Source organism: Abrus precatorius, unplaced genomic scaffold (genome assembly GCF_003935025.1).
Source record: "Abrus precatorius isolate BTA unplaced genomic scaffold, Abrus_2018 Scaffold10, whole genome shotgun sequence".
NCBI classification, from domain to species: Eukaryota; Viridiplantae; Streptophyta; class Magnoliopsida; order Fabales; family Fabaceae; genus Abrus; species Abrus precatorius.
The window spans coordinates 6114089-6186177 of NW_020874292.1; the positions used below are offsets into that span (position 1 = coordinate 6114089).

The window sequence follows — 72089 nt, forward strand, 5'->3', positions numbered from 1 at the left end:
AATTTCTTGGGTATTAATGGATTAAATTTATTTTCAGAATTAAATATCTTAAAAAAAATTATAAAATTAAAAAATGATAAATCAATTGACATTTTCAATTATATAAAAAGAATAAATTTTTTTCTAAATACATATATAGCTTACAAAATAATATTAATAATTTCGATATTAGTTACTTCAGTTGAAAGAAATTTTTTAAAATTAAAATTGATAAAAACTTACTTAAGATTAGTAATGTCTCAATAAAAATTAAACAGATTAGCTTTATTATTTATTAAAAAATATATATTAAATAAAATTAATTACGAGAATTTTATAAATAATTTTGCATCATAAAAATTTAAAAAATAAAATTTAAATAAAATTATAATAATTTAAAAAAATTATTTTATTAATAAAAAAAAGCCTCCTTTTTTAATTTGCCTTTAGCCCTACTCTTGAGCCGCGCCTGCCCGCAACGACGTCAAGCCAGCGCAAGCACTCACAAATGTGGAAGCGCCTCAACCATTTGTGACGAGCTTCTTATAAATGCGTCGTGACAAAGTTCAATCACTGCCAAGGCATCAACGAGATGCGCCACCTTCTAACTGCGGCAAGTCATCTTTCATAGCGGAAACAACCACTTGAAACCGCCGAAAAATGAAACGGTTGGTGGAGCCCAGCGGGAGATCACAACTTGCATCAAATGTTTCAGCATCTGAAGCTCTTCACCAGAGGCGGTCACGCTGATGTCAAGCACCATCATGAGTTCACCGGTGGCTAATTAACCGCCGCATTACGCGGCAGAGCCTTCATTTTTAACACTGCGTTTGATATTTCTGGTTTTGAGCGATGACAAGACATTGAATCTTGTTTGTTCATCGTTTGGTTCGTCTTCTTCTTCGTGTTTTCAATGGATTCGGGTATGGAATTGAAACGCGAGGTGGAAGTCGGTTACATGAGTGGCTTGTCATTATAGATATGGAGATTCAACGACTTCGTTGTTTTAAGGTGTTGTGCTCTGTTTTTATCAACGTTTTGCAGTTTTTTTCAGGTGGTGAAAATGAAAGGGGAAGTGTGATTGGGTTTACTTTGGGTATACTTAAAAATTTCACCAACCCACTAGTTTTTATTTTGCAAATGAAACCATTTAAGGTGTAATCTATATAGTAAATGTCAAGTAAGGTTTATGGGTTTAAGGATATTTAATTTCATTCACTCTACTATTTGCGCGCAGCCTCTTCTTTTTTCTTTTTTCTTTTATTTGTGTGAAGGATTTAGTCAACATTGCGTTCACACATAACAATACTTAGACGTATACTTTATGAAAATAAAAATTTAAAAGTTAGTTCTTCAAATCTATTTATTTAGTTAAACTGTGGGATCAAAATTGTGAGAAACGTGAATTTAATTTCTCATAATATGATTCACCCTTTTTTTATTTTTGCATTTTTTTTTGTTAGGTCTATTATGAGCCTTCGTTTGATAACAAATATTTAAAAAAAAAACAATCGAGAAAAATATATATTATGAAGGTTTACTTTATCTTAATTTAATCAAGGGAATTTAATATTATTTAATCAGTTCCGATTGTCGTTTTTTTTCCTTCTTATCAACACATCATCAAGAACAGTTAGCTGGAATTAAATAACAAGAGATTAAATGACGAAATAAATTGATTTGTTTGGAATCTAGGATGCTTCATTAAATTAATATGATGTGTTTCCCACCAATCTTCATTAACAGCGATATGTTTTTGCTCATATTTTTACCATATTCCCGAATTATTTCCCTCGCAAGATTGAATTGTGAGCATAGAACTACAATCACAGAGTTTCTTTGCCAATCACCTGTTAGCTGATTACCCATACAAATCCATCTCGATATAAATCGTTAATTTTCATCTATATCAATTTTACTCGTACCAACAAGCATACTAAAAGTTTGGCCGGACATGATTTGATGAATGATTGCTTTTTTTCACTTTGTCTCCTGTTTAACATCTCCTAGTGGTTGTTATTGGAGTTTTGATTAACTAAATGATTGATAGTTTTTCATACCAAAGACCGCTTTTTAGGGTGTAGTAGCATGAAAATCATAGGAACCTATAACTTCAAATCTGTCAATGCCCATATGGAGTATAAACTTATTCTTTTTCATATATATATATATATATATATATATATATATTACATTAGTTGACATTTCTTTGTCTTCATGTGTACTACTTGGTTAATGCATAGTTTATGATGGCTGACGATTGATCCAATCATTTAGGTATGCACATATAACTGTGCTTTCATTTACCTTTATGCATTACTACAGCTTCTTCTAAGATCTACTATGCGAGTTGACTTCAAGTATTCCCAGAAGTTTACAGTATACTACAAGAAAACATATATTGATCAAAGCTTCAAGTAGATTAATTCTCCACCATATCTTGCTCTTTCAAATTGTTTTTAGATATATATAGTTGCACTAGCAACTCATCATATGTACTACAAACTCTTTATCTTCTTTACACTGCGTTTCAAGAAAAACTGACTCGAGAACTGAGAATTTGAGATGTACTTCACGGAAAAATGATATTCCTGAGAAGAAATGTTTGAGAAAGGACAAGGTACTGGTGAATTTATAGGCATCTTTTTGTTTGTGACTGGCACTTCTACAAACTCTGAAAACTCTTCTTAGTAGTATGCCTATGCCCCCTTCACATTCTCTTAAAGATTATTTACATATAAGCTCTAACTCCTATATGTGTATATATATATATATATATATATAGTGACAGCAGCTAGATAGATGTTTGCTAAAAACAACTTGGTGATTTAAGTGTAGAACTTCCTAATTAGCTTCAAAGTTCAGAATTCCAGAATGAGCACTGAGAATGGTGCTTTTTCTACCAAAAATTAATGTAAATTAAAAAAATTAGGGATTTAATTATGGATTGGAGGATTCTTTTTGGCAGGAGTGTAGTCCATTGAAACCAAGTCATCAATATCTTGTTCTCCTCCTTGGTTTGGCTTAAACTGATTCCCGTGGCTTTTCTCAGCAGAAACTTGAGCTGATCCATCCTTTGTCTCTCGCAAACTTCTCGCTGCAAGGAAATACCAAAGAACACGTAAATTATATACACTTAATTTAATTATGTATATATCATTATAATTTGAAGGAAAAAGTACGTTTTAATTCTTGTAAAAATGATTTCTGTGTTTTAATTTCTTTATTGATTTTGATCATTATAAATTTTAATAATGATGTGATACACATTAATTTAGTTAAGCTATATCGTATACTACTACAAAGTGGTGTTATTCATCACTACTACAAATGGTGATAAGAATTATTTAAAAAAAATTAAATGCATAGAGGAAACTGAGCTCACCTCTAGCAGTGATAGAAATGAAACAAAGCAAGAAAAAAGTGACCAGAAGAAGGCGTTTGCTTGGTAAAATAACCAACATGCTTGCATCTATGGTATTACTTCTAAAACTTGAACTTGCTCATGAACTCTTCTAGTTGCCCTCTTTTTATAGGCAGGGAGAGAAATAGTTGCCAGAGACATGGGGTGCACTGGACTCTTCCAGGACAAGAAACACAATCGTTACAATTTTGGTTCAAATCAATGTCTCCTGCTCTGTCCTGCATGAAAATGACACCCCATTGCTTTGAAAACAGGATCCAAGCTAAGACCTGAAATTGCTTCATTCCCTCCATGTTATTGGCACCTTGTGTCCCGAACACTTCTCACTCCTTCATTTGTGATTCAACAAAGATCTTCTACCAAAAATATGGTGTCTAAAATAATAAATATTAAATAAAAATATTTTATGTAAACTAAAAGAAAAGGGAACTCCATACCTCTTTTCTAGAATGCCCTATGTACAAGGGACCTGTAAGGCCGTATGTATAATAGTGAAAAGATGATTGAAACATCTCTTTCTTTCATTTGGTATATATCTGGAGATATCTGGAGATATATATATATATATATATATATATATATATATATATATATATATATATCAATTACTGTGTACTAAAGTGTAAAATTAGGTAGGAAGTATCCAAAGAAATGTTTTATACATTGCTTCGACAATGCATTGACCAATTATCTGCATCATTCTAAAATAATTCTTGAATGAGATGGATGGGAATTGTTATTTCCTTCTTCTCCCGCTTGGATACCTGAGACATGCAACGAATGGATTAGAGTCTAACACTTGCAATTTGAGAAGTTCACCTACTTTTATTTCATATTTTTGCCTACAAAATGCTGATGTCACTGAAGTGCCTTTGCATCAATTAAAGCTAAGTTTGAGTGAAATATTACAAAGGTTATTCCTCTCTCTAGATTGTGTGTGTGAGAGTGAGAATTTCTTTTCACCTCCATTTATATTCTCTTCAGCGTAGTCTGGCACTTTTCAAAATTATAAGTTGTGAAACTTAAATTTCACACAATATGTATAAATATGTAATACACAATATTGCAGATGCATTATGACATCCGTTACTATATAAAATTTCTCACTCAAGTACAAAATCTTATATTAGGCACTTTACCCTGACTTGGGGGAACAACAATCTCTCAAGTACATGGCACTTTCCCTACCACATGCATAGAGCGGGTGATAATGATATGCATCCATGCATACACCATAGAAATAAATGATAGAAAATTAGTGAGAACTGCATTCTGTGTAGGTATCATCTTATTTAATTTAATTACTCTCATTTTACACAATCATTCCCATTAATCATACATAAATTTTGACTAAACAAGTAGGGAAACCACACATTAACGAACCAAAATAGATAGCCGACAATGATGGGGCTTCAATCATTTTCAAATAGGGCGATCAACAATGTTAAGAATAGAAAAATCACGTGGGAGGGAGTGCTGATCTATCTAGTTGTGGGACTGCATTGTCCCTTAATTGCCTATAGACTAAACATCAATTTATGTTGATGCCAAGTATCAAAGACAAATATTGATGGAAAAGAATGATTAGGAATAAATAAATTAACAAAGAATTTTCCTATTATTGCCTAAGCAATTACGTCCAAGGAACAAATCATGCGATAGTTCTTGAATAAATTAAACTAGAAGAAGAGAAGAGTATTGAACAGTAATCAAACATCAATCACTGTATTTTTCTCGTATTTATTCTATTAGAATCATTTAATCTAGCTAGTTTGACCGTTATAAGTTAACAATACTTAATCCAATCAGACATTGATTTACAAAAGCATTATTTTATATATATGCCCCTTCAGGAATATGATTGATAATTCTTTACATGCAGCATCACTTATGGTGGAAATTCTGGCATTAGATTATCTTCATATATCCCGTTGAGCAATCTATAATTATTTTAACAAAATGTTAACCGCATCCAATTCCCTTTAATTAAACAAGAAAAATTAACATGCATTTCAACTAATTTTCCATGTTTCTTTTTCACCCTCCTAAAAAGATACTATTAAAAAAAGTGTAAAAGAGTGACGTGCATGCATAATTTCTTCTTATAAAGCAACTGCAAACTGAAGGATCATATATAGAGAGATCTGGACCCTTATATATGATGGTCTATTTAGTTAGAGATGATTTTTTTTTCCTATTCACATTGTTTTGACTTTGTTTAATTTTTCAGTGACTTGTCATGTAATTTTATACAGTTTTTCTAAAAAAAAGGAAACAATTTTTTTATATTATTAAAATATGACAAGTTTTTTCAAACAAAATTACACCTTAGTATCCTTAGATCTGATCGAATCAGTGATAGTGTAGATAACATCCCGGGTTCAAACCTCATCATAGTTGTATAAAAATAGAACTACAAATCTCTTTATTTTTAAGTTCAATTCCCTTGTGAAACCACATGCGTATAGTGTGTACTGTTCATGGAATTGCAAAATTAGACTGGATTAAGGGTTAAATTTAATAAAATAATAGATTTAATGATTTTTAATTAAAAATAAATTAATCAATTCAATTGTTTGTTTGTAAATATGAAATTTGATAATAGTTATTTACTTATATTTCAAATAAAATATTATATAATTTAAATATAGTAAATAGTATAAAATTCCGTAAATTTGATCTATTTTATGAAAAGTTTAAATTTAATTGTTGGATTAATAAAATTTACTTTTAATAAAAATTTATAAAAAGGATTATTTAAACTTTTTTGGCATATGATTGTATAAATAATGTGATTATAGCTTTTAATTTAATGGCTAATTTTATGATTAAATTAACAATATATATATATATATATATATATATATATATATATATATTGTTAATCTTATTTGAGTGATTAAGATTAAAATATAAATATACGTGACATTTATAAATCGATATGTAATTTTTAACTAGCTTTTAATTTTCACCTTTCCTATATAATTAATGAGGTAAACTTACGATTCTCACATTCCGAATGATAATTACTCTCATATCTATCTCTCAGTACATGCATAGAGACGATCACAACCCTCTCTACAATAGAACTGTGGGTGGAAGATCTCGGTCTTTGAATATATTCTTTTGTGATAATCAAATAACCGTATATATATTGCGCTTGATGCATTTCAAACGACACAATCCACTTGTGAGTAGAGTTTTTTAAGTTACGTTAACACCTACGGTCGTAGAAAAGAACTCAAATGAATACCTTTTGTTTTTCCTTTTATATAGAGAGGAATTGACAAAAAAGAATTGCCACTGATCTGAAAATTTGAGACCTAGAGTATTAAGAGTGAGTGATTAATATTTCTCTAAGATGACTTAGGTTATTTTAGAATGGAAACATTTTACTTTTAATTCACCGGTATAAATCTTTATATCTTAACAAATTTTGTTAAAATTAATATCCTACGTATCTTTGGAGTATTTATTTGAATATATATTATGTCTCAATTTAGTGCTCAGCGGCACACAAAGCTAAGGCTAATATTGCATAAAATAGTGACAATCTAGGAATAAGTAGCTTTAAAAATAAAATTCAAAAGAAAATGGACACAGTTTATTTCCTTTAATTGCTTCAAAGTTAAGAACCGAAATGTTTAAAATAGACTTTTCCTTTTCGTCTACCCATGTTGAAATCAAGAAGATATGCTCATCATCTTTCAACTCGTGGTTATTACTATATATGCCTTTATGAATTTTTGGTTAGATATATTTGGTTCAGTTATTTTGACAATAAACCAAATGATGGTTCAATAAACTAAAGGACACCAGCCAAACAGTTGGACATTTCCAATCACAATGGTTGGCATGTCAGGCACAAATGACAATCCAAGGAAGGTGCTGTGACTGTGAAGAAAACCGAAGAAAGGGAAGGGAGTAGCTTAATTGAGCAACAACGAGTTGGGGTCGAGTGTGACCATGTCTCGAACCATTCTACATTAAGATTTTGGGGTAGGGACCAGTGGGTCACATCCCTGGTCCAATCGAAACCCGTAGACTTGAGCCACGTCGTGATCGTCACATGTATACAAAAGGGTGTGGTCCCAACTCTTGGGACCTATGGCTCCTGCACAAGCCTCACTTTTGGTGCCTTTGGTCCATCACGTGATGGCGTGCTACTCTGCGTTGCATGTTGGTTTAGAGGATTAGGAAAATTATTATTCAAAAAGCATTGGTTTCGGATTTTGCTTGTTTCATGAATTATGAATGAGACTAATTGCTTTAACTTGTCTTTGCCTAGTTGGACAAAGGAGTAGGGATCAAGGGCACAAACTCACGTGCCTTTGTTGCTCCTCTACGCTACTACGCGATTTGTACCTGCTCAACACTGTGCTCCTCACAACTCACTACTTATTCTCCTCTCCCTCTCTTCTTCATCCCACCATGCATGCTTCCTTTCCAGAGTGAAGGATCGATGCACAATCTTATTTAGTATAGACAGACCATTCTGTGTTCATTTTTTTATTTTAGGATAAATTTTGTCATGTTTAATTTTTCATAGAAAACTCTTTTCGCACTTTTTTGTCCCAACTCGTTCATAATCTCAACCACTTCTTAAATTATATTAATTACATTATTGAACAATAATTATTAGTCTGCATGCGTGATGTTTATGTATGATGTTTCGATTTCATTTGATTTTTTCTCTACACCCTTTACTTCACTTTGATGTAATATAAATTTTGTTAATTTCTATTAATTATTTAAAAATCTCGAGAAATTCTTAAATTATATTAATATTACAATACTAATTGGTTATATAATTTAACTATTTTATTAATTGAGTTTAAGAGTAACATAATAAATATTTTTTTCATTAAAAATTATTACCATTAAATACTTAAACTCCATCTCAAAGATTAAAATTAACAAAATCAATAATTTAATTACCAATTCATACCTAGTAATAATATAACAATTTTATTGTTAGTGTTATTTATCAAATAAAATTAATATTTTATTTTAATAAAATATTTACATTTAATATTATTGCAGATTATTAAGGTAAAATTTTAATTTTAATTAATAAACAATATCAACAGTATATAAGCAACTGCAAGTCTGCAACCAAGTTTTTTCTTAAATTTTATATACATTAATTAGGTGTACAAATTAGGTACACATGAATGATTTGTTCTCTAAAGATATAAGTTTACACCAGTACTACAACTCATTTAATGTATGTTTTTGTGAAGTTTAAAAGTTTTTTTTTAAGTATAAAATAGATTTGCTAAATATTACCTAAATAATTAAAATTTTAGTTGGCGTCTTCGTAACAATATTGCTGATTTGATTTTTTGAACAGTCTAATTTAGTTATTTCAACGTTGTATTGGAAAATCCACAACTATATGAAACAAGTCTTGTAATAATTGGCATTATTGAATAACTTAATTAATGGGTGTCAATGCTTTGCGATTCTTTCAGCAACATCGTTTCATATTCATAATCTAGTATATTTCTTATCTGATAAAAGCATTGAAAGGATGTATCGGAAAACCTTTTTCACTTCCATCTCATTCTGGAGAGATTGATTTAGCTGTAGCATATAGAAAAGATTTGATTTGAATGAGATCATGAAAATGAATGTAAGAAGTCATTAAAAAATATCTTCTGCACAACAAAAAAATAAAATAAATATATATATATATAAAACAAATAATATTCACTCTTAATTACACACGAAACATTATTGGGTCGCCATGCTGCACTGTGGAGAAATTCAATCTATTACAGTAGTACTTGCAAGAATTTTTTGCCATGCATCATGAAAATTGCATTGGGGAAAAATGCATTCTGGACAATTACTTTAGAGTGCATTTACTTGTCAATACAAATCGGCAACGTTCTGAGCAGTATGCGAACGATGGAAGAAGAAAGATATTATTAGGCCATGTGGTCTAGTTAATAAATTAATATTTTTTTGGGGTTAAAATTAAATTAAATAATATGATTTGGTCTTAGGAAAAAAAATCAATTTTATGTCAATTCCTGTACACGTACAAACAAGCACACGCGTATAACAATAATTTATAATAAAACGATATTTTTTAATTATTTTTATTAAAATAAAATTTATTAATTTAATCAATAATTTATAGTATTATTATAATGATGATGTATATAAAATTTTATATAATCTAAATATCTATAAAAAAATATATATGATTTAAGTATCTATTTTTTATATTTAAAAAATAAAAATAAAATATATATATATATATATATTCATAAATTTAGTATATTTTATGAAAAAATTTATTTTAACAGATAAATTAATAAAATTAACTTTTAATAAAATTTTATTAAAAATATATTTAATCATGTGCGACATGTATATGTATGTACATGTGTATTTATTTTTTTTCAAAAATATTTAACGACTCTGATCAATGTTGAGGCCGTAAGCATGATGGGCTTTCAGATTTTTGGAGAAATAAAAAATCAAACACGGGCTTTGTATCTGTCCCCTAATATACTTTTGCCGACAATACCAAGTGAATAAGACTACAACAAATATTGGGTTTAATATAGAGTTGACCAAAATTTTTACGCGTTAATGAAGGCCCTTGAATAAATGGATTTGGGTTTTGGTTATCAACTTATCATCAAACCGTAGTAGAAAAAGGGTGATGTCTTTGGACGTTGAACTGTAGTGCTTTATTTTGCCATGTTACGTACTCTACTCTCTTGATTTCATCTTGAAATGCCATTTTTATCATCTAGGAACTTCTTTTGTTTTAGTTTATACGGTTTTAATTCTATATTCATTAATTTGTTTTTTTATTTATAAATGAAGAATTCAGTGTGCATGGTTCATATAGAAATGTTTATATATTATTCATGATTCAACGTAAACTATCTCTTTATTATATTTTTCCCTCCTCTATATATCTTTAATTTTGATTTCTCTGTGGGACAAAACATTATGGAAACTCGTCCAGAAAGTGTGCTTGCAATACTGATCACTAGAAGTGGGGGATGACTGTATTGCTTAAGCGCCACTTCGCATTTCCCACTGGGGCTTGTAGACCTCACCACCTTCGTTTGCCTCTTTGTCGTGAATCGTAACTGGTCCTTATTCATTGTCAATTTTATAGTTATATCTCTCTTCTTTTAATCTATTTTTAATTAAAAAATTAACAATATTTGCTCATCATTATATATTTAATCACTTGTAGAACTCACTATCCTTATGATACTGGTATTATTATTATAGAAGTAGTATATGCTTCTACATATTGCTATTGTCTAAGCCATCTAATCACCATTATCAGTTTATCACCTCATCATACCATCATCACCATTACTTCGATCGCTATTGTTGTGTTGCTGTCATCCTACCATGCCACTATTTTCTATTTCATCGTTGTCAATACTGTTATCATGTTCTTATCACCATTTTTGTTGTTGTAATTGTCATAACCATCAATATCACCATTGCCTTCACAACCAAAATTATAGAGATAATTATGGATATAAGACTATTCACATTTTTAATTGTCAATTTTATACTTATCCTTAATCATTTATAGTTTTAATTGTCTCATTATCTTCTCTTAAACAATCCATTATTATTGATAATTTTATTTATTTTTTAACTATATTCGCTACACTCTTATTAAATCTTAATTATTCATATTTAATTATGAGGCAAAACTCTCAATTTCTCGGAAAAAAAGTTCAAATACAATGCAAAAGTTTACTCCCTGTACAAATATGTCATAATATAATTAAAGAATCTTGATTCTAAGAAAAATTATAAAAAATTACGTGCTTTTTTTTTTTTAATCTCAACCAAAATAAAATATAAATATTTAAAAAAATGAGAGTTATCCCAAAAGAAGCAAATAGAACAATATTACTCAAATTGCCACAGCAAAGGCTCGGCAACTCCTCTGGTCCAAGCATAGACCGCCGTTGTTAGAATATTCATATGTCTGCATATATAGAAAAAATAAGAACTAATCCAAATCCCTTCACATATTCCAATTCCAACCAAAACTTAATTTCCTTTTATGTGTTGATAATGTTATTCTTATTTTAGTTTTCTAAATTACATATATGTTTTATAGTAGATCTATTTGAGACATTATGAACAGTAATTTTGTTTTAAATATTTAAAGTAACTACGTGTTCAAAACTCGGATTCAAAATTGTGGGCTACTTGCATGTTTGGTCCGGCATTTTTTTTATCTATAGATACATGTGTATTAATGCTACAAATAGTAGTTTTTAAATTTCACACATGCATTCATCATGATAAATAATTTCATGTCAATTGATGAACATGCAACGTTAATTTTATACAATAAACTTTACCATTTAAGAGAGATAAGATGTATAAGTGACATGACAGAAAAGATAATAATGAAAAAAATATAGTAAAAAAGTGTTATAAAAGTTTATTATGTTTGTTTTATTAATTATTTACTCTTTTTGGAACCTTTTATATAAAATAACCGTTAGTATTTTTTTGTCTTAATTATAAAAAATAAAAACTTATTATTAAATGTATTATTTATTATTATTTTTATATCATTATTTGTTATAAAATTTGTGTAATTAGGTATTTATCTATTATTTATATAAAAATATATGCATTCATTTCATGTATAAATTACTAATTTAACAATTTAATATTATATATTTTTGTGTGATGCGGGAATTTATGACATTTAGTTTTTTTTTAATGATCTTAATGAATTTAATTTATTTCTAATAAAAATTATTTAAGGAATTATTAATGAACATTCAATATTCCATCATATGTGCATTTTCCCTTGCTAAATGAACCAATTTTTCTAATGTATGTTGAATAATAATAATAATAATAATATTTTAAATTATGCAATTTTATATTATTAATACATTAAATTTTATGATATCTTATAACTTTTAATTAAAAAATTTATATATCTTATAATTTTAAAAAAAATTATTATTATGTATTTTAAACACACTTCTAAAAAATTAATCAAAAAAAATTTAACAAACTATAACCAATTTTATTCCAAGCTGTTGTGGACATAGATATTTACTCAAACTATGTTATTCCAACAAAAGTTATAGTTTCGGTAAACTAGGAGAATAAGTAAACCAAGAATCAAACTTTTTCTATATTTACTCTACTGAATAAAAAGTATGTTAAAAACTAAAATAAAAAATCAATCTTTTTGCTTTTTATTCATAATATACTTTTTTATTAAGAAAAATAGAATATTTATTATCTTTTAAATTTTATTAGACAGTATAAGAAGAACTATTTTTTATTAATTTTAAACAAGTTAACATAAATTCACATTTTTTTTAAATACTAGAAGATTTACTATCTTTTGACCACATGACTTGTGATGATATATACAAGATTTTTCTGTGTTAAATTAAAAATAATATTTTAAAATATTCACTTAGTTATATTAAAAATTTATTATAGCTTAATTTTAGAATTTGATTGTTTAGAAACGGTAAACCTTATTTTAAAAAAATCAATCTTGATTTTTTTTAAAGATTATTTTATTTTACAAAATATTTGTTGTCTCATGTAAAGATTTTTTTATGTATTTATATATCATATTATTTACAAAGTTAATTCACTTTCTAGATAATCTTCTAAATATATTTTTTATATTTTTAATTTTATATAGTTTATATATATTTAGTTTATTTTTTATTTTTTATTTTTTATCTTTAAAAAAAATATTTTTTATTCAAAATATTTTCATCGTAAAATTTTATTACTACACTACACGTCGAAGGTCCATTAAAAACACGTTTCTTAAATATTTATTGTTACAAAATCACTATAATAATAATAATAAATTTGACATTTTTAATATTTAAAGAATTTAAATAAAATAAGATCAATCTATTTTATAATAAATTGATAGTTATCCAAAAAAAAATGTTGCATAAAAAAATCATAATAATGTATAGTGTCTAAATCTAAATAATAAATATATTAATTTTATCGTTATCTAATAAAAATATATATTAATATTAATAATTTAAACAAATTTTTACTTATATACATATAAGTTATATGATATTTATTTTAATATTATTCAAGGACATTTTCCCTCTCTCATAATCAGTGTTAATTAATTTTAAATACTTCATTATCAATTTTAGGATCTAAGAAGATGAAATAAAATTTTACAGTCAAATGATTGTTTCATGTATAAATTTTCTGCAAGGCTTAGCGGTAGCTTTCCTGTACTGTAAATGTGAATAACTTATCCGAGTCCCTTTTCAACATAATAAAATAAAATTTAAAATTTAAAAAATAAAAAAATTAAATTAAATTAAATTTTGTAGAAAATTAAAATAATAAATAAAAACTAAATTTTAATTTTAATTTTAATTTCAAATTTTTAAATTTAAAATAATAGCAGATCATTGTATAAGAACTAAAAAAAAAATAAACATGATTAAAATAGTTTGTAGATTCGTAAAAAAGTGAAGGAGATAATAGAGAAAAAAAACTAATTAGGGATAATTGAAAAATAAAAAACTGTAAAAAGTTGAATCCTTTTATAAAAATAAAAATATATATTAAATAGGATGAGTTTTAATGAGTATGAATTATAAATAGGAGATGTATTAAAAAAAAAATATGGACCCAAGAGAAAAACAATTTGAAGGAAAAGAAGTTAGAAAGAAATAAATATTCTTATAACACTAAAATTCTCAAAACATTTCTTGAGGTCAAAATATTTGTTTTTCTTAAATTTTCTTCTTCTTTTTTCTTTTTTTCTCTCAGTTTCTCTATATTCTTTTTTTTTTCTTCTCTTTAAAAATACAAGTCTTATTTATAACTCACATTCTTTAAAACCTACATTCTATTTAATATATTTTTATTTTTTATTTTTTATTTTAATAAAAGGATCCAACTTTTTTTAAATTACCACTAATTAATTTTTGTTCTCTACTATCTCCTTCACTCTCCTAAAAATTTATAAACAATTTTAACTATTTTTAAATATTTTTTTATAATTTTTATCCACTAATCCACTATCAATTTCAAATTTAAAAATTAAAATTTTAATTTTAAATTAGCTTTTATCTATTATCTTAATCTCCTACAAAATCTAATTATTAGTTTTTTTTATTTTTATTTTTAAATTTTTAAATTTTATTTTGTTATTTTGGAAAAAAAAACTTGGATAAAATTGGTTGTTTATAGTGAATTAATCTCTTTTTAATTTTTTTTTTAAAATTAATTTTAAACATTTAAAATTAAAAAAATTTTATTAAAAAATTAGTGTGTTAAATATATGTAAGTGTAATAAATCATTTGTTTCAATAAACTACTACCATTATTATTTCAATAAATTTATTTTTTTTCTAACCTTGAAGGATTATTTGGAAAGGAGAGTTTTGGAGGGGAGGGTATAAGTTTATATTTTAAATAAATATATTTAAAATTAATATTTTTAAAAATAAAAGATATAATTTAATATAATAACAAAAATTTAATATATTAATAATATATTTGTCATTATAAATAATATATAATTTATTTAATTTAAAATTAAAAAATATGTCCTTTCTTTTTTTTCCTCCAAAAATCTCCTCCTAAATCTATCCAAAAATTTTTTTTTTGCAAATCCTAAAAAACTCTAATTTTTTAACCCTAAAAATCATAAATTTTTCTTTTCTTACAAACTTTAAAAATTCTTAATTTTTTCTAACCCTAAAAATATTTCTTTTTTTCAAATCTTAAAAACTTTATTTTTTTTAATTAAAAACCATACTTTTTTTAACCCTAAAAATCTTTCCTTTCTTGTAAACCTTTAAAAATCTAATATTTTATAATTATAAAAATATTTTTTTCTTGTAAACATCGAAAACTCTAATCTTCTTTTCTAACTTATAATCCTAAATTCTAGATCTTATTTTATATATATATATTAACAAAAAGCTTTAACTTTTCATCATTTTTTATTTTCGATGACTATTAATCAATTTTGTCTCTATTATCTTTTTCACTTTACTGAAAATTTATAAACTATTTTAACTTTTTTTATCTAGTAATCTATTATTGATTTTTAATTTAAAAATTTAAATTTAAAATTAATTTTGATCTATTATCTTAAATCTAATCATTACTTTTATATTTTTTAAAATTTTAAAATTTTGTTTTATTATTTTAGAAAAGTACTCAGATAAAATTGCTTAATCACGGTGAATATATATATATATATATATATATATATATAAATTTTAAACTTTTAAAATTAATAATTTTTTATTAAATTACGGTGTTAAATACATGTAAGTTTAATAAATAATTTTTTTTCAATAAATCACTGCCACTATTATTTTTATTATTTAAATTCTGCTTTAAAAACTGAAATTAAGAAAAGTAAATAAAGCTTTCATACCATCAATTTTATAGCTAGCAACAAATGATGCTCAGAGCTGTAAGTAAAATTGTTAAAAAAAAAAATCCATTTACAACAAAATAAATTAAACGCTACCTAAATTACAGTATTTCATGTAAGTCTGCATGCGTTAATGACGTCACAACTCAGAAGCATTTCATCATGGAAAAGCTTTACTCACCCATGTCTCGGACTCCACTATCTCATATTGTGGGAAGAATGTTAATTAAAGTACACACAGACCGCACTAAGTATAACCCTCAGACACAAAATCCATCAAATCCAAATGGTTGCCTCTTTAAATTGGAATCGTTTTGATATGAACAATTAATAATGCCTTTGTCTCTCATTTTGTGGATGAGCCTCAAACATTTTTATTAGGACATGGAGAAAAGCAAATCCTTCTCGGCCTATCATTCCAGCTGCTACCATGACATGAGGGTTGGGTTTGAGGATCGATCCAATTCTTACAGCTTCAATGGTCCAAGCATCAAAGAAGATGTTCTGGCCATAAAGGGTAACCCAGAAGTCAAAAGGAGAAAAAGGGTAGCATCCTATAACATGTACACCATGGAGGCTAAGCTCAAATCCTCCTTTCGCACCAGTTTCAAGTGGATCAAAAACAAACTTGTAGTCGACTATTACGACGATGAGTGAACTAAACCATAGTTCGCTTCTATTTGCTTATTTTTAATTATTAATTGTCCTTTGAAGTCGTTTAGCCTGTGCATTTTGGCGAGCTTATAAAAAGCATGTGATAATAGTAAGTTGATGCTTTTTAGTTCGGGTGTCGCGGGCATTCAATATATAGGCTTGGTATTGAGATCAAAAATATAAATGAATTTAGGCTTAGATTCGATTCACTTCTACTTTTTTTTTCTAATGTTTTCCAATCCCTATAAGCTTGTAGGACTTTTTCTAGAAAAATAGATTTGTGTAGATTTATTTCTTAGTCCCTAGTTTTGTCATGGGCTTTGAAGCCCGTTTATTATTAAAAAAAATGTTTAAAAAATAATTTTATTTTTTTTTGTAAAATGTTTAATTCATTTTATAAGTTTTTAAGAAACTGAGACCAATTCCCTCCCAAAAGCTAGTTAATAAGAGGAAAATTACTCAAGCTCTTGAAAAGGTTTATTCATACTAACTAAATTTTTATAATAGTAATAGAATGTTTATGAATAGTAAAAACATTTCTTAGATAAAGTATTATTGCATAAATATATGTATAAAGTTTTTACTCAGTTTATTTTCGACCAGTTTGAACATTGGTGTCCAAAAATTAATTCGATCTGTTTTTTTTTTTGTTTTTTTTTTTTTTCAATTTAAGCACCATGGTCTTCACCTTTTCAGTCTCATCGATCTATCGAGTATAATTTTTCACTTTTTCACCTGCATTGAAAATCAAGTAACTTGATGACTTGCATGTTTACTCTTGTTTCTTTGTCATGCTTCAATCATAACGGAAAGAATTCCTAATAAATAAAAATTCCAGATTGAATTCAGAGGAAAATGTAGTCAACGCATGTTCTAACGTTAGCATGTCTCATTATAGAAATGCAAATGCTATGTGACTCTTTATTTCTCTATCAAAAAATTAATATCTGTTTAATTGCTAAGCTGCAACATGTCCGCAATATGTAAAAACAAATATAAATGATAAAATAAAACTTCCAAATCACGCGAAGCAATTTGATCTAGATCGAGGTAGTCAAATTCCATGGCCCAACATTTTATTTTTTGAGTTATTCTTTAATCTTTAATAAAAATTAAATTTTCGTCTCGATAATACACATAATAAATATCAATTTTAAATGTTAGTATATCGAGATAAATAAAACTCTAATTTTAATTAAGTAAAAACACTAAAAAATATCCATAATACTGTAAATAAGTTCAATTTTATTTAATAATGTCATCATAGTGAAACTCTTTGTAATGACGTAACAAAAAAGAATTAAATGATAATGTAAAATAAAGATAATGTTTAGAGTGAGTAGATAAAAATTAAATATTTTTAGGTGAGCCATAAAGGTTTGATAGCTTGTGTGGATCAAGTCGAAAATCCAACGTGGAAAAGGACCTACGAAGCTGAGCAAATTCGTTGCCTTCATTGCGGTTGATCATATCTATCATAGAGGCCTGTAAGAGAACACTATAGTTCTTTATGTTCTTAAGAGCATTGGGATGGCCATCTGATTTGGGGGATTTTGTCCCACTAGAGAGAAAAACTGGGGACAGAGATGCATTCATAAACATTCTTGAGCCCAATGATGTGCTGCTACCACTATTGCCCGTATCATGACTTTGCTTCTGCAGTTTTTCCAAATTCTTCTTCTGTCCAATCCAATGTACAAAATTTATTATCTTTGTCATCACTTAATGCTAACCAGAAGAAAGGACTCTTATAAACGATTTATCTAACTCAGGAATATTGCATGTAATAAAATTTATGTAATATGTTTTATTAAGAATTATGAAATTCGATGTAAATAATTTTTAAGAAAAATTTATTATTTATGAGTTTCTTCTATGTACAATATTAAATAAATTAAAAAGACTAAAAAATGCACTATAATATATATCCATTACATAATCCATAGCAGAAGGTTGTTTTAAAAGGATTTACTAGTAAGTGTGGTGACTCACCTCTTTTGACGATTCTGTATCTCTACCAGGTTGTTCGGTAGTTTGATTCTTTCCTGACTGACTAGCATCACTTTTCCTTGTTTGAGATGGTTGCCCTCTTTTAGAAACCCTATGCCTATGTCATGAAAAGCAATATACTTCAATATTTGATTTTTTTATATGAAATTTCAGTATAAAAAATTACAAGAATATGAAAAAATTTCAAAAATAATTAAAAATATTCATCCAATAATAATTTATATAGTACTTGGAACTTTTTTTTTTTATTTTCTCACGTTTGAGTTCCCATTTTTTATAATTTTCCAAAAAATTTCATATTTTAGTCTATATTATTTTTAAATACCATATATAAAAAAATATTCCTCAATATTTTCAGTCCTATGATTATATGAAAGCCAATTAAGCACTCTGTTGCTATAAAAAAACACAGAACTTAGTTCTTCTGGTGTCAATGCTTAGAATGTAGAAATACCACATGTGGAGATCGCCTTGCTTTGTTTTGTCCTCTACTGACTACTATATATAAAAGAAAAAACTCATTCCAGTCTTGAACTAATTAATTAACGGTTATAAAAACTTTAAACATCCAAAATTAATAATTTTTTACCAGCAAAAAAATTATTCTACTTTTATATTTTTCTAATAAAAATTTATTAATTAGAGTTGAGTTAACCAAACTAATTTATTAATAGCATACCTTCTGCGTCTCTTGGTTTGGGAGCGTTCATCCTCTTCTTTGTTGATTACTGGTAAAGCTGAAGGGTCACATGCTAATGGACTACATTTGAAGAACTGGAAGCAGTGAAATTGCAATTTGGGAATGATATACATTGTTAGTATACTTAACGATGATCAAACATGCTCCAAATATTCTCCACTCTTTATTACAAGAAATTTTAATTAAGGCATTGTCAAAGAAAAGAGCATCAATAAAAACAAAATGAACTAAACAGAAATTGAAGAAGATGCATAGTTAGCAATGGCAGAAAAACTGACTTCACTTTGGAGAGCAGAGGCAGCGCTGCCACGATTTGCAGGGTCGAGATCAAGAAGTTTAGTCAAAAGACCATTTGAAGAGGAAGGAAACTTCTGGAAGCTTTCTTGGTAAATAGGTTTGTAAGGTTGTGGGGCCCGGTAGCTTGTTGTTAGCTTCAGTTTTCTAAAGTAATCCTCTGAAGGTGCACCAAATAGTTTGAAGATCATGTGAAGCTGTTCCACCTATGTATAGAACATCAAATGCTTTTTTATATTTCCGAAGATTTTTATAATAATGTTCAATAAAAAGATGACAACAGTTGATTTCTTTTTTTATTGTTCATTGAAGATATCTCTAACTCAGACTAGGAGACTAATCTCTTTCAATTTTAGATATCAACAAAGTGAATTTTATCTATCTATTTGAATTAATTTTTCATCACCAAAATGGATTTTGTTTAGTAAAGTTGACAGTTGATTGCATTTATTTGATTGCTAATAAATTAAACTAGCAAATATTTGCCCGGGCGTATGTTACCATGAATTAAATATATTTTAACTTAGTAGATAATGTTAGATGCATAGGATTATATTCATTTAATTGTCGTATTTTCTTAAAAGCAAAACTAGTTTTGAAATTGAAGTAAATATCTGAACTTGATATTTAGAAGTATTATTGACATTATTCATGTGGTCCAACTTTTACCTCTGTTCTGCCAGGCATAATTGGTCTTCCGACAAACATCTCAGCCAACAGGCATCCTACACTCCAGAGATCAATGCCAATTCCATAATCGGTTGAACCTAAAAGAAGTTCTGGTGCTCTATACCAAAGGGTCACCACTCTATTTGTAAGGGGCCTTTCAGCATCAATTGAATTTGCAAGCCCAAAATCCGCAATTTTCAACACCCCTCTTTTGTCTATTAACAAGTTTGAAGCTTTGATATCTCGGTGCATAACTCCCCTCTCATGACAGTGCTGGAGCCCAGAAAGCAGCTGCTGCATAAAGCACTTGATCTTGTACAAAATAAAATTAAGAAGAAAAAGACCGCATTAAATTTATTTCACAAGTGTTGAACAATAAATAAACAATTTAGAATGTGATTAGCTAAGAGTAATATTTTTTAATTACTCTGTCATGACAATATCATTTCCATATCAGCATATGATATTATTACAACCTTTTTCTAACAATCAACCCATTTATTTAAACACACTCTTTAGTACACTTAACCTAATCGGTAATCTTTTAAAAACAAAGTAAATTTTTAAAATTAATCAATTTACAATGCTAATACTTTAACTTTTTAAAAAATAGACCAACTGTATCTACAATATAAAAAGAAAATTAAGAGAGTGCATTGCTAGCATTTTCACATATCTCAAGTTATAAGTTTCTAAATGTGTGAAATATTTAGAGAAATTACATTCCAACCTGTGGATCGGTGAGTTTCTCCCCGGGTCGGGTGATAATCTTGGTCAGATCCGATTGCATGAAATCAAAAACTAGATAAAGACTATACTGCATCCTTGATGTTGCTAGTCCTTCAAGTTTGATGACATTGGGATGATCCAGCTTCTGCAATATCATGATCTCTCTTGCCATAAATTTTACACTTTCAGAATCTGTCGTGTCAAACCTTACCTTCTTTAAAGCAACAATCTTTCCCGTGCCCTTTTCTCTTGCCTTGTACACATTGCTATAAGTTCCACGTCCAACCTGTAAGACCCAAAATGACCCGGATAAAATGTTTTCCAAACTCAACTCCAAGTCTTAAAATTTTAGTTTTCCTCTTACATATCATGTCAATTGCGCTAATTAGTGTGATTAACTATGACAATGCAGCAATGTAAGATGAATAAATTAGGCAACCATAAAAAAATGTTGCTTGTGTTGGTATTAACTAACTATTACGTACCTTGGCGAGTTTTTCATAGGAATCAGCGCTCTTAGGAACGAGATTAGCCAAAACATTTGTGGGGATATTATCGACTAACCACTTTGGCCACCCCTCCACAAATTCATATCTAGCAACTTTTTTCTCTCCAATATCCCAAACCTTAGTCTTATTTTCTTGGGCAACATCCAATACTTTACACTTCTCTTCTCTAGCAACCGGTTTTTCCTTGTCACTCTTAGTAGCTGAATCCTTATTATCATTAGTACTATGCACACTCACTCTCTGTGCCTGAGTCTCCTTTTTCATCCATTTTTCCACATGCTTAGAGGAATGTGTGTGGCTGACAAGCCTCTTCCCTTGCCTATTGTGTGGTTTCGACCTCTCAGCTTTGCGAGGGGAAGAATTAAACTTGCCAAAAACGCATCCCATGAATGGCAGATATCTCTGTTTCGGTAACAACCAGGTGACAGTAACATGTCATAAAAACTAGCTAGCTAAATTAATGAGTATTAATAATGATAGAAACTAAAAGGGTACGAATATTGGAAATATTATATGGTATAGAAGGAGATGAACGCGGCTAAACCTATGCTTTCTCCGTCAACGGTGACTGAGAGTGAGAGAGACACGAAATCTAATGATTGGATTATTCCCGAGACCAACATATCATAGGAAATTTGGAACTATGATACTAACGACCGGCACCCTAGAATTTGTTTCCTGACAAGACTGGCGTTACACACACAACACAACTCAAAGTAATATTATTATTTTTTCTCAGAATTGGTATATTACAAGGTACAACGATAATACACATTTCAAAAATCTAATTAATATTTGAAAAAATATTTAAGATAAATGTATAATATATTTAAGAACTAAATAAAATTATAATTAATTAATATTATCTAAAATTTTTAATTAAATAATGATTAAAACAAAAACTTCTTTTAAAAATAGATAGTTAAAATAAATAGAAGCAGCTCAGATTTATCCGTTCAATTGTACTAACATTTTTTAATCCACTATTTTAAAAAAATTATTTGATGATATTTCATGCTGAGTCAGAGTTAGTGACCTTGCCAATAGTAGTTAGCTTCAGGTTCAGTAATATAATCTCAAATAAGGAAAATGTTGAGGACAAGTAAATTTTCAAGATTGCAAGAGAAAAACAAAGACAATGCAAACTCCTAAAGGGTAGAGTCCTCAGCAGCTCTAATATTTGCACATGACGACTAGCAGTTATTACTGTTATTTTATATGCATGTACTTTTACTGTTATGTGTTTCCCTGGCAGGCCAATTTCCTTCTGCTTGTTTTCATTTCTCTGTATTTTCAGTATTTGTTTCTATTTGTTCAATTTCTTTTTCTTTAATAGACAATGATCTTCAAAACTCATTCGGAGCTACCGTCAATCAAATCCACCGATAACATTGTCTGTTTTTGCAAAAACTTCTTAGCTGGCAAGCCAAAATCAAATTAAATTCTGAAGAGTCATTCTTTATTTAAATAGAACATTATTTAAAACAGTAATCTGCAAATTAAAACACAATAACCAGAGCAATCATTTGATGAAAAAAATCAAGTATCTATTTAATCATGTTTAACTTAAGACCTTTTTCATCATTAATGTACGTGAAGAAAGCAATATCTCTCTATCTGTCTTTGTTTTGCCGTGTGCAATATCTTATGGCAATCCATTTTGATAATTAATTTTTGTAACACCATAATTGATATAAAATGAAGCGCAGAATAATAGTAAACCAAGGCTTTCTTGTTAAATATCACTTTAAGCCTCATGCATGGAATGGCCTAGGCCTCTTCTAACAACTAGAGACACTACTAAAATAAATTAAAATTAGAGATGTCCAAATTTTCTAATAAAATGGTTAGTAACAAATAAAAGTTTATGGGCATCGTTAATTTTTTAGAGAGAAATATATATTCTATCTCTAATTATGAAAAAAGAAAGAATTACTCTCAAAATATTAAAAATTTATATTAAAATTAAAATTTTAAGTACTTGATAGTGATACTGTAAACTTGAGAGAGTATTCTATACTTTTTTTAAATTAATGACTGTGATCTTTATAATATTTTAAAGATAAGAAAGTACAATAACATCTTTTTCAACTAAACTATTAACTCTATTATCTATCAGTATAAAATTAAGAATTACGATTGTTTCACGTGTAAGAGATGATATTAAACTCTTTTAGTTACAAGGAATATCATAAATTTTATCTTATATATGTGAAAGTAATATGTGTTAAAAAGTATTTTCAGTAAAAAAGGAAGGCTCGCGCACAAGAAAGTGAGAGAATCATTTCTTTGAGTTCTTGCTAGGGTTCCCTTTTCTTAAGGGTTCCTCGTTTGCGTTGTAGCGTTGTTTTTCCAGTAGAGTTCAAGCTTTTCTAGAAGGATTTTTTCCTTAGATAAGGGCTCTGAGGGACCAGATCTGCTATGGAGCGTCTCGAGGCGAAGAAATGTTCGCCTGAAGAGGAAGATCTTATGAACTAGAGCAAGAAAAAGGTGAAAGTGGAGACAGATTCATCAACTAATGTTCTAGAGATAGCGATGCAAGAAGACGATTCCTTAGATCCTCATCAACCCTAAGTATTTTCTAATCCTATTTCTGTGTCTCAGTCGTACAAAGATAAAGTCATGGAATCTAAAGATTTAGATTTTAGTAAAAAACCAAATCATTAAGTCTGATATGGAAGACTTTAATATTTTTTCTGATGAAGATAACTCTGATATAACCAACGATAATAATCAAGATCTTTGTCCAAACCTAAAAATTGCTTTAGAAGATTACAAGGCCTGGTGCTCTCCATGGAAAGGTACCTTAATAGTTAAACTGTTAGGCAAATCTGTTAGTTTTAACTATTTGAATCAAAATTAGGTATTATTTGGGGGGAAAATGGCCCCTGAAAATTTTAGATTTGAATAATAATTTTTTCTTGGTTAAGTTTAAGCATATTGATAATTATAAATTTGCTCTATTTAAGGGGCCCTGGTTAATTCTTGACCATTATCTCCTCGTCCAGAGGTGGAGACATTTATTTAGGCCTCAAATTAATAATCTTAGGAAGATTACTACTTGGGTGCGAATCCCTGATCTACCCCTAGAGTTATATAATGAGAAATTTCTATAATAAGTAGGAACTTGCCCAGGATCTATGTTGAAAATTGACCCTCATACCTCCTTGTTATCTAGAGGTAGATTTGCTAGGATTTGTGTAGAGTTGGATCTTAGGGAAAAGCTTATCCCTTCTTTTAAAGTTCTAGGACAGGAGTTTAAAATTGAATACAATGGAACTTGCCTAGGATCTATGTTGAAAATCGACCCTCATACCTCCTTGCTGTTTAGAGGTAGATTTGCTAGGTTTTGTGTAGAGTTGGATCTTAGGAAAAAGCTTATCCCTTCTTTTAAAGTTCTAGGACAGGAGTTTAAAATTGAATACAAAGGACTCCATCTTATTTGTTTCAATTATGGTAAATATGGCCATAGCCAAGATTCTTGCCCTGAAATTCTTATCCCTAGCTCTTCTCTTACCAACACACCTATCAATTCTAGTGAACCAACAATGGATAAGGATGAAGTGATTAGTTTCCCCTATAACCGTCATAAGGAGAAGGTTCATTGTGATCGGGTTAATAAGCAATTAGTAGAACAAGGCAAATTTGGCCCCTAGATGTTGGTCAAAAGGCCAGTGAAGAAAAAGATAAGCCAATCAAAGTCCGTAAGGAATATAAATCATAGTATCAATAAATATAAAGGGCCCCTCTCAGGTTCAAGATTTGATGTTTTAAGTGACTAATAATAACCTGAATATGAGTATAGATTCTATTCCTTATGTGCCTGCATCCAACCTGGATAATAAGTGTGAACCTGACCTCAACCAACCTAATTTTATTATTCTCAAGACCCAGGAGATGAATAGTAATGAGGTATGTAACGCCCTGAATTTTGTAATATTAATTAATAATTATATAAATATAAATGTATATTCATGTGTGTATTTTTTTATATATATGTTGTGAATATGTATGTGTGTGTGTGTGTGTGTGTGTGTGTGTGTGTGTATACATGACTGGTTGGGTTGAAATGGGTAAAGTGCCTAAGTACAGGGCGAGATACTGGGCTGTTCTCGCTGCAGCGAGAGGATTCTCGCTATAGCGAGAGGGCCCTGGGAGGAAGGATTGAAACTGTCACCTTCTCGCTGTAGCAAGAAAGCGATAGTTTGGGGTGCATTTCTAGGTGCAGTTTCGCTGTAGCGAGAAGGTCTCGCTGTAGTGAGAGGGCGTGTCGCTGCAGCGAGGGTATCTCGTTGTAGCGAGAGTGTCGCGACTAAAAAAGGATTTAAAAGGGGTTAGGCTTCGAGAAGAGTTATTTCTCCCTGTCGCTTCGATCCTTTCATGCCCAAAGCCTTTTTCATCGATTAAATTGCCTCCAAAGCCGTTCAAGAGCTTGATTGAAGGTTGAATCTGTGTGGAGAATGCTTGGAGGTGAGTTTTAATGGTTAGTGTTTCAGTTTTACATCCCCTTTCTCTATTTCTGTGGTTTCCTTGGGTTCTCATGAAGTTTCTCATGTGTTTAGAACGAAATCCGTGAGGGGGAGTATCTCTTGGTGGATTTAGCGTGTAGGACGTCAATCCGAGATTAGGGGGACTCTACCCTACTCTTTGTATGTGATTTATCGTTATTTAGTTGAATATTATGATGTGGCTGACTACAGGATAGGAAATTACTGTGAAATATGATGTGTGCCATGTGCCGTGATATATGAATATTATGTGTATGGATGAAAGAATATGTGGTTGATGAAATTTTGTTATGTATTGCAGTGTGTGAACAAATGTGGACCCGAGGGCCGTGTAATATAGATGAATGTTGTCTATGTGTCGTGTAATGTAAAATGAATGTGGGTCTAGTGCCGTGTATTTGAATGCAATATGGGCTGTGTGCTGTGTGTAAGTATGATTAATGCATGCGTGAATGGAATATGTGTGAATGGGCATGTTAGCGCCATTGTAATGTGCTGTGAATGGTTCAGCGATACACTGGGGGTGTAGGAGATAAAGACGGTAGAAATATCTTAGAGAAAAAGGAGTGGAGGTGACACCGACTGCAGAACGGGTGCACCACGGGCCACACACTCTCTTCCTGACTAGACCTCTAACCATTACCTTTGCTGAGTGACCCGTGACTGCCCACGTGGTATCCGTGAGGCGGGGGTAACCGGCGATCATTTATAGTGTAAATCTCTGATCACAGTGCTGCAGTGAATGTGGCTAGCATGCATATGCATTGGGTTAATGAATTATACTTATGGATGTGAAATGCTGCTTGTGTTTGTGCTTAGTTAATGTATTAGAAATGTTCTGGAGGTGAGACTCTATGTTGACTATGGGTAGTGTAGAGTACTCATCCTTACATTCATTTTTCAGGTAATCAAGACGATCAGCACCGGGCTCAGTGAAGGGGTGGATGGAACTGCTATAGGACTTAGGACATTATTTTAGAAAACTGTTGTATTAGAATAAGTCTTGTAGCGACTGTTTGATATAATTTGTAACATCTTTCTTTATTTGAAATGATTGATGAAACTTGAATTAAAATAGAAATTTTATTATTTCAAAAATTTGTGAAATTTCTTATTTATTAAAAATTAAATTTAAGGTGTTACAAGGTAGGCCTAAATTTCATCCTAAAAAATTTGTTAAAACTAAAAATAAGCACAGACCTGATAAGAAAGGAGGGTTTAAGGATACTAAACCCCAAGATGATGTCTTAGAGGTTCCCAACACACAAGGTAAAGGTCATGATAATAATAACCATGAGGAAAAGGTAATTTTTAGGCTAATGCATGAGTTGCAAAAAGAGTTTAGTAAAGATAATTCTGTTCAGGATATTTTAAGGGTTAATAGAACCAAATGTTGGCAAGAGTCTAAGTCTAAAGTAAGTGAACCCTCTGATAGACCTCCTGACACAAACCTTTCTGTGGAAATAAAAGTAATGTCGAAGGTAGCTAACCATAACACAGGGGTCCCTAAGTTTTCTAATAGTGCCCAGATTAGGAATAACTATGCGAACAAATCTAAGCATCTTTCAGATGCACAATTACATATATCATAGTTTCTCTATGAAATTTTTTTTTAGAATTGTAATCTAATTAGCATTTATAAGTTGGAGTTCATTGCCTTGTTTGAGCCCAGGGTTAGTATGATCAAAGCTGATAATATAATCCATAAAATTAATCTAAATGGTCATGTAAACGTAGATGTCATAAGATTTTCAGGTGGTATTTGGTGTTTATGGAATACTAATAGAATTAAAGTCTCAGTTTTGGCTAAAACCAAATATGTTATTCACTTAAAAATTAGTAACTATGGTGTTAAAGAGTGGATTTTATCTTCAATATATGTCAGTCCTCAAGAACACTTAAGATCTAAGTGTTGGAAGGAGTTAGTTATTGTAACACCCCGAATTTTAGTAATATTAATTATTATTATTCTTTTATATATATATATATATATATATATATATATATTCATATGTGTGTTGATTTATTTGAAAATAATGTTTTATGTGTATTAAGTACATGGATGTGTGTATATATGTGTATGTATGACTGGATAGGCTGAAAATGGGCTAAGTGCCTAAGTGCAGGGCATAACACTGGGTTGTCCTCGCTGTAGAGACAGAGCGACAGTCTGGGGTGCATTTCTAGGTGCAGTCTCGCTGTAGTGAGAGGGTCTCGCTGTAGCGAGATTCTACAGAAACCAGAGTGCAGTTTTCTCTGATTTTTTTGCTGTAGAGTTATTTCTTTGTCTCCCTTCAATTCTCTCATGCCCAAAGCCTTTTTTCACTAATTAAATTGTCTCCAAAGCTGTTCAGGAGCTTGATTGAAGGTTGAATCCGTGTGGAAAACGCTTGGAGGTAAGTTTTAATGGTTAAGGTTCTGTTTCTCATCCCTTTTTCTCTGTTTTCGTGGTTTCCTTGGGTTCTCATGGAGTTTCCCCATGTGTTTAGGACAAAATCCGTGATAGGGAGCACTTCTTGGTGGATTTAGCGTGTGCGTCTTCAATCCAAGGTAAAGGAGACTCTATTCTACTCTTTTGTGCATGAATTGTTATTTTGCTGAATATTGTGTTGTGGCTGAGTTAGTGGGTAGGAAATTGGTAAGAAATATAATGTGGGTCATGTGTCGTGGTATGTGAACATGATGTGTGTTGATCCAAAATTGATGGATGTGAATTGTATGTAAATGTTGTGTGATAGAATGAGTAGGGGCACTTGTGCCGTATATTTGAAAAAATATTGTGAAAATGTGGGCACAAGGGCCGTGTAATGTGAACGATAATTATAGGCTGTGTGCCGTGTGTAAGTATGATTACTGCATGCGTGAATGAAATATGTGTGAATGGACGTGTTAGCGCCATTGTAATATGCTGTAAATGGTTCAGCGATATACTGGGGATGTGAGAGATGAGGACGGTAAAAATACATTGGGGAAGAAGGAGTGGTAGTGACACCGACTGCGGAACCGGTGCACCACGGGCCACACACTTTCTTCCTGACTAGACTTCTGACCGCTATCTTTGCTGAGCGATCCGTGACTACTCACGTGGTATCCGTGAGACGGGGGTAACTGGCAACCATTCATGGTGTAAATTTGTGATCACAGTACCACAATGAATGTGGTTGGTGTGTGTGTATGCACAAGTTTTGTGTACTGTACCTATGGATATGGAATGCTGCCTGTGATTGTGTTTGTTTACTGTATTGGAAATGTGCTGAAGGTGAGACTCTACGTTGATTGTGTGTTTGTAGATAGTGTAGAGTACTCACCTTTACATTCATTTTTCAGGAAATCAAGATAATCAGCACCGGACTCAGTGAAGGGGTGGAAGGAACTGCTATAGGACTTAAGATATTCTTTTGGAAAACTGTTGTATTTGAATAAGTCTTATAGCAACTGTTTGATATAAATTGTAACTCCTTCCTTTACTTGAAATGGTTAATGAAACTTGAATTAAAAATAGAAATTTTATTATCTCAAAAATTTGTAAAATTTCTTATTTGTTGAAAATTAAAATTTAAGGTGTTACAGTTACTTTCAGTGCTTTTATAAATCTCCCTTGGTGCTTGGATAGGGGATTTTAATTCTGTCCTGTTTGAGTTTGAAAAACAAAGGGGTAGTCCTATTGCTTTTAATTTTACCAAAAAGTTTGCTAATTGCCTCCAGCTGTGTGACCTACAAGATTTGAGATACAAAAGTACTCTCTTTACTTGGCAGAGGGGTAATATTAAAGAGAGACTAGGGTAGTCGCTAATGATTCTTGAAGACTTACATTTCATCTTAACTCAATCATTCACATTTCTGTCCTAAAATCTGACCATGTTGGTCTATGGCTAAAAGTTAGAAATATGGACTCCAAAGTCGACCATCCTAAGCCTTTCAAATTCCTTGCCCCTTGGATAACTCATAGTGATTTTAACATGCAAGTTCAGAATTCTTGGGTTCTTAGCAGTTCTTGGACAAATAATGTTAACAGGTTTAAGATCAATATAACTAACTGGAATAGAAATATTTTTGGTAATATTTTTAAAAAGAAAAAATGCTTATTTAACATAATTGAGGGAATATCTAAGAAACTAATCAATGGATATAATCCTTTTTTGGTTAATCTTATGAAAAATCTCTGGACAGAATATTAGCATATCTTAGATCAAGAGGAATCATTTTGGTATCATCACTGTAGGTCTAATTGGGTTAAATTAGGGGATAGAAACACAAAATATTTTCACAAAGCAGCCACTATTCGTAGAAACAAAAATAATATTGAAGCTATTAAGGATGATAAAAGTAATTAGAAATATGATCCCTCTAAAATTTTGCTTGTTTCTCTCCAATATTTTAAAGAGGTTTATTTAGACACTAATCCTCACAATTTTAGTCTTCAGTCCCAATCCGCTTTCCCTCCCCTTAGAGAGTTAGATAAATACAAGTTGTATTCATAATTATCCCTTGAAGAGGTTAAATCTACTTTATTTTCTATAGGTAATTTTAAATCTCCTGATCCAGATGGATTTCACGTTATGTTTTTCAAAAGCCAGTAGACTACCCTAGCCCCCTTTATTTTTAAATTTATTGATGATATTTTCAAGAATCCTAGCCTTATTTCTGCAGTTAATGAAACTAGAATTTTTCTCATTCCCAAAACTGAGAATCCTGAGTCTATTGCTAATTTTAGGCCAATTTCCCTTTGTAATGTGAGCTAAAAAATCATAACCAAAATGGTAACTAATAGGTTGAGATATTCTCTTTCATATTTAATCTCTAGTAATCAAAGTGCCTTTATTCCAGGTAGATAGGGTATTGACAACCCTTTAGTTCTCCAAGAGCTTTTACATTCCTTTTCAAAACTTAAGGGCAAAACTGGTTATATGATTTTAAAGTTAGACTTAGAAAAAGCTTATGATAGGATTAAATGAAATTTTATTTTTGATACTTTCCTAAAAGCATAACTAAATCCCAACTTTGTAAATCTTATTTATCACTACATTTCTTCCCTGACCATGCATCTAAATTGGAATAGTAATATTTCTAGCAGCTTTGTCCCTTCTAGAGGTATCTGTCAAGGAGATCCTTTATCTTCCTACATTTTTGTCATGTGTATTGAAAGGCTAGCTCATTTAATCAAGGATAAGATTATGGATAATAGTTGGATCCTTTTTTTACTTTAATTCCTAAGGACCTAGTATCTCTCGTCTTTTCTTTGCTGATGATATTCTTTTAATTGTTAGGACTGATGAGCAGAATGCTAATATCATCAATAATGTCCTCCATGAATTTTGTTCAGCTTTTGGATTAAAAATTAATTACACTAAATCCTCTCTCTTTTTCTCTAAAAACACTGACCTTGTCCTAATTTATTCTATTAGTAACTCTTTAGGCATTTTTTCTTCCTCTCAGTTGGGTAAATATTTAGGAATCCCTGCTACTTATCAGAAATTGAATAAACATCATTTTAGTTTTCTTATTGATAAAGTTAGAAAGAAATTGTCACTTTGGAAGATGAATTCTTTATCTCTTGCAAGTAGGGTCACTCTTGCTTAATCTTGCCTATGAGCATTCCATCTTATATTATGCAAGTGCATTTAATCCCCACTGCTATTTGTAATGAAATAAATAATATTTGTAAAAAATTTATTTGGGGATCTTTAGGAGGTAGGAAGTGTCATTTAATTTCTTGGGATAAAAATCTGTAAACTCAAAGATAATGGAGGTCTTGGATTTAAAGATCTCCATATGCTTAATAAGGCTTATCTTATGAAATTATGCTGGAGACTTGTTACCTCTCCTAATGATTTATGGGTCCAAGTTATTAAAAGTAAATACAAGTTTTCTGTAGGTCAGAGACTTAATATTGGTTATGGTCAGCATTGTTCTCCTCTTTGGAAAAGTTTAGCTATTTTTTGGCCTTTGCTTTCTCGAGGATTAAATTAGATCATAAGTGACGGCTTAGATGTTAAGTTTTGGGTTGATAATTAGATCCCCTCATTGGGGATCTTCATAAATATGCAATTCACCCTGTTCCTGATTTAGATCTTGACTTACCTGTTGCCATTTCTCTTCTAGAGGAGTCTAGAATTGGGATAAGTTGTCTTTTTTACTCCCTGATAGTATTTGCTATCTCATTGCTCAGCTTAGACCCCTTTCTAAAGGTCAGGATTTACTATTCTGGAACCTAACCAGTAATAGGTCTTTCTCCTGAAATCTACTTATCAACCTATTGCTAAATCATCTCTTTCCAACTATCCAGCTAAGAATGTTTTTAAATTGGTTTGGAAGTGGGATGGTCCCCTTAAGATTAAGTTCTTTCTTTGGAAAATTTATTATGGTAAGCTTCTTACCAATAAGGAACAATCCAGGAGAGGAATGACAGATAACTCAATATGCTCTAGATGTAATGAGGCTCCTAAAACTCTCATGCATGTTTTACGTGATTGTCCTTTTGCTAGAGATGTTTGGAATCATTTTATATTATCTAACCAGTTTGTTCAATTTGTCAATCTTGGTTGGAGTAGTTGACTGTCTTTGAATTTATCTAATCAGTCTCTCAATAATATCTATTGCTGAGACGAATTGTTTGGGGTTATAGTTTGGTATATTGGGAAGAATAAAAATGTCTTTATTTTTCAAAATGGTGTTATTCAGTCTAATATCTTAGCTCAAAAAATTCTATGTGATTTTGAGTTTTTCAATGATTGTTGCAGGAATTCTTCCAATAATCTCTCCAAGATATCTAAGGATATAATATCTCTAAAATGGATCCCTCCTACCTTTGGGTAGCTAAAATTAAATATTGATGGTGCAGTTATGTTTTACTAGGAACTAAACGAATGAGAGGTGTTGTTTGATCATCCATTGGGATACGGCGGAGGACCTCCGCAAACCAAAGGTGGATGGGTTTCAGCAACCTCTGATTCACATAGTTTCCTATTGCGAATATGAATTCTTGGAAAAAGAGGGAGCAAGCCTATAAAAAAAATGAATGAAAGTGAATTCAATGAATAGATAGGTACGACAAACAGCGCTGCCTACACGCGAATTAGCTTCCGAGGTCGAGCAGTTTGTGAAGGGAATGGCTACTTGTGGCGGTCTTCTTAGGGGCTTTCAAGGAAATTTCATTGTTGGGTTCTATGGTAGATTTGACCCATGTTCTCCTTTAGAAGCCGAGCTATAGGGCATTTACATGGGGAACAAACTAGTTATCCATAAAGGTGTTGAAGCTATTTGGGTGGAAAGTGACTCAAAGGAAGCCTTGTCTTTAATTTTGAGTGTTCAATCTAGTTTTCACTCTTTATACCCTTTAATTTAAGGGATTAGAAATCTTTTGAAATTTGTAAAATTTATCAAGTTTAGCCACATTTGTAAGGAAATGAACCAATGTGCTGATAGGTTAGCCAAAAAAGACTTAGAGGAATTAGTTTCTTTTTTCATTTTGGAAGATATCCCTCCTTTCTTGTATCCCTATCTAGGTATTGATTACTTCAATTCTTGAACTCTTAGGAGAGTTCTCTAAGTGTCTTTTTTTTAGGCTTCTAGTTCCTTTAATTAGCAAAAAAAATAAATAAAAATAATGTCTTAATTGATCCACGTGTTTATTATTGATAATTTGTTAATATACATAGATATTTATTAAAAGTTATAAAAAAATATTAAATTTAAAATATTTTATATAAAAAATAAATTGACAATTAAAAGAAAAATTAAAATATTAAATAATTTTTTTAAAAAAATACAATATTTTGTTTCAATAATAATAGCACACTATCAAATCAAGCACATATGAAATATAAAGTAAATAACAAAAGGTAGAATCATATTTACTTTAATATACATAAAAACAGCTTAATAATTTTATGACAGGGTAGCTACGGGTACATGTACGTTAATACTCGTACCTGCTCTATAATTAGGCAGAAAACAAAATCCATTTGATCACACTCACTTTTTATCTGAAAAACAAATTTTTATTCGCGGATTTACGTTGATGAAGGTAACTTTGTTATCTCTCCTAGCATTTATATTCTCAAGTTTGCAGCATTGTTAAACTCGATCTAGTACTGCATCTGAGATACTATCGGTTTCAACTCTTTTGAACCTTATAAGTACTTCTTCATTTCACAGGTTGAGAAACATAAATATTTATAAAATAATCTTAATCAAGACTCATATTCATTACGAAACTCTAAAGGATGAAACATATATGAAGAATATTTTTTAATTCAATTTTTTATTCCGTAAATGTAGGAATAAAGGATTGACAAGTAGTATTTATTCCCCATAATTGTACGCAGAACGGATTGAAATCTAGTCAATTGATCATATTCATAGAGTCTTCGATGCCACATAATGGTCACATAAAATGATTTTTATATTATATTTCAAACCATTTATACCTAATAATTTATAGAAGTTGAAAAGTCAAATTCTACAGATATATATATATATATATATATATATATATATATATATATATATATACTTTTGAAGAGAAAAATATCTTGAGCATCCAAGTATTTGTGTTGAAACAGGTAGCGCTGGCTTTTCTTTTATTCAAACTTCTCTGTTTAAATTGTTGGTCTCAGTTGCTTCATCGTCCATGTTGTTGAAGCAGTCCATTCATGCTTCAACTGTATATGTTTTGTGAATACGGAGTCAAAACACTTGCAGCGTATCCAACAATTCACAGTTGTTCTGAACTACGAGGATGAGTAATTTGGATAGCAAGAAAACATTCCAATGGTTAACGATGAATATTAAGGGTATGTTTGATTGGAAACAAACATGCTCTAAGTGAAAAAAACTAAAAACTATCAAATAAAAATCGTCTAGATTTGCCTTCGAAACATTATAGCAGCACAATAAAAACAAATAGATTACTTTGCATGTTTGATATGATTCTATAGAAAAAATAGTTATGATATTATTCTTTCTTGTTTCGTAATAGAAGTGATTATTAAATTTTTCTTGGATTATTTTTATTGCAAAAGAAATATTGTTTTAATGAATTATTATGATTATTTATAAGTTACTATATTAACTTTAAAAACTGAAAAAACATATTTTTATAATACATTAAGTAATATTTTGTATTCATAAATTACACTCACAAAGTAATAACTCACCTTGAACAATATTCACCCTTCACTACATACTAATGATTAGTCTCATTTTCATCACCGGTATGAAAATTTCTTGCTTCCCACCTTAAACTTCACCATGAAAATGAATATGGAAACAATTGATACATTTGAGAGGTATAACTACCATTTAATACCTGAGTTGGCGTTACTTGGCTCGTTGTGAATTAGACTTGGTTTTTTTGGACCAAGGTAGAAATTCTCAAACTTAATGGCGTGGGAGGTAGGGACCAGCTACTTATTAGGCTCGCATAATACTTAGTCTTTCCTTCCGCTCCCTAAATATATGGGCCCATATCGGTTCCTCAATTAGTAGGTTTTGACTCTTCGAGAGTTGAGAGAAGTTGCTATTGCTCATTTGCTCTATCATACTGTGTACAGGGTTGAGAATCTTGAGATATTATATGGCTAAAAAGAAAAAGGTTGAGATTTTTGCTCCTAATTTGTTCAATGTTGTCCAAGGATGGTATTGTAAGATATCCACGTTTGTAAATAACTCTGCATCATCATATGTCTATATGTTAAAATATTCGTATAGGATTTTGATATTTCCTAGTCAATTTGAATACGATTAGCAATTAACCTTTTGCTAGGACAAGTTAGGAATTTAATAAAAAATGCATGTGTTCATAGATCTAGAAGGTGATTTAAAGTTATTAAAAATAGAAATTCAAGCAGGCCAAAATTAAGCATCGATGTACCCTTTGCGTCAAAAGGAGAAAAATATCTATGTTGCCATTGAATTGTATGTTGTCAAAACTAAGCGATTTGGATCCTTCAACGAAGGTTCATCACGTGCCTTTCGCTTAAAATACGTATATTGGGGAAATTAAAATGCTATATGATATAAATGTTTGAGGGTTGACTTAGGAAAAATAAAAAGTTTGGTGCATTTTAACAGTAATCCATTTTTTTAGTTTTTCTTTAATCTCGATTAATTTTGAGATAACCAGAGCAACTTTTTAGCAAAGGTTTCATATTAAGTGTACATTTAAGTCAATAGTTTAATTAAATTCTTATTTAATATTTTTTTAATATATAAGAGGTTATGTTACAAATTTGACTACAAAAATTATAATTTTTAAAAAAATACTAAATTTTCAAGTTATTTTTATAATCTATTCATAAATCATTTCCAATATCTCTTAACTAAAATTGTTGTTACATAGACAATATGCAATTATGTTGTCAAAATTTCACCATATGATGTAGAAGTAATTATATTATTTTGGACTCCAAATTGTCTTTATTTATTTTGTAATTATACACACAATATTGTTGAATTTTTCCTGTAGTACTGAGAGGATATAATATTAATAATTTTATATGGTTATTACTTGAAATGTTACACGAATTATGGTTAAAAGCATAAAAAATAATCGCCCCAAAAAATCCGAATAGATGAATTTATAACCCTTCATCCTGCTATGGTTAAAAGTACAAGCATGAAAATTAATAGCATAAGTGCAAGAATGAAAAATTAGGAACAATTATGAGTTCGAATAAACTTGATTAATCTAGCTCAATTCAATATATATATATAACAAATCGAGTTTAATCGATGCAAGGTGTGATATCTCCTAAGCAATATCATATTGAATGGCTTGAATCAAAACTCAAAGTAAGAAACTATCAAAGGGAAGGCCAGCGTTAAAGTTTAAATTTTAAAGGCCCTAACTAACGATACCCACTGTTTATGGTTGTCAAGGGATCTTCTTGGCAACCCGCCAATTGTGCATCTTGTAATCTTCAATCCTTGCCACTATATGCCATATAACCTAGTGATGTTCTTGAAACCTGAGCCCAAGCTAACATAGGGTAAGTGGGCAACTCTAAGAAAAATTCTTAATTGACAATTATCTTCATAAATAGGTATTTATTGCGATTCATGACATTTTAACACCCAATAACAATTATTATAATAATAATATATGGTTTTCTCTTTTCTGACGATCTATTAATATTATCTACATAAGGTGATTACATGCACTTAAAAAGACTAACATGTATGACACTAAAGAAGGGTGGGGGGGAGGTAAAAAATGATATTACTTCCTTTTTTACGGTAACAAATAATATGCATTAAGCATATGATAAGAATGGGAAATAAGTAATTATCAAATATCAAATATATATTTTAAAATTAAGAACATTGAGGATGTCAAGATGGAGTTTTTTTATTTCTTATTAGCATCTACAGGGAAATAAATCCCGTAATTAGTGTATTTGATGATTGTTATAATTGCTTGATAAACGTAAAAGCATTTAAATTCCATTGAGAAATAAACACAGTTCTTTCAAAATATTTTTGGAAGATGCAATTTTGGTCAAGCATTTAGTAATATGATACTTGACGTGTTAAAAAGTAGAAGAAAATGAAGATGCTTACACGATGGACACATTGCAACTAATTTATTTCCCCCCAGAAAGCTTATCACTAACCACAAAATGAAGTCTTAACGTAAAGATATAAGACCCCAAAAGAAGGGAGCAATTTCTTGTTGATAATAAACACGAATTGGACAAGGAGGACGAAAGGCGTGGGAGAATAACCGAAAAATAAGCTGTATGCTCGTTTCATGCTCACACCAAACAGAGAAAGAAAAGAAAGCTGACAAAATCCCACTTAGAGAGGCGTAGCTAACTCACATTTATGGTATTTCTGATGGGCTATCAATTTTCCCCTGACTAAACATAGTAACAAGTAATTAAATGTAATCATAATGTCCATTAAATACTCATATTTAATATTTAAAAATAAATTATATTTGGGTGTGTAGGAAAATGAAAATTAGAAAACGGGGATTGAGGTGCAGGCAAGTATGAAGTTGACTAGTAGTATATTCTGAATGACATGCCGTTTACTTTGCTGTTGTTGTGGTTGCTGCTTTCCCCGCAACTCACCTTTCCTTTCTTTTTTGATCACTGAATCTGGACGTTACAAAAGGAGCCAGCCAGTCATTACTAAAACTCATTTTAAAACCCAACACAACACACAAACACACCCCAAACAAGAGAGAAGCAAAGAATAATAATAAGCTTTTCAGCTTTGTTCTTTGTTTTCCCTCTCTGAAACCAACACCACGCACGCCACTCCTCAAATTTTCCACATCACATCGTCTCTTTCCTCTAAACGGTGCGTCGTTTAACCCTTCACGAATCACAAGCTTTTTATCCACTTCAAGAATATTTCCGTTAATTTGTTTCTGTTATTCCTTTTTTTTAAAAAAAAAAAGTTGCGTGTTGTTCTTGTGGCTTCTTTCTGGGGTAGTTCTTGATTAGGGATCGCGGATCCGTGTTTGGGATTCCGTTATCGCATTACTTTTTGCTCAAGCTGAGCTTTGAGAGATTTTGAGATTTCGTGATTTTGGTTCAATTCGGAGTTAGAATCTGCTGTGAATGACTGTGTATTATCGAAGGAATTAGTGGATCTAATGGGGATTGTGGTATTCTGGTTTGATTTGGTTGGTTATTGGCTTTAACTAGCTGAATCGTGTGTTTAAGGATGTTGGATTATGGTTGCAGTTCATCGGAGTTGACTGTGTATATCGTGAACTTCAACGCCCATGTTCCTGTCCTTGTAACCTTGTTTGTTTTTATTTTGTTAGTTTTTTTTTTTTTTTTTTTTGGAATGTTTTGAACAATGAAATGAAGGAGCTTCTCATAAGAAACTCAGAATCATTTGTTTTTAACTTTACATAGAGAGAGAAGATGAGAGAAGACTCTTCTCTGCTGTAGATGTCGACCCTCTGGACGGAGATATCGATTAAGGGTGGCTAAAAGATTTCATATTTCTTGTTGTTTTCCTTTGTTTAGATGTCTCCTTGTATATGAATATAAACTCACGCTGTTTACTTGGTTACCATCGTTTATTTATCCCCCAAGTGTACTCTCTACTTCTTTTATGAAGACTCAGATTTTGTTTTGTTTTCCTAGTTGAATGAGGACCAGCGTGAGAATTTTACTCTACTGATAGGAATATGTGCTTCTTCTGATGATTTATTTATTTTTCCATACAGATAAAGCTGTGGGATTTTGAATCTAGTGATACATTTTATTGCATGAGGGCAGAGCAGTGAAAAATTCATTTTGTGTATTGGAAGCGCTAGTTCAGTATGTCTTCTGCAAGCAAGGGTGATAGGAAGGCTTCCCTTGATGCAGCATCATGGTTGTTCAATGTAGTCACGTCTGTGGGAATAATCCTTGTGAATAAGGCCCTCATGGCTACATATGGTTTTAGTTTTGGTATGGCCTCATGGTGACTCTTTATGTTCCCTTTTCTCAATCTTTGATTGGTCATGCCTTTGATTTAGAAGATGCCATTTTCTTATCTACATCTTGTTTGGATACACTAACAATCCTGTGCATCCCTTTTTGGTATAATATGTGTGTGAAGAAATAAAGAAAGAAAAATCCTTTTGGTATAATAGACTTGATGATTTATGGGTGTAATTTCACTTTGATATTATTTGTCAGCTTCATTCAGATTGTACAGTTTTAGTTACCTTGGATTTAGATTTGGTCCAGCATATATTCAATTGTGCTAACTGTATAATGACCCGATAGACTGGAAATGTTATGTAGCATGAAAATGGACAAGAAAAGATCTTATAGGGTGGCATTTAACTTAGTGAATGGTGAGAAACTGTAATTCCTGATTTTAATTTTATTTTCTAAATACAAATGATACTAAAAAATAGATACGAACTTTGAGAAAACTATACTACAAATTGTAAACCACAGGCACACACTTGATCTTCATACTTTTAATGTAGGACTTAAGTCCCATACCTTGCAATTAGATCCTAACACATTCCACAGTTTTGACACCCTGGCTGTGCAATTACCCAATGATTAGTTTCAGGCAAACATGCAATATTGGCGTCACCACCAACACTGCTCATTTGGAGTTGAGAGACACGGTGGAAGGCTCTAATACCAATTGATTATAACTTTGGGATAACAACATCAAAAAAGTTAGTTATTATAGTTAGAGAACCTAAGGCCTTATAAATTCCACACTAGAGTCTTATACATCCAATGTGAGACTCAGGTGACATACCTTCATACCTTGTAATTAGATCCCAACAAACTTTTAAGTTGATATGTTGATTATGTCTGGCTTTTATTGATGGTGTACGTTATAAAATTTTCCTAGCATGTTAAAGAAGCACCCATTATGTCTTAGTGGTAGTTGACTAGGGGACAAATTTGCATTAATATGTTGCAAGCAATACAATGTTTAGTGGAAAGGAGAGAGAGAAAGAAAATCTGAGAAAACCATATGCTTTCAGGTGATAAGCCATGGTTATACAGCCAACAAACCTGTATTAGTAATGTTCAATCCAATAAGAGCAAATTTTGCATTTTTTTTCTTCATCCAAAAAATTTGCTGTGGCTCAAGATAGGCATTCAAAATTTTTCAGTAGGAAAGCTCTTTTAAAACAACTTTATTTGCACGTTGTTCCCATTTATATATCCCACAACTACAATTGCATTAAAGTGCTGAGAGTAACATTGGATGAACAATTAAAAAATTCTTCTATAACTTGTTGACTAAAGAATAATATGGTTTATGGTTCTTCTGATGTAATTTGTAAGGCTCCAGATTATTACTTCTGAACTTCTAGACTACTCCGGAATCCTGACGTTCTATATCCTATTATGCTTTCATGCAGCTACAACTTTAACTGGTCTGCATTTTGCTACAACAACCTTGTTGACAATCATTCTTAAATCACTGGGATATATCCAGACCTCTCATCTTCCATTATCTGATATAATCAAATTTGTCTTATTTGCAAATTTTTCCATTGTTGGAATGAATGTGAGTTTAATGTGGAACTCTGTCGGTTTCTATCAGGTAACAACTGGGGTCTTTACCAAGTATTACAGTTTGAACTTTCCCTGTAACAAAGATAACTATTTATGCTGATTATGTCCTATGAAATAAAATTGTCAGATTGCTAAGCTGAGCATGATTCCAGTATCTTGTTTCCTGGAGGTTGTCTTGGACAATGTACGATATTCAAGGGACACAAAGCTTAGTATTGTTTTGGTTTTGCTTGGTGTTGCTGTCTGTACAGTCACCGATGTTAGTGTTAATGCAAAGGGTTTCATAGCTGCTGTAATAGCAGTATGGAGCACAGCACTGCAACAGTATGTAAGTAACCTACACTATCATCAAATACTGAATCTTGAGATGGTAGATAGAAACTGATCAATTTGAATTCCTTGTCATAAAGTCAATTCTAGATTGGTGAATGTTCACTTCTAGGTTCATGAATCTTGATGCTTATCAGCAACATTCATGTAATTACAATTAATCAGCTTTGTTATATGTCAAAAAATGGCAAATTGGCAAACCTGCTATGATTTTTCTGTCTTCTCACTTCTGCCTTTTTATTATCACAAGAAGTATTATCAGGTGCATCTTCAGGAACAGACTTAAATAAATTGCTTAAGTTCATTATAGTTCGAAGTATTCCTGTTTTATTCGGATTTCACAGATCTCTGTATTGTTTGGCTGATTTTTAACATTACATTCTGTGCAGTATGTGCATTTTCTTCAAAGGAAGTATTCTATTGGGTCGTTTAACTTGTTGGGCCACACTGCACCAGCACAGGCAGCAAGTTTACTGCTAGTAGGCCCCTTTCTGGACTATTGGTTGACAAACAAACGAGTTGATGCCTACGACTATGGTTTTACATCCACTGTAAGTGTCTCTATTTATTTTCTGGTATTCTTTTCTTTTTAATGTATTTTTGTGAGGAGGGAGGTAAGCATAGACTTTTGCAATTTATTTATATATCAGGTTTATGATGCTTTATTTTTTGGGGGATTGAGAAGTTTAGACTTCTATTAAAATAACTTGCAATGGCAGGGACTAATCTGGCATGTTGTGCATCTCTGGCTTGGGTGAATTTTATATCCAACGTAAAATGTAGTATTCTTCATATTGCTTATTATGGAATTGGATGCCAAATTCTACTGCCTAAATTAGTGTCAGATTACTGACATTGATAAAAATTCCTCTGGTTGACTAAGGTTAAGCTCAAGTCGTAATTAATCCGTCCTGCTTTTCCAACCATTTTGTCAATTTATGACTCCTGTCTGTAAGCGTTGCTTTCAGCCATAAGTTTAAGAAAGTTCATTCCTTTAAGAGTGTTTGAAAACTCCAGATTTGCCGGTTGATTAAAAAGGGTCGGTAAATGCATTTGAAGTTCAAAGTATTATAATAATCCAGATAACTACATTCATGCGCATCATTCTTTTCAGAGTGATATTATTACCTTTTAAGTCTCTCTGGAAGAGGTGGAGTTTTATTCTTAACAGACGCATTCTTCTTTACCTTTCCCATTTTTTGACTCCCTATAGCTGATATTTAGTTAACTTTAGCTTTACAAGACTAATAGCATCTCTAGGTACAATCTGACACACTTCTTTCTAAATTTTTGCATTTTCAGAATGTTTAGAATAGAAAAGAAAGTAATCCTGGAAAGTGGTGCGTCATTATTTCTGTATTTTGTGCAAACTTGTATCACTTGGGACATTAACTGATCCCTTAAATTCATTTAGATACTTGAATGTTAGGTTCTTTGTATTCTTAACGGAACCAATCAAGTATAAAATATTAAATAAGTTTTGAACAATTTTCTGTTACTTTTAGGATCTATCAGATTTGTTTATCATGTACAATATGGAGGAGAAACTATATGAATCATTTACTTATTTGAAGTTTCATGTGAATCTTCAAGATTTTAATTATATTTATATAATCTTGTTTTTGTAGACCAACCTCCTATTTTTGTATGTATCTTATGCTCATATATCTTACTTATTGGAGATATGTATTTCATCCACCCTGATTTGCCAGTGTTGCTCCTACAATTATTTCCTTGACTTATGATGTTTTCTTGAACCTAATGCTTAACATAATCAGTCGCATGCTTATCCATACAGTACCTGAAAAAGACATGAAAGACTCGCATCCATGTAAATTTCTATAATGGTGTCATTTGTATACATGTAAAAGGCATGAAAGACACTATCATCCATGTATATTGGCTTGTATCTCTATACTGGTGGCATTCATATACATGTTGCTTGTATCTCTATAATGGTGAGCAGGGGCATAAATATAGCTCTTATTTTTATTCACAAAAGCACTGTGTTCTTGACAATTTGTACTCGTGAATAACTAGTTGCTTGCAATACGTTCAAAACTTGTGAGGGTGCTCATCCTTGGTCTACCTCACAACCAAATCTAGTTCTTCTTGTCAATTTGTTTTTCAGTGGATTTGGTCCTATCCCTTTCACTTAGAAAAATACTGTCTTTTTTGACAAATGCAATTTATTCTATATAGGGACCAACTGTTTCCTGTGCATGGAATCCTACCTTGCATGCTTTATTGGTGTCTTTCTCTCTGAAAATGACAGTCATTTTCCTTGGAAAAAAAAGACAATCCAAATATGTCTACACTTTGTGTCAACTTCATGAATATTGTACAGTGTACCTTCACTCAAAAATAAAAAACAATTATGAATACTGTGACTACTGGAATAGTATTATTATTAAACTGAGCTGCTTCTGCTGTCTGCAGTTGTTTATCATCCTGTCCTGCACCATTGCAGTAGGTACAAACCTCAGCCAGTTCATCTGCATTGGTAGGTTCACGGCTGTATCATTCCAAGTCCTTGGCCATATGAAGACTATTCTGGTCCTGATCTTAGGATTCATTTTCTTTGGAAAAGAGGGTCTCAATCTACATGTTGTTCTAGGCATGATCATTGCAATAGCGGGAATGATCTGGTATGGCAATTCTTCTTCTAAGCCAGGGGGGAAGGAACGTCGTAGCTTTTCCCTTCCTACCACCAAAACCCAAGATTATAGTGCTCTACCTGTGTCCTCTGAACCAGATGCGAAAGTATAGAAAACAGTAGAAATTTACATGAGAACATGGTGAAACTTTTGGTGAAGTGCGTGGAAAAATCAGGTGCCCTTTAGGCGAGCTGATTCAGTTTCTTTATACCTAGAGGGAATTCCCAATTATTTATAGATCTTAGTCATGTCTTTGCTTTTTGCGTTAAGGAATTGTTTGGGAGGGAGGGGGAGGACAACACATTGTTAAAGGAGGAAAATTCTACATTATGTTCCATTTTTTTATAGTAGAAAAATGTTGCTATCACTTTTATAGTAATGTGTAATTCCATTTTTACCATCGGGGTTGGTTGAATTGTAACATGCTCATGACAACTACGTTATTTGGGTTCAGATATAGTATGTGTTGAATTCAAATATAGGAATCTGTGTTGGTAGAGGATCTATAATGGTAGTGTAAACCACTTTGGTAGTTTGGCTCCACCTTAGAATGGATACAACTTTTTCTCAGCCTCAGCTTTTTGTAAATAAAACTGCAATTTCGTTTTCAAAAAGATTGCTGTGTTAAAACAAGCAACCTAAAACTCAACAAAGAAACCAGACATACAAGGAATAAAAAGGAAATGAAAAGTTGATATTGCCTTGACAGCCCGGGCCACGGGCATGCATGGACAGCGTTGCAGCCTATGGATTATTAGTGGTCTTAATTACCCTGTTAAAAAACCACTATTACCTTGGAATCCAATCTCTAGATTTCAGCGGGCGGAACTTATTTTTATAAAATAAGGATTGTGGCCTCAAATATTCTCTAAAGTTAAAGTAAATTTTATATGTATGACAAATAAAAATAATTAGGCACTCATTTGTCTCTAAGAAAGAAAAATAAAGCTAATGGCCTCATAAAATAAGTTGTACCGCCGGTCGCCAGAGCTAAATAAAAGAGCATAGTAAATGCCTAACGTTATGTTAGGTGGGCTTCGCAGTAACGTAATCCTGAATAATTGAAGTTGCTTTCTGGAGGGTTTTTGTAGGATTCACTTGCTATGGTCCCAACAACAGCTAGATCTGCATATTTAACACAGCACTTTTGAGACAATGGGAAAGCAGGACCTGTAATAAAAGCCTGATTTTCTGAGACATGGGGAATGATGCATTCATGCAAAACAGTAAAAATTAGGTTAAAACTTGACATTTTAAGGCGTCACGTACCAGCACTTCTGTAGCAGCAGGTCAGCACCTGGCTCTGTCCCAGACTATAACATTAGGATTTCCTTTTTCCCTTTTGCTTGAAATATCTTTTTACTCTCTCGTTTTCATATAATTTTATTATGTAAATTGTATGGCTTAATTGGCTTTCCACTTGCTAGTTTCAGATTGACCGCAGAGTGCGTTGTTTTTTGTTTCAGAGAATTAATTTTATAACAAAAATAAAATGCTTCTTTATTGTCAATTAATTTTACAGGATAAATTTAAGGTTTGGCAAAGGCATTTTTTTTACTTTTCTGATGCAATATTTTGGATAGATTCTATGTTGTTTCAATTCGTTATTTTGTCTTGACTCTTGATCAAAATGTATCTTCAAAATATTTATTTTATTTTGATGATTTCGCAACAGAAAAATCATTTTCTTTATCCTATGTTTTAATAGACTCATTCTCACAACTAAGCATTTTAAGCATACATTTCTTCAAAAAAAGTTTTCTACTATTTGCTCACATAAACATTTTATCCCAAATAAAAAATAAAAAAAAGAGTTCTTGGAAATTAGGTATATTGACTTTTGCATTCTTTGTTTATTAATTATGGAAGATGTTCGATGATGGAGAAATTTGTTGGTTGCTGAGGACAATGGGGAGGAATCCGTTATAGTTGCAGAAAGAGATCGCCAATGAGAAGTCTATGCTTATGTTTGTTGTTGAGATACTGCTAGCCCCTGACTCAACGAGAATTGCCACTACGTTCCTTCGATGTCAATATCCTAAGAGTGACCTGCTTTGATGGCTGGTATACTATGTCCACAACTATTTTTATGGGTTATAATATATATATATATCATCAAATAATGATAATTAATGTAACATAAAGAAAACTTTTACTAGAATAAAAAAAAAACTAACGGATATTTAAGGATGCATATTAAGAGATTATACATAGTAAAATTTAATTAAAATTATAAAATTCAATGCCTAAATAGCTTTAAATTCTATAATTTTTAGTTAAAAATATTATTTCTGAATTTTTACTGTGTTTCTAAATACACATTAAAAATAAAGATATATTTATTCCAATAATGAGTTTGTTTGATCAAACGTAAAATAAAATGATATTGTATTATAACCCTTTTCTAGAAGTTTTTCGGAAGGTTCTATTGTTTTTAGTTTGAGAAAAATATTAAGATATTTTAAATTTTTTTAGTTTTTGAAAATTTTACGTAATTACTATAACAAATTTAAAATATAAGTAAAACTATTTCCCTTCAAAAAAATATCAATCCTTTTGTCTTAATTAATAACCAGTGGATCGTTATTTAATTAACGGTAGTATTCTCAATTTGTTTTCTTTTGTCGTATTATTTATCAAATCTTTATTTAATTGTGTGGATTAACATTAATTAATTAAATAATTAGAATATATTACAATTGTTGATATCATTTATGAGAATCATTTATTGAATTCTACTACATGTCTAATTGATAAAAATTATCCATAATGTGTTTGGTCACTCATTTTGATATGAGCTGAGAAGTCCTTGGTTTTACCTGTTAAGTAAAATGCTTCCATCGAGCAGTTTTTCAGTACACAAATTCTCACATCCTTCTTATTAGACGGAAAACAGTTTCCCTCATTTCCTTCGCTTTTCTCTTACATTCTGCATACATTTATGGTGCTAAAAAAATTAAATAGATCCCTCAACAATGACAGGAACATGCATTCTAATTTGATTCTCTCTAAAGTTCGTATTAGAACATGTTATAATTATGTGTCTCTATAAATTGTTCTAAGTGTAATTGCTTTTGGAATTTTTTAGAAATAATTTTATAACAAATCTAAAAACATTTGTGGCTTATATGTTGATCTAAAATTATTTACTTTTGAGTTTTTCTTATTTCTATCATACTGTTATTAAAGAGTTGCAATTAGAAAAGTTAAGGATTTTAAAGATATCACCCACGGATATATAAATAGGATATTATATTACTTATTTTTATATTTGTATTTGAAAAAATTATTTACACTCGAAGTCATATCCATACTACTGATAATAACTATAATCTATATCTACATAGAATATGGCTACTTAGATTAAATATAAGTTAATATGGCAAATATTACAAAATAAAAATATATATATGACTACATAAGTGAAAAAGTATATATAATTTTTTTGCAACAAAAGCTTAAACTTAAAACGTAAAAATAATTATAGAGATAATCCATTATTGAACACAAATATAACTTACGATCTCATTATTGGTAAACCTAACTTTTTATGGAATGGAAACTATCTTGCAGGTTCTAGCTGCTAATAATAAATAGCTATAATTTTTTTCGTGTTTTCTAAATTATATATATATATATGAGCTATGAATTTGTTGGAAAAAAATAGACCAAATTGAACTAATTTATTCAATTCTTTTTCAACAAAAACCAAACCAAACTGACTTTGCCTTCCACATAAATTAAGATTTTTTTTTCCTATTAAAGGTCCTATCCCTTTTAAAACAAAGTTTATATCGAAGTAGATTTTACCCTTTTTAATGTTTTTTTATATTCATGGATAAGAATGGACCCATGAAAAAAATATTTAATAAATACAACTATATACTAACAATACTTAGATTTTGTTAAAATTATTTTAGATATGTATTGAGGTGAGCAAAATCCTCGGAGTTAAAACAGAAGAAAGCGTAGACGGTTAGCATTTCCAGCGTAACGAGGTGACCATTTTTCTGGTTTTCTTTTATCATTCACCTAACTGCTACTCTTAAATTTAGTTGAATTTTGTCACAAATTCTGTGAACCCTTTTTTAGCTATAGAACATTACAATAGGAAGAATGATGATAAAGAAAAAATTTCCGAGAAATCTGCTCATAAAATGCCAAAATTTAGGTTCTAATACAGCTGCTACAAGGTCCCACTTTATTGAATTTATCTGTGTAAGAGAGACCAAGCCATCCTGGCCTAACAATTCGGTGGGAAATGGAAATTATTAGTAGACGATCTTATAATTGTACACTTGCTATTTGTGTTTATCTATCTATTTCCACACTATCAGTTTCAGGTTTATAAAGTTGATTTTTTTTACACGTGTGAAGATTTGCATTAAATAACTTGCCTAGAATGACATGTTAATTCAAGACAACACTGTTAAAAAGGTTCAAATTTCCAAAATTAAGATCAACTACGACATGCTTACTTTTGCCATGACCTTGATCGATGTTGCAAATGTTTTCAAATGATCCCCTCCCTATCCCTCAGTGCCTAGCAATGCCGGGGGACAAAAAGCATTTGGTCAGATTCAAGACCCATTATGGGAAAACCAAAAAATAATAATAATAATAATCTCAAAATTTTTCTAATTAAATGACATATCATAGTTACTAATTAAAGTGGTAGCTCGGTAATGTAACCAAGATTAAGGGAAAAAGGCATCCTCTCTCTGGCATTTACATTGTTCATTGCCAAAATAATTGGGTAGGGTCGCTCTCAAAAGGTCATGGCTCTCGTGTGGCATTGATTTTCATTCTCATTTCTCTTTTGTACTTGTTATTATTTGATGCAAAGAAAGACCAAAAAGACGGCGAGACCCACCCACATACCCCTTTCCCTCCCTCCATATCTCTCTCTAGGAGATGATAAAAGCATAGATAATAATCATAGAACTTTCATTAACATCCCTTTTATTTATTTAACTTTAAAGATTTAGGGTCTCTCTCACACACCCCTTTGTGCATGTCCTTCCTTGAATTCTTGGGGCACCCCACAGGCCCCCTCCTTCAATGTTCTCACACCTAGCTAGCTTGATGCACTTACTCCTCCTAATAACACAAGGTACATGGACCCACCTAGTCCTTTCATGTAGGACCCTCCAACTCTTCAATTATTTTATGCGCGTGCTTGTGCACGTGTGGTGTCCTCTCCGTCCCTATCTCTCATTCATCCCTTAATTGGCTTGGAGCAACACCCACACACACCATACCTCAATTAATTAATATCATTAATACAATTATTATGGATAGAATATATTACTATTTTCTCATTAATTTCACCCTCTCAGAATAATGTTAGCTTAGCCTCCTAATAGTAACTTAGTAACACTCACAAGTTGGCCAACGTGTCGGTGACCCAGCAGTCAAACCTATCTATATGCTCCATCAAATTCTGTTATTTTCGCCACGTAATCGCACTGGACACAAGCACGTGTTCATTGCAGCTTCAGGTCCCTCCCCATTATAATCATCACCATCATCATCATTTTCTTTATTTTTTTAAATTAATTTAATTGTATCTTCTTCATTGTTAGACAATTTTTTAAAAATTATAAACTAATATTTTGATTAAAAATTCATGAAAAGCATAACTGTTCTCTTATTGCATACTTTCTAATATATTTTAATGTAACTGTTAATAAAATTATTTTTATTAATCGATTATATTAATCCAAATCTAAAGATTGAGCTTAACTGCTTAAAAGTATTAAACATTTATTTTATCAAAATATTTATTATATTATAAATGTAAACTTATAATAAATATTTTTAATTAAATTTAATGTTTTTAGGTATTTAAATTTAACCATAAAATTATTTTTAAAATATTTTTATAAATACTTAAAGCATTGATTAATATGACTCGTGTTTCTTATGTTTTAAATATAATAAATATATAAATTCTTATTTAATATTTATTTTATTACTATTTTTAGTCTTAATTATAAGACCCTTATAACTATTGAAAAAATATGTAGTTAATTATTAGTAACATTATTTCATTAATTTTTGGATTAATCTTCTAAAATTATCCTTAAATTTCATAAAATTAATTGTTTTTTCATAATTAATTACTTTATTTGTACTAAGGATATTTTTTATAAAAGCTAATATACATAAAAACAACTTGTAATGGGTCTTAAAAATTGAAAATAAAAATATTAGTAAGGTATTTTTTTAACATATTCTTCAATACACATCTAATAGTTGGTAAATTTTTTAAAAAATTCATAATTTCTAATTATTCAATTTATATGATAAATACTTAATTTAATATATATATATATATATATATTGAATTGTGTGCTGCAACTGTGGCTTTTATATAAAAAAAATTATCAAATCATTAAGAAAAGAAAAAAATAATTATTGTCAAATTTATATTATATTTTTAACAAATTTTCATAATATTAAATGATTATTTAACGACATATATATTAAATAACTAAATACATAATCTTATATAAGTAATGTCTAGGATCTCGTTAACAGTAGAATTCATGAATTAAATATACTCAACTAATTCAATTAAAATGAACATGTCACAAGTAAAATAATCATATTTTAAGGATTTGTGTTTGATTACTTTTTGGATTGTTATTGGATTTTTCTTTTAACTCAATAAACTGTGTCTAATATGACATGTTTATATTATTTAAATAAAAATAAAAATTTTCATATAAATACAGAGATTTTTTAATTTAATTTGATGATATATATATATATTTAATAGCTCACAGAGTTTTTTTAATATAAACTAAATTACTTATCATGTATTTGATTGATAGAAGTATTTATGGGTTGGACATGGTGAATTTTGATATAAAAAATGACTTAATATGATAAAAAATTTCATGGATTAAATTGAGTTGGGTAGTAAGATTATACTTATATTTAAAAAAATTTAATTTAATATTTGATTGATGAACCAATTTTAACATTTTAAATAATAAATTTATTAAAATTAAATAAAAAAATATTTCATTCTAAAATATAATATAACATAAATAGTTTAATATTCATGTAAAATAAAACTTAAAGATTATAAAGTTAAAAATAAAATTTGACATCTTATAAATTATAAAACATAAAATTCAAAATTCATCTCATATTTAAAGCAATAAAAATATTTAAAAATTAAAAGATCAAATTACTTTTTAATTTTTAAATTTTCACTTTAAATAAACTGAAAATTAATTAAAAAATTTTATTAATTTCAATCCTTAGATCGAAGATAAGCAACTAATTATAATTTTTTTATAACTTCAATACAATAATTATATATTTATTTTATAAAAAAATTATTTATAAATACTAAACTTAATCCTTAAAACTGAGGTCAACAAAACTCATAATTAAAATAGTACAAGTTAATAGCAAAAAGTCCTTATATAATAAGTTATTGAGTATATTGGGTTGAATTGAATTTTAGTGTTGTAATTTCATAACTTAACTTGTACTTTATTAAATTATAATATTTTTACTTGAACTGACCGTTTATTTAAATCAACTCATTAATTTTTAATTGAATTAATTTATAAGATTAAAAAATCTCATAAAAACTCTTTTTAATTGGTTCAATTTAGTTTGAGTAGTATGTCAGAGTTGAAAAAAATAATTTTTTAATTTAGCTCAATTTATTATATTTTAATTAATTTATATATACTTTTTTATTAAATTTGATTTAACTCAATTTGCAAAAATTTTAGTTAACACAAATCTCAAAAAATTAAAAAATATAACAATTAATTTAATTAAAAATGGAAATTTATTTTTATAATTAAAAAACTACTAATTCTATTATAAGAATTTAAGTCTTGGACTCTTAAAAAGTATGTACTTTTTGAATTTATTTACTCTCATTCAATATCACATTATCATTTGTTAGTAAAATACATGTTAAGAGTTTAACTTACTTTCTAAAATAAAAATATTATTTTTTTAAGAAATTACAAATAAATTATTTTTAATGTAAAATATTATTATTTTAATTACATTTTATTTTATGTTATAACATATTAAATAATTTTTAAAAAGTTATGTAATATATTATAATTTAGTAATATTTCACAATGCAAGAAAAATTCATTAATATAGAAACATAAATCATACATGTTAAAGCTTATAAATTCTTCAAACTCATTAAAAAGTTAGTATATGTGTTAATTTTATATGTATCATTTTTTATAAAGTTTTTTTTATAGAATTATTTATGGCAAAATAATGTTTGATTTTACCTCTTATTTTTAGATATTAATATTTAAATTATTATTAATAATAATTTATCAAAAGTAGTAAGTTGAGAAATATTTATACTTGTATGTTTTAAGATATAATAAAATAACAACTAAATAAAAAATAAAAATTAAAAATTTAAGTAAAAAATATAAATTTTATATGTACATACTAACTTTATTTTCACAAAGTATTTGATTCTTTTAATTCAATTTAAATTTAAATTTTTTATTTTTTTCTATTTTTATTTTTAAAACATTATCTTTTAAATTTAATTATATAACATAATAGAATAGTTATTAATAAGAATATATATATATATATATATATATATATTAATTTATAAATTTTAAACCATACAATATATTTGAAATTTTTATTTAAACATTATTTTAACTTAATAATGCACATACAGTGCACAAAAAACTAACAAGCTTCTTATTAAAAAACACCAAGAAAATATTTTCCTACTAAAATCATGATAAATTCATAAAAAAATTCCTTATTTAATATGAAATAATAAATGATAACAAATGTTAATATATATTAAAAACATACAATAATACATTAATAAATAAAATTTTATTTTAAAATTGTTTAATAGTATTAATATATTAAAATTATTATGTTCTTAAATTTTAATGAAAATATTATATATGAATTTTATTATGAATATATTTAAATTTTAAACATAGGTTAAAAAATTAATTATTAACAAATATATATAAATTATATTTTTTATTATTATTTTCACTATCTTTCTTTCATTCATAAAATTACCGAAACCTTTTTTCCCCATTTTCAGTGTCCATTTATTCATGCTGAGGAGAGACCCATCAATGGTGAGTCCCACTTATGAAATCATTCTTTATTTAGATTATGGAGAAGTGAATAAACTTTTTTATTTGTTTAGTTTATCTTCTATTCAATTTTGCTGCAAAGAAAAGAGAGAATGATAGGCGATGACAACTTGACAGCCACGTCACCCTCATTTAACATCTAACTTTTTTTCAAAGATTCAAGTGACTTAAGTATGGATCAGTTTAGTAAAAAATTATTATTTACCATTAAAAGGTATTAAAATATTATTATTTAGATTTTTTACAAAACTTTTTGAGTACTTTAAAAGAAAATTTAAACGAACAATGAAAAGAGTATAATTCCTTGATGCTACTATTTAACTTTGATGAATGCCACGAAATTAAAAACATGGACGTGGATCTTCCTGGTCAGCTTATGAGATCAAGTGTTAGCAGAGTAAAAAGGTAAGACAGAATTGTGAGTGGAGGTGGGTGACGATAGTAAAACTCGGCCAGTGTAGCAGTGCAGAAGCGACGTGAGAGTTTTCGAAACTGAAGTGAACGAGATAAATTTTGTTGTCGCTAGCCAGATTCGCTTTTTATTTTTCATTTGCTGATACAAGAAATCCAAATAACTGTAAAAACCGATTACTCTGCCTCTTTTCAGAAATATAATTGTTATATGCCATCTCTTTTTTTACTTTCGCTACCATTGGATTTTTCTCACTCCTTTATTTGTATATGAAATTACAAAAAACATGTTATAAAATTTAGATTCTGAAAGTTGTCGGTTGAGAACTTAATTAAATTTGAATTGAGTACAGTAAAAGTGCTATAATTATTAATTAGAAACTTGAATTACATATTTTTTTCATAAGTTCATTTTAAATATTTAAATAATTTATTTTACATAGTTACATTGCTCAATAAATATATTTAATAATAAAGTAATTTAACAAATTTTAATTATTAACTTAGTTTTAAAGTATAGACGAAAGTTATAAATCACAATAAAAAGTCTTAAAAAGAAAAAATAATTAGCAAATTGTTTTTTTTGTTATCATACATATTTTAGATTTTAATGAATGAAATTATTTCAACTTACACAATTTTTTTTATAAATTTTATGTGCGTGCATCTTATTAACAAAGTATATTATGAAGAATTTTGTTAATATTAAAATATAAAAAAAGTATTAAGGTGAATTAATATTTGGATTTTTAATATTAAATAAAGATGTATTATTGGGAAGATGCATTTGCCCTAGTTGAGGAAGAAACTAAGAAATAATAATTTTTTTTTTTAGCAATCTTTGACAATATGACACCTTAGAAGAAGAAATTCTTATAATTTTTGACAAACATTTATGTATAAAAACTACATTAAATGTGAAAGGTAATGAATGACATTTCTTATGGCACATCATGCATATCGCATTCGACATATTTGTTTAAATTTTTTACTTCAATTCAAGAATAAAAATGCAAAGAGAATATTAGATTCTATAACTTTTTTTTACACCTTCTCTTTTCACCGATGTAATTATCTATGACAACTTAAATTTTTTGTCAATAGAAGTCATACAAGGCCTATGATCTTATACAAATTTAAGCATGCATATGTTGACAATGAGCATACTTATGTTTATGCAAATTGCACTAGCCTATGACAACTTATATTTTTTAGTAATGATTAACATGGTCGTCCTCAATATGTTGTCCAGTGTTATATTTTGATAATGTGTGACTTATGCATATAACATAAATAGAATTAAGCTAGTGCGACTTACGTTTAAGTATAATCGTGTTTAATGTAAAGATGACATTTTACAAATGATATATCTTAATATTGAGATTTTTTATTTATGAGGTAAATTTATCTCTAATTGTTATAGTAAACATATGCTAACGCGTAACATGTATAGAAAAAAATTATAAATGAAAATTTAATATTTTAAAAAACTATATTATTGATGGATTAAATATGACTTTATTTGTTTGTAATTTGAAATTAATATATGACGGTAAAATTCATCTATTATATTATAACATAAGTTTACCTTTTCTGATACTTAATTACAGACAAATTTTTCATGTAATCCAACGTCTCTTGCATTTGTTGTTGAGGATACCCTTTCTTTTGTGTCTAAGAAGGTGAAAGATATGGTCAATACTTAAGTTTATGCCGTAAATGAAGAGTTCTAGAAGCACAATGAAGAGATGTGAAATAATAAGAAGATTGCATAGAAGAAAAAAATTGATCAAAAAAATGGAAAAGGTAAAAAAAAAATGTGACATAAAAAATGTAGAGGGAGCTGCAATAGTAGTATATGCAGAGATGCAGTAAATGCATATATAGTAAATGTATGCATTCTTCAAACTTATGAGAGCGAGAAGATTTAGTGACTATGCAAATATTGATGACACTAAGAACTCGTGATTATTTTTGTATTTCTTCAAACTTTGTTATTTTATTTTTCATATTATTATTTTGGATGTTTACTTTTTTTATTGTAATAATATTTTAATTTATAATTTTTTCAATTTTTTTAAATTTAAAATTTTATTTTATAATTTCCTTATATTTACTGATTATTATGATAATTAACAACCTAGAGTAATAATTATAAAAGTAAACAATTAAAAAAAACAAAAAATTACAGATAAACATGTTCATTACAAAAAGTAAAATTCGTTTGTAATTTTATTAAAATCAAATCTGTTTATAACTTTACACACAATAAAATTTGTTTATAGTTTTACAAACGGTAAATTCATCTAAAAATTGAAAATTTTAAGCTATTTTTTAACAATTTACAAATAGATATATCCATTTGTAATTTTTTTAGATGGTAAAAATTGTCAATAAATTATAGATAAGTGTAAAAATTTGTTTGTATAGCTTATGAATAGGAAAAATAGATAGTTTTACCTATAAATGAATTCATCTATAACAATAAAATTTGTCTTGTAATCTTTTAAAAATTTGTTTGTGTTCCACAAAAATTTTTATATTATCAGTTAACAATACATTTGCAAAGGAAATGTTGATTTTGTAAAGTTAGAATAAGACAAAAATAATTTAACTTAAATAAAAAAAAATACTCAATCTAAATCTATGATTTGTGATTTTTAATACATGCGAAGGAAATGTTGATTATGGGAAATTAGAATAAAACATAAATAATTTAATTTAAATAAAAAAATACTCGATCTAAATCTAGGGTTTGTGATTTTTATTATGGATGAAATATACGACTTCATTTTTTTTATTGTATCAGGCACCTGTTTAAAAAAATGTATATTAATTATCAATTAAACTAGTTTTAATATTATTTAAAACATTTATTTGTAATTATTTTTTCTATACGCATGAAGTCAAAGAAAATAAAAATAAAAATACGAAGATGACATATCGAAGGGATTTAAGCTCCCTTCACTAAAATTAGTAAAATGAACATAATTTGTCTTTATAACTACGTTGAAAAATACTTGAAAAACGTATTTTAAGTTTTCTCATCTACATTTAACTACGTTGACGTTCATTTATAATATGTTTTATGGAAACCCAATCAGATCATTATACATTTTTTTTCTTCTCATTTGTAATTTAATAGACTCAAAGATTGTTTTTGTAGTTTACAAATATTACTTTCTTATTACAATCATATTAGTGTTTGAATGCGAGTAACTACAAATAAGGCATGTTATCTGTACTCGTTTAGATGGGTCAAATTTTTTTATATCTTTATTTGTTCAACAAATATAAGTAACTATATATATATAATTTTTATGTAAGCATTCGAAGCCAACAAGGATTGATTCTCCTTCACAATTGTATCAGAATTTGAAATTAAGTAACTGTAAAATGATTAAACCTGAAAATAACGTGATCGAGGTTGTCTACTTTAGTTTGAACGGATCAATCTTTTCAAATATTCATTAGTTCATGATGCGTTATTTTGTTTTATATATATACATTCTAGAGCCAGTAAAGGTAAGCAATTGTAAAATAATTAAACGTGAGTAGGGAGTAATAGCAAATGATCCAGACTGATTACACTTAGTTTAAACGGCTTACTTAATTTTGTTATATATATATAACTATAAGTCTAAAAATTCTTACACCTTATAACTTGTTAAATTTAAGTTAAATAAAAAATTCATATTAAATATAAAAAATACTTTCCATATATATATATATAAACATTCGAGATACAATAAAAATTGATTCTTCTTATCAATTGTGTCAATATTTGAATGTAAGAAAATGTAAAATGATTATATTTAAATAATAGAAAACTGATTAGACTATCTACACTAATTTGGATAGTTTGATCTTTCCAAATATTTGTGCATCTTTTATAGTTTTGTTATGTTACTCTTCAAGTGAATTATTTTAATAAACTTAAATCCTCACCAAAATATATTTAATCAAGACATGACGTCTAACATAATTAATAAACTAAAATGTCTCAAATAATTTTTACTATTTTGATTAATAAAAGTTAAAATAATATTTTTTTTAACCTATATGTCAATTTGATAATTCTAGATAGGTAATAAAATGTCAAAATTTAAATTTTAGGAACTTATTGACTAAAAAATTATAAAAAAGTAAATTTATTCATGGGTAAAACAAATTAATGATGAGTTGTCTCGACAATTATTTTAGTTACTAAGAATAAATAAATGCAGGTATTTGTGTTTTAATGGTATTAAATGTGTTTATCTTTTAATTTAGTAGGGACATTTTTGTTATAACTAAGTAGTAGAAGTAGGATGGAAGACTTAATTTAATTGGCTTATAATGGACAGTAGATAGCAATATGGAGAGTGGAAGGAAAAAAAAGAAAGATAAAACAGGGAAGAGGAGTGAAGAAGCTTAGATGAAAGAGATTAACAAACAAGGAGTGTCACATGGCATGTGAGCAACAGCTGTGTCCACTCTTCAACTTGATAAATACCCTTCTTACCTTCCTTACTACGACTTTTGACTCTGCTTTTCTTTCTCTTTCTCTAATATTCATTTCATTTCATTTTTACACACACTCTCCGAACCAGAGCTAACTTGCGTGCTATGAGCTCTTTCCCTCTCTCTCTCTAATGGCAGAGCTCAAACCCTGAAAGCAAACTCCATTTCTCCACTCAACACAAACACAAACAGAAACACCAACCCACTCTCTCACTCTCCTTGCCCAAAATGAAACCTCTGTACAGAAACTCTCTCGTGCTATTTTTCTTCTTCTTCTGCAATCTCTCACACTCACTCAGAGACCCCACTCAGCAGCTCCTCAGCTTCAAAGCTTCTCTCCCCAACCCCTCGGTGCTCCCAAACTGGCTCCCAAACGAAAACGCGTGTTCATTCACTGGAATCACCTGCAACCAAACCCACCTCACTTCCATAGACCTCACCTCCATACCCCTAAGCACAAACCTCTCCATGGTAGGGACCTACCTCCTCACCCTCGACCACCTCGAACTCCTCTCCCTGAAATCCACAAACCTCACGGGCCCAGTTTCAAGCCACACTTCAAAGTGCGCGTCCTCATTAACCACCATAGATCTCTCCCAAAACGCCCTCTCGGGTTCCCTATCGGACATGTCGTTTTTACCCTTCTGCTCTAACCTCCAATCCCTCAACCTCTCAAACAACCTCCTCCAATTCGATTCGCCACGCTGGAGGCTCAACCTCCAAGTCGTGGACCTCTCATACAACAAGATTATAGGGCCAGGGCTTCTCCCTTGGATCCTCAACCAGGACCTCAAACACTTAGCTCTCAAAGGAAACAAAATCACAGGACAAGCCGACTTCACTGCCTGCGCCGTTTTGCAGTACTTGGACCTTTCCTCCAACAACTTCACCGTCCCTATTCCTTCCTTCGGTGAGTGCTCTTCCCTCCAGTACCTCGACCTCTCTGCCAACAAGTACTTCGGCGACATTGCTCTCACTCTCTTCCCTTGCAACCGCCTCGTTTACCTCAACGTCTCTAGCAACCAGTTCTCCGGTCCGCTTCACTCTCTCCCCTCCGCTTCCCTCCAGTTCGTCTACCTCGCCGCCAACCACTTCGACGGCCAGATTTCGCCCTCGCTCGCCGACCTCTGCCCCACTCTCCTTCAACTCGATCTCTCCTCCAACAACCTCACCGGCCCCCTCCCCGGCGCGTTCGGCGCGTGCACCTCTCTAGAATCCTTTGACATATCTAGCAATAAGTTCACTGGCTCGCTGCCGATGGACGTCCTGACTCAGATGAGTAGCCTGAGAGAACTCGCGGTGGCGTTCAACGAGTTCGACGGTCGCCTCCCCGAGTCACTGTCGAAGCTAGTGAGTTTGGAATCGCTGGATCTGAGTTCGAACAACTTCAGCGGGTCAATCCCGGGAACCCTGTGCGTAGATGGTGGGAATAATTTGCGGGAACTGTACCTACAGAATAACCTTTTCACGGGTTATATTCCACCCACGCTCAGCAACTGTTCCAACCTCGTTGCTTTGGACTTGAGCTTCAACTATCTCAAGGGGACTATACCTCCGAGTCTAGGCAGGCTCTCGAAGCTTCGAGATTTAATCATGTGGCTCAACCAGCTCCGCGGAGAGATACCACAGGAACTCATGTATATCACCACTCTCGAGAATTTGATCCTTGACTTTAACGAGTTGAGTGGGAACATTCCCTCTGGACTCGTTAACTGCACCAAATTGAACTGGATCTCCCTCTCCAACAACAGGCTCAGTGGGGACATTCCACCGTGGATTGGCAAGCTTTCCAATCTCGCCATTCTCAAGCTCAGTAACAACTCGTTCTCCGGTCGGATTCCGCCGGAGCTCGGGGATTGTAATAGTTTGATATGGTTGGATCTGAATACGAATTCGTTGACGGGTCCGATTCCGCCGGAGTTGTTCAAGCAATCGGGGAAGATAGCGGTGAATTTCATCAGTGGGAAGACTTATGTTTACATTAAAAATGATGGAAGCAAGGAGTGTCATGGAGCGGGGAATTTGCTGGAGTTTGCGGGGATAAGCCAGCAGCAGCTGAACAGGATTTCCACCAGGAACCCTTGCAATTTCACTAGAGTTTATGGAGGTAAGTTGCAGCCAACGTTTAACCACAATGGTTCTATGATCTTTTTGGATATCTCTCACAACATGTTGTCTGGGAGTATTCCTAAGGAAATTGGGGAGATGTACTATTTGTACATTTTGAATTTAGGGCACAATAATGTATCTGGAAGCATTCCTCAAGAGCTTGGGAAGATGAAGAACCTCAACATCCTTGATCTCTCCAATAATAGGCTGGAAGGCCAAATTCCCCAGAGTTTGACGGGTCTTTCCTTACTCACTGAGATTGACTTGTCCAACAACTATCTTTCCGGGTTGATTCCCGAATCAGGTCAATTTGATACTTTCCCTGCAGCCAGGTTTCAGAACAACTCTGGTCTCTGTGGAGTTCCTCTCTCCCCGTGTGGGACGGACTCCGGAGCTAGTGTAAGTGCCCAACATACCAAGTCTCATAGGAGGCAGGCGTCGCTTGCAGGGAGTGTGGCCATGGGGTTGCTGTTTTCCCTCTTCTGCGTCTTTGGTTTGATTATAATTGCCATTGAGACCAGAAAGAGGAGGAAGAAGAAGGAAGCTGCCCTTGATGCCTACATTGATGGGAACTCTCATTCGGGTACCGCCAATGTGAGCTGGAAGCTCACCAGTGCTCGCGAAGCACTCAGCATTAACCTTGCAACGTTTGAGAAGCCCCTCAGGAAGCTCACTTTTGCGGACCTTCTAGAAGCTACCAATGGCTTTCACAATGATAGTCTTATCGGTTCTGGTGGATTTGGGGATGTTTACAAGGCTCAGTTAAAGGATGGGAGTATTGTGGCCATCAAGAAGCTGATACATGTAAGTGGACAAGGGGACAGGGAATTCACTGCTGAGATGGAAACCATTGGGAAAATTAAGCACAGGAACCTTGTTCCCCTTCTGGGCTACTGCAAGGTTGGGGAGGAAAGGCTCTTGGTTTATGAGTACATGAAATACGGAAGCTTGGAGGATGTTCTGCATGACCAGAAAAAAGCTGGGATCAAGCTGAGCTGGGCAGTGAGGAGGAAAATTGCCATTGGAGCTGCCAGGGGATTGGCTTTTCTTCACCACAATTGTATCCCGCACATCATTCATAGAGACATGAAATCAAGCAATGTGTTGCTTGATGAGAACCTGGAAGCCAGAGTGTCTGATTTTGGAATGGCTAGGCTTATGAGTGCTATGGATACCCATTTGAGTGTGAGCACATTAGCTGGCACCCCAGGGTATGTGCCCCCTGAGTACTATCAGAGCTTTAGATGCTCCACCAAAGGTGATGTCTATAGTTACGGTGTGGTTTTGTTGGAGCTGCTAACCGGGAAGAGGCCTACTGATTCGTCTGATTTTGGTGATAATAATCTTGTTGGATGGGTTAAACAGCATGCCAAGACGAAAATAAGTGATGTTTTTGACCCTGAGCTTATGAAGGAAGACCCCAATTTGGAGATTGAGCTTTTGCAGCACCTAAAGGTTGCATGTTCCTGTTTGGATGATCGACATTGGAGGCGTCCGACGATGATTCAAGTCATGGCAATGTTCAAGGAAATCCAGGCAGGATCTGGGATCGATTCTCAGTCAACCATAGCCACTGAAGACGAAGGTTTCAATGCCGTTGAAATGGTAGAGATGAGCATTAAAGAAGCCCCTGAATTAAGCAAGCATTAGGCAACAAATCCCGGAAACGTCAAGAGGATTCTTTGGTAAAAAGGACAAGAAGAATGAAGGAGGAGATGACGGTTTCAGCTCCCCCCAAAGTTTTTTCCTTCTTCTCTGCCGCTTAAAATTAATTCAGACGTAAGAGCAAACGGTTAAAAGGGGAATGAATGCTTGGTTGGGTCTTTGATGTATGTAGTCTTGTTATTTTTATACATAAAAAAAAGTTGTTTAACTTGTATATAAACAGCTTCAGTTGTTACCACCTGTGTTTTCCTAGAATTTTCAAAGTACTTTCTTTCTCATTCAGATATAAGCCTGAAAAGGTTCTGTTGAATCTGCGAGCCCAGTGATGGCGACTAAGTGGAGGATCTTTTGGCCCTTTCTTTGGGCTGTTCGATTTGTTTTCCCCCATTTGATCGACTGCAACTTTTGCTCGGATTTTGCGATTTAATTTGTCAAAACATGCCTGTAAAATGACTTTAACGTCAATTTTCTTTAATAAGAAAATTATACCCTACCCTCCTCAAGTTGTTCTGAGCCTTCTGACCCTTCTTGTTTTGTTTGCTAGTTTAACCCTACAGGGAAAGTATCGCTCCACTCATAGCGTTTTCTCTTCAGCTGGCTAAAATAAACCTTGGCCTAATTGAGCACACATATCAGGAGTCAATACGCTGTCTGTATTTAGCATCTATCTCCGACTCCGTGCTACTTTCACATATGTTTTTCTTATGGATTTTTCCTGTTAAAAACAAAAAGGAACAGATTAACCACTTGAATTTAGTACCAAAGTAGGCATCCCCATGACCCATCCGTGTCTTACTGTTGAGCGAGCACGTTCTTATTGGATCGACCTCAGAATTAAATGCTTGATAATCCCCCGCTTTTGCAAGTTGAGAGTAAATTACAATAGACAAATCAAATTGTGCGGACTGTCATTTCCCAATACACTTTGTGCGCGTGTGCCTTTGTCTCTGGTGGGGTGTCATTAGACTTAAGATTGTGAAAAAAAAGAACAGTGCAGGATGAGAGGTAAATGTCAGGTGTCAAAAGATGAAACCTTCAGAGGAAGGGACCAAACCTTGACCTATGAAAACTGAGTGCTACGGTAATTATTGTCACAGGATTTAGGATGATTAATAATAGTTCGGACCACAAATGAACAGCTTTAAGAAGTTCAACTTTCCCCCACAGATAGCAAATTTGGTTGGACCATCTTTGATCAAAGTCCCCAATCTCATAATTGCCAACCTTTTATACGAAACTAGTATTTTCATAATTATAAAGAATCTTCAACTCATCAGTGATTGCTCGCTTCTGATTAAGAAAATAAAAGAGTAAATGAATCCATTTTGTCTGTTCTCCATGGATGTCGTGCTTTGCACGTGATGGATCATAGATGCGGTAAATTATTACTTTCTCAGAGAGTGGGACAATGTGCCCCTCCAGTGGCCACGTATTAGTAAACCTTACGCCAGAACGCTGGCATTTATATAATCAGTAATAAAGAACGGTATCCATTAGACAAAGAGAAACAATCTTTATTTTTAATAAATTATCCGTACTAATTAGAAGGGTTTGGTTTAATTTTACTAAACTTACATGTGCAATTTTAACTTTTGCGTATGTCCCTTTGTGGGAGAGAAAAAGCATTTACGTTATTTCCTTACCAACGTAAACTCTGAAATACAATCACAGGTACGTCTGAAAAAGAAAAAGGAGTTTGAGAACAATGCATAGGGATGACAATAATAGGTGGCCCATACACGTTACACGGTGATGAAAATTGAGAATAATTGAACCTGCGAGAAATAAGGTTGCATTTAATTTGGCTATATATTTTGAAGCATAAGTTAACCTCTCACTTATTAAATACTACCACTAGTACTCACTATGACCATCCCTTATCAATCCTTCAGAGCTCAGACTAATGTATTAGTATAATTAATGTTGTGTTTGTTTCTTCTGTCTTAATAATTTCATTCTACTTTTAATTTATTGTGTGTGCATCTCCTGTCGTTTCTTGTTCCATTGTCTGGCTTACAACTCTAAACGAGTTGGAAACACTTTAGTCCTCTAATCAGTCATTAGATATAGATAATTACAATGCAATTGTCGTTATGAAAGTACATTAAGTGGTACGTACGGGTAAATTACCCATTAATTCTTATTATTGTGGATATTCCCCAAAGAATCTTTTATGCACTTTTTTTTACCAACCCCATAACCCAGAAAGAACTTAGGTTAATTAAAAAACAGTACTATCCATAATGGTAATATTGCATTTCCAATGAATGTGTTTCTTGGCTCAACTACATGAAACAAAAGAAAAATGAATCACGGAATTGACCGTGGTTCATTGTTTGGTAGATACTGTGGTTCATTGTTAGCTCAACCGTATTCTTGAAAGCGTCACGGCCATGCACATTCAGATGGAACTGTTTGACCCAAAACTGTAGTATTTGATTTGAGGCATGTGAATGTAGCTTTTGCAACATCACAGAAATTGTTCAAAGCCCAACATGGGGTTTAAGAATTAAGATTCGTGTGGTTCGCACATTCCCAGCCACAGCTATCAGAATGACACGCGCAGGTTAAGTGACACGTGGGCCAATGGGCCATCTGGTACTGTCGGAAAGCTTACCCTGCAGCGTCGCCTTTGCGATACGATGCCATCCCTTTAGGGGTCCCCCTTGAATTGACCCAAAGTTTAAAATAATAATCACCATGTGATGATTCCTTAAAATGCTCATTAGTTTCGGATTAGTATTTAATAGAGTAATGTTATTTGATACCTTTGATAATAAAGTAATGTGATTCAATCAATATTTTAGCATAATCATTTAAGAAATCATTTCGATCGGGAGCTGTAGCTTTCAAGCAAAACTAAAAGAATAATACTCTCTCTTTAATGCGTGCTTTGATATTAAATTTATGTAGAATAAATAATTCTATTTTTTGGACAAATTTTGCTACACGATTTTGAAAGAGAGTTATAATTATTTTTATAACCTTAATTTAAACTAAACAAAATTGCTCGTCTCCAATTTGTTTTCTATCCAAAACCCTTGATGTTTTTTTTTTCCTAAATATTTTGCGCATTAGGATGAATTTGAAATATAAAATAATCTTAATTTTTTTTAAAAAATAGTACCAAAATTAAATAATTTAATAAGACATATATCAAAATTAAAGAAAAATTGGCATTTAATCATGCTCAACCATACTAAAGTAACACATAAAATAATGTCTAAATACAGGTCACATCAAGAAATAGTGATAAAGATTATTTTAAAATTTATAAAAATAAAAAATAATTAAAAGGACTATATTTAAATTTTATTATATTTAAAAAATACAAAAATATTTTATTCTTATTTTGATAAAAATTTAACTCATATTTTATTTTTTTAAAATAAAAATATTATTTTATTCAACAATATAATTAAATCTTTATAACTTTATAATATGTCTATTTTACTCGTTATTTTAGATATATTTATGAAAATTTTCACGGATTTTATATATATATATATATATATATATAATAATAATAATAATAATAATAATAATAATAATAATAATAATATGTTAGTGTAAACAAAATTAAAGTATTTTTAATGAAATTTTAAAAAATAACATTAGAAGATAAAAAATATTATGCATAAGTTAAAATCATACTTATATAATATTATGTGTTAATATATAATTTTTTTCTATTTAAAATAAATTAATGTAACAAAATATGCATGTTGGTTTGATTGAAAATTGATAGAATGTTATTTTATCATTTTATTTATAAAATTTTAGCCTATTTTAATATTAAAATTGATATTTTATACTTTAAATTATCTAAATGTCTTTTGATTTTATTGTAGTAAGTGATGACAATGTAGTTTGAACAGAATGAGTCAATTTATGAGAAAAATTGCTAAAAATAATAAAGAATAGATGAATTTGGTAAAAAAAAATTAATCCATACATCCTTGTTGAGATCAATACCTTGATGGATTTTTTGAAGAAGCACGCTTTGCGTCAACATGTCTTATACTAAACATCAAACAAGCATGACAGTGTTCTATAAAATTTCTCTTAAAATGGAATGCTCATTCTTAATATAATATTTGAAAATGTTGTCATAAATAGATGGATTGCTTTCTTTCTTTGTTGTATGAAATTGTTGAGGTATGATATAAATTGACCAAAAAATTAGTAGAGGTTGTGGTTTAACCACAAATATGTTAAAACTGTTTCAATCTTTAAATCACAAACATAACTAAGTGATATACTCAAAATCGACACAAGGATTAGTGATTCAATGATTCAATCATAACACGCTAAGGGTATATTATTGACCCTTGAAACAACAAAAGTGGCTACATATGTTAGACACCTTAGGGTTAAGTTTACGATTTATGTGAGTTTTCTTCCATTGAATTTTATATTAGGGTTAAGTATATAACATGAGTTCTGTTCTATTGAGTTATACCTTAGGATTAATTATATAATCAACATGAATTTTATTCTGTCGAAATCTATCATAAGGTTAACTGTGTGATTGATCAAATTAATTCTCAAAGTCACTAGTAAAAGTATTTACAATTTTGATCTCACCGTTAGTCTTAAACTTTTGAATGTTAATCTCTCACCAAAGTAAAGCTTCACATAATCAAAATGGTCAATATAAAAGCATATATTTATAATATTTACGCAGTGTGAAAAAGCTCTATATTCACATCTGAAATGATTAAATCCATTTATCTTTATTTGCTTGGAACTAGGGACAACCAAGCCACACATACGTGAAGAGAATGGTCACAACTAGATTTCTCCAATCAAAATGGACATGCCTCACATATACAAGGAGGATGATCTCAATGAAACTTATTAAACCAAAATGGCAAAGTCTTACACATGTAAAGAGGATACTCTCAATTAAAATTATTATGTCCACTCTTTCAAACATTATCTAATATATTTATATATTGAATATATAAATTGTTATTAATATGACTATATAATATTAAGTATATTTTTAAAAATAGAATAAATTTATAATATATAACTATTTTTTATTAATTTTAATAAATAAAAAATTTATTTATAGTTAAATTCAGTACGTTGCGGTGTTAGACAATTGGAAAAAAGTAGTAATGAAGCATATGTAAATTAGTCGAATTACCAAAGTTAATGATTGACAAGGTTTATAAAAATCTTAGAAGTACTAAAAATCAGAAGTAAAATAATATCTGTGAAGCGAAATTAAACTGAAGAGATAAAACTAAAGTAGAAATGTATTATATATGTGGACAAAAGAGGAAGGAGGGGCCAACCACAATGAGTGCGTGAAATTCAGAGGTTGTGTACTATATATACTCTCATCATTTTAATTATCTAATGTGAAACGTGTAGGGCCAGCCAGGAGATGCATCATGCATCATGCAACGACGCCTCACGCACTCTTTCCTCTTCTTCCCGTTTCCATTCCCAACTATTTTCTTCGCTAATTCGTTTTTCACATACTCTCATGATGCCCACCGCATTATATATTTTATGAAAATATTTACTTAACAAATTTTAATTATTCTAGAGTTTTATATTATAAATTCAATTCTATTTTTTTAGAGAAAAAAAACGAGTTGTGCTAAGGAATAAGTTGTATACAACTTTTTTTTATCTAATAAATTTAAAATAAAAATAATAATAAAATAACTTTATATAGAAAATTAAAATAAATACTTAATCCTAAACCAACATTCTAATCAGCCTCTCAATTATTTGAACAATCTTAAATAAGAAAATATATATCTTCGATTGGAATACTCTCCCTTATAGTATCATCCTCGTTATCACAATGCAGAACCAATAATAATTTTGATTTTAAATAAAAATTATTTAAAAAAACATATACACTAAAAAAAGTATTTATAGACTAATTTGTCTTAAACTCGCATGAATTCAAACCTATACCGATCAGATTAAAATGATTTGAATAAATTTAGGCCTTCAATTTTCATTTTTTAAATAATTTTATTAGTTCTACAAGTATAATACATTTTACATAAACATTGGATGAAAGCTAAATTATATATATATCATCGAACTTATTTAAGAATGAAAATTGATAAAAATATTTAAAAAATACTTTTTTACATGTGTTGAAAAATAAAATAAAATAATTAAAATTTTATTAAAAATCGTAATAATCACGTGATACATATTTCTTTAATAATTTAAAACAGTCTTATAAACTACTGTCTTGATGTAATTATTAAAGAATTAAAAATAAAAATTTCCTAAAAATACAATAATACTCTCAATATATTCTTAGTATATAAATGTTAATGAAAAATTATTTATTGTTTCTTTGGCGATTCTATTTGACAAAGCCAAAGTTAAATCTGTGATAAAAACTTGATACAGTCGCTAATGGATATAAAAAAGAAAAGTAATTATAATGGTATTTTATAAAAATAAAAAAAAGTATAGTAATGGGTGTAGAGATTCCTCTAAATGGATGAAGGGTGGAAGGAAGGAGGAGCAGAGTACTCCACACGTGGGACCTGAAAAGGGGCAGAGTATGGGGGCAAGTGGGGCACATCAAATTATTGTAACCCTTTCCCATTCATCTATCTCCTCTCCCCACGTGCGTTCGCAATGGGCCCCACCTTCCCATTATCAACCCTAATCCCACGCTCACCATTTCATCTTCCCCTTTTTCAAACCCTATTTTCATTTTCTATTTATAACCCACATTTCAAATTCATTATTTAAACCATTCTACTTTTTAGTAAGTTGTTATTTTAAAATAATAGAATCTCATTGATGCCAAACACGGACCTCGTCATGCTCCGTTCCTTCCGATTCTCGGATTAGTAATCACACGTGCAAATTAAATTATAAGGTGTGACCCAAAAGAGACACATCCCCCGTAAAGTCACAAACTGGTGTCATTTTTAGTAGAGTTGTATCTTTTATATAATATATATATAAAAAACACTATTATTTTATTTTATTTTCATAAACTATTATACAATTTCATCGCATAATTACTATTTCTCTATCTAGTATATGGTAGTGCTTGGAGCAAGAGGAGGATTGTGTGATATGAAAAGTACATAAATCAATAACGAATACAAATTCTTGTTTGAATATTATGAAAATAGGCAGTAGGGAAAAATTGGCCTTTTGTCTCTCTTGGTCTTGACCATGGGGGGAGGGAGTGAGTTTGTTTATGTTTGAAGGGTAAGGCGATGATTATTAATAATAGGGAGAGAAGAAAAGGGATTGGATAATGGATAGTAATAGTTGTAAGTGGTGCTTAGAAATGGTTGGGATGATGGGTGGAAGACTTAGAAGTGAGTAACTGGAAAAGTTAGGGCGAGAGTGAACACGGCTCAATTATTTATTTGAAGAATTAATAATTCCACAATACGTGCTTGGGGTTCCTCATTCACCGGACAAGGTTCAGCATAAAACCTTTGGCTTGTCTACTAAAAGAGAAGTTGTTAGATTCAAATCTGGGCCATACACTCCTTCTATCTTAACGCGTTCAAACGCCATTTATTTTTAAACTACCCTTCAAATAATTGGGACGCCCCTTCTATTATTATTATTATTATATGTTATGTATGAAAATAAAATAATCAACGTTTACAATATTTGTACATGACTAGTCAGCTCAGATCTCATTGCCCTTCCCCAGTTTCCTCCTTTTGAAAGAGAGAAGCAATTGCGAAGGAGATGAGGAGCTAGTTTCATTTTTATATGGTAAAGTGAGTCTAAAAATGGAGGTGGTAAGAAACAAGAAGGAAAACAAAAAGCCAAGTGAACCAAATGTTATGGATGAAAATTCAAAAAGGTTGGCACAGATGGAGAAAGACGTAGGGTAGTACCTTGAAATAAGGGCTTGAACGTGCAGGACACGAGGGACCACGTGGGGGTCTCCGGTGGCACCGCTATGTGCGTTCAAGGAAGCTTTGTTTAGTTTTTGGCCTTGGAATTTATTTTTCGAGGTCGACCCTGCTTTTTACGTATTTCTTTTACCAATATTAATTATTTCAATAAGATCCATGCCATGCGTATTCTTTTCAAAGTAAGTGTCATTTTAAATTTTGTAATTGGGTTTAGTAAATAATGTAAGCATAAACTTGGACTTTAGTAGGGGCTCACGTGCTTGTCTTATCCTTAAACAACGTGCTCCTTTTCTTTTCCCCTATTTTCTATTCCCCAAAGTTTGAGTCTCCAATTGTCATCTTTAATTTCTGTTTTGGGTCAATGAGAATTAGCAAATCAAGGTAGACATCGTTTGAAGAATCAAAGCTAATGTCCGTGGGCTCTTCGAAAAGAAGGTTGGACTGCATATTGCTCAAAATTTTGTAATTCCTTTCGTGAGACAACTTGTTCGTGTGCATATGTTATAATATATAATCACTTTCATTCTTGTGATCGCAAGTGCTTTTTTATTTTACTTTTCTTTTTATTTTGTTAACATTAAAGGTTAACAAAATCAGACACTAACGAGATATTTTTGTACAATCAAGACAAACTTTATGTTTTATTCCATATATTAGTAATTCTTTTTGTACTGTATGGATTTTATTATTAAACATTTCTTATATAATTATTCTTTAAATTTTTTAAAAAATTTAAATTTTGTAATTATTAATAACAAATATTATATTATAATAAATAGTGTGATATATAAAAAGATTAATTTTTAAAAATACTCTCTTTTAAAAGCATTTTTACAAATACTTTAGTTCAAAAATTAGTATTTATGAATTATATATAGTGGTGGATTATTTCATAAACGTTTTATCCAAACTGCGTGAGTGAATGCCGAAACAAACTGTGAATGCAGCGATTTAGAAGTTGTATTAGGTCGCAACGCTAAAGAACAAATACAGAAACTCAAAGAACGAAATGTGAACCTTAAAATATACTGCGTATAGATGAGCCATCTTAACGAAACGAAATGATTTGCATCCATTGAACCATAAAGAACACCGAAACGATTTATACTCTAATAATTAACGGTATTCTAGTATAGAGGTAATTTATTTATTCTGTAAATTGTGTGGAAGACATGATTCTGCATGTTCGGCTAAGAAAAGCCTATTCCAAAGCATTGTGAATTGTATCTCAGTACTTGGAACTGTTACACATGCATGCTTGTACAGCAAAATCTGTTTTAGAAATATTGCTTTTCCCATATATATATACGTCACGTGGCGCTGTACTCTTATTTTGGGAGTTGTATTCGTAGCTACGTCAAACTATCTTCCATATCTTACGTGTGCCAGTTCACTTTGTATCATATGGCTAAGTTTTACTTATAAACTATATGGCCCAATATCGCCAGCTCCTACAATCTTTTATTTTTCGTCCTTATTTCTTTCCATTTTATTGGTTCAAAACATGAAAACATATAAAACTTATATGATGCCCTATTCACTGAATTTACCAACTTCCAAACATTTGTTATTTTGTGTGTTGGGTTGAGTTGTCAAAAACCATTCCCTTTCTTTATATTTCCTTTTGTTTTTAAAAGTAAACTCGAGACGCGCATATTTGATTTGTGTAACTAGGTATAATTTAGCTTGCAAAGACGTTCGTAACTTATAAAAATTCATTAGTGATTGTCTAATTTCAGGCTTCGGCCTAGAATGATCATAATACTTTTCTTTTATCTTGTTCGTTAATGAGTTATCTTGTTCTCCACTAATTATCAATCTAATGTTTATATTTTCCCAGCAATCAATAAAATAAGTAAAAACCGAAAGGAGAGAAATATTATCTTTTTGACTTCCCTCAAAGAAACAATTACAATTTGACAAGACAAATGCAGATATATATATTTTTTTGTCAACAACGAATATAGAGCTTATACAATAGTTCTTACCAATTTAGTATTCATGTAATTAGAACTCGACACAAGCCCACAGAGCAAATGAATTTTCCAAAGCGAAGATGGTCATTTAGGTCCATGCATTAGGTGGCTAACCCAATCCATCCCAATAGAGCTGAAAGGCCATTGACCAGAACAAAGAAAAGAACTCAAAGGCCAATTTTGATGAAGTTACGACTTTGGCCTGGTGTCAGAATAAAAAGGTGACTTAGTCCAAAACACCCACTATACATACTTCCTCTTGGGGTGATTAGGAAGTATATCAAGGTCTAGTGGCCACTGGCTTCAGTCCAAACTTTGACTTCAGCGACAATAAGGACTATTTTTCAGCTATGCTAGGGTAGGAATGACAAAAAACAAAAATAACCCAGCCAGGATACAATATAAACGAATAAGCATTATTTTTGTCCTTAAAAGTATTAAGTGTTATTCATTTTAATATTTGATTTATGAAAGTTTCACTTTAAT

General features: G+C 30.6%; 4 protein-coding genes across 6 annotated transcripts; 3 read left to right on the forward strand and 1 right to left on the reverse strand.

Moving 5' to 3' along the window:
- Positions 1-16220: 16220 nt before the first annotated feature.
- On the forward strand, positions 16221-16493 carry LOC113850530. Its single transcript, XM_027481098.1, has one exon. It carries the CDS (start codon positions 16221-16223, stop codon positions 16491-16493), a length of 273 nt encoding a protein of 90 aa, XP_027336899.1.
- A 1347-nt stretch (positions 16494-17840) lies between these two features.
- LOC113850539 (probable serine/threonine-protein kinase At1g54610) lies at positions 17841-21079 on the reverse strand. The gene is made up of 6 exons (XM_027481109.1): positions 20894-21079; positions 20164-20475; positions 19479-19700; positions 19180-19274; positions 18483-18597; positions 17841-18170 (listed from the first exon to the last, which is right to left on the reverse strand). The coding sequence occupies exons 1-6, from the start codon at positions 21062-21064 to the stop codon at positions 17841-17843; spliced, it is 1245 nt and encodes a 414-aa protein (XP_027336910.1). The 5' UTR covers positions 21065-21079.
- Positions 21080-37930: 16851 nt separating this feature from the next.
- Positions 37931-46015, forward strand: LOC113869763 (UDP-rhamnose/UDP-galactose transporter 6-like). 3 transcript variants are annotated; one of them, XM_027506248.1, is made up of 6 exons: positions 37931-38218; positions 39102-39327; positions 40761-40945; positions 41045-41245; positions 41637-41798; positions 45774-46015. In XM_027506248.1, exons 2-6 carry the CDS (start codon positions 39198-39200, stop codon positions 45831-45833), a joined length of 738 nt encoding a protein of 245 aa, XP_027362049.1. In that variant the 5' UTR covers positions 37931-38218; positions 39102-39197; the 3' UTR covers positions 45834-46015. The 3 variants fall into 3 exon arrangements, with proteins under 3 accessions (XP_027362049.1, XP_027362033.1, XP_027362041.1); XM_027506232.1 differs by lacking the exon at positions 45774-46015 and adding an exon at positions 43687-44444; XM_027506240.1 differs by lacking the exons at positions 37931-38218; positions 45774-46015 and adding exons at positions 38293-38528; positions 43687-44444.
- An 11867-nt stretch (positions 46016-57882) lies between these two features.
- LOC113847301 (brassinosteroid LRR receptor kinase) lies at positions 57883-62232 on the forward strand. The gene has a single exon (XM_027476314.1). It carries the CDS (start codon positions 58193-58195, stop codon positions 61721-61723), a length of 3531 nt encoding a protein of 1176 aa, XP_027332115.1. The 5' UTR covers positions 57883-58192; the 3' UTR covers positions 61724-62232.
- Positions 62233-72089: the final 9857 nt, after the last annotated feature.

Excerpts from the sequence above, each read along its gene's own strand:
- LOC113850539 (XM_027481109.1), bottom strand. The coding sequence starts at position 21,064 with ATGGCAAGAGAGATCATGATATTGCAGAAGCTGGATCATCCCAATGTC. Across the intron at positions 19,275-19,478 it reads CCTCTGCTCTCCAAAGTGAA|TTCTTCAAATGTAGTCCATT; the intron begins GTCAGTTTTTCT and ends CACTGCTTCCAG. Across the intron at positions 18,598-19,179 it reads CAAACCAAGAGACGCAGAAG|GCATAGGGTTTCTAAAAGAG; the intron begins GTATGCTATTAA and ends TTCATGACATAG.
- LOC113869763 (XM_027506232.1), top strand. The coding sequence starts at position 39,198 with ATGTCTTCTGCAAGCAAGGGTGATAGGAAGGCTTCCCTTGATGCAGCA. Across the intron at positions 40,946-41,044 it reads ACTCTGTCGGTTTCTATCAG|ATTGCTAAGCTGAGCATGAT; the intron begins GTAACAACTGGG and ends TAAAATTGTCAG. Across the intron at positions 41,799-43,686 it reads ACTATGGTTTTACATCCACT|TTGTTTATCATCCTGTCCTG; the intron begins GTAAGTGTCTCT and ends TGCTGTCTGCAG.
- LOC113850530 (XM_027481098.1), top strand. The coding sequence starts at position 16,221 with ATGGAGAAAAGCAAATCCTTCTCGGCCTATCATTCCAGCTGCTACCAT.
- LOC113847301 (XM_027476314.1), top strand. The coding sequence starts at position 58,193 with ATGAAACCTCTGTACAGAAACTCTCTCGTGCTATTTTTCTTCTTCTTC.